Source organism: Lygodium microphyllum, chromosome 9 (genome assembly GCF_053477565.2).
Source record: "Lygodium microphyllum isolate KBCC chromosome 9, Lygodium_microphyllum_v1.1.10, whole genome shotgun sequence".
Lineage (NCBI taxonomy): Eukaryota > Viridiplantae > Streptophyta > Polypodiopsida > Schizaeales > Lygodiaceae > Lygodium > Lygodium microphyllum.
Window position 1 is genome coordinate 76,698,203 of NC_141143.1, and position 72,089 is coordinate 76,770,291.

At 40.1% G+C, this 72,089-nt stretch overlaps 1 protein-coding gene and 1 long non-coding RNA gene across 4 annotated transcripts; both read right to left on the minus strand.

The window, feature by feature from the left end:
• Positions 1-21,632: 21,632 nt before the first annotated feature.
• Positions 21,633-55,988, minus strand: LOC148031205 (arginine biosynthesis protein ArgJ family). 3 transcript variants are annotated; one of them, XM_087684741.1, is made up of 17 exons: positions 55,767-55,986; positions 55,566-55,679; positions 35,440-35,563; positions 29,129-29,202; positions 27,260-27,304; positions 27,119-27,169; positions 26,952-27,020; positions 26,569-26,627; positions 24,819-24,888; positions 24,644-24,724; positions 24,463-24,549; positions 24,117-24,239; positions 23,939-24,001; positions 22,826-22,903; positions 22,602-22,747; positions 22,417-22,487; positions 21,633-22,287 (listed from the first exon to the last, which is right to left on the minus strand). In XM_087684741.1, exons 1-17 carry the CDS (start codon positions 55,878-55,880, stop codon positions 22,205-22,207), a joined length of 1,452 nt encoding a protein of 483 aa, XP_087540867.1. In that variant the 5' UTR covers positions 55,881-55,986; the 3' UTR covers positions 21,633-22,204. The 3 variants fall into 3 exon arrangements, with proteins under 3 accessions (XP_087540867.1, XP_087540868.1, XP_087540870.1); XM_087684742.1 differs by lacking the exon at positions 22,417-22,487 and having other exon boundaries at positions 55,767-55,988; XM_087684744.1 differs by lacking the exon at positions 55,767-55,986 and having other exon boundaries at positions 55,436-55,573.
• On the minus strand, positions 25,021-26,561 carry LOC148031206 (uncharacterized). The gene is made up of 2 exons (XR_015691857.1): positions 26,128-26,561; positions 25,021-25,887 (listed from the first exon to the last, which is right to left on the minus strand). It is a non-coding gene; the product is annotated as an uncharacterized LOC148031206 (long non-coding RNA).
• Positions 55,989-72,089: the final 16,101 nt, after the last annotated feature.

The following is a 72,089-nucleotide window of genomic DNA, read 5'->3' on the forward strand; positions in this document are numbered from 1 at the left end:
TATATGGTTGAGGATTACTATCCATTAACATTTATTGACCAGACCTTAGATTAATTAGTAGGTAGGAAAATCTATTCATTTATGGATTTCTTTGCTAGATACAACTAGATGGCTATTGCAGAGGAAGATAAGCTAAAAATGTCATTTACCACTATCGTTGGTACCTTTGTGTATCATGTGATGGCTTTTGGGTTATGCAATGCGCTGAGGTCTTGAATGAATAACTGATAAGACTTTTGGTGACATCTCCCTAGAGGAGTTAAAAGTTTTCATCGATGATCTGGGGGCGGGCACCATAAGTGATAGATAGTTGATCATTTTAGGGAAATGTTTTGAGCGTTGCAAGCAATTTAACATTGCTCTTAATCCATGAAAGTAATCTTTGGGATGCCCTATGGATTGTTATTGGGCCATGTGGTTAGTCTGGTTGGTATCACGGCTGACCCTAAAAAGATAAAGGTCATAGTCACTATGAGCCTGCCATGCACTCCAAAAGAGGTACACATCTTTCTATCATCAGTGGGATATTATCAGAGATTTATCAATGCATTGGCAGAAAGAACGTTGGCATTTACGAACTTGTTATCTTTTAATTGTATGTTTAATTAGAGCAAATCTTGTCAAGTATCGACAGTGCCATAAGGCACACTTCCATGAGCCTCACACATAAAGTTGGTTATTTGAAACATTGGCCACACCAACCATGATGTATGGAGCACCTATCTAGACTCCTAGCCTAGCTACATATCTATAGACATAGATTGGAAGACCACAAGCTACCATGCTCTCATGGATGATCTTTGGAAAACCACCTTCCACATGAGATCATTAGACAAGATTTTGTAGCACCCCATATGATGATGAAGGCAATATTCTAGCCCATCCATTAGGGGAGTTTTGAGGTCTTAAAAATACGTTGTAAGCGATCCTAGAAGAGAAAAAATATTTTAGGAAATAAATTTATTTTTTAGATTTTTAAGAAATTTTATATTTTTGTAAGTAAATATATCAAAAATTGTTAATAAGTCATTGTCACGATATTCTCATGGTCACATCAAACCTAGAATTCTAGGCCGCCATAAAGGTGACAAATAAGTCATTGTCGCGATATTCTCATGGTCACATCAAACCTAAAAATCTAGGCCACCATAAAGGTGACAAAGATTGTCATAATGAAGATCTTACTCATCCTTATTAAAGTGAAAACTAATATTCAATTTGAATTTTGTTCAAAGTTTGATTACTTCCCTCCATTCTCACACTCTTCTTTCTTTCCCATCCTTATTAGTTTCTTCTTCGTTTTCCTTCTTGTTTCTAATTCGCATAGTTTTTCAATCCAATCTTCTAATCACATCCTTACTATGGATCAATCATCCAATGATCTCTATAGCTCTAGTAAAAGACCTCTCTATCATATTCATATTGAGTTGGATAGTGAGTATGAACCAATAAGGAAGAGAACAAAACCCATTGCTATCAACAGAGTCTACGAAACATATAGTCAGGTTTGAAGGAAAGAAGAATCTTGATCTTTGGTTAGAAGGCAAGCTATATCCCAAAGATCCTAGCAAAAATGGCACTCTGCCTTTCTATAATAGCTCTTCATTGTTGAGATTCATTGGTGATGGTTATAATGGGTTTCTAGGTTATACACTTAACTTGGTTGCAGAAAAGGATGTCCTCAAATTCGAGAACCATCGTTTATCAAAACATAACAACAAGTTACTACAGAAGCTAGAGGGCTATCAACAGAGGATTCATTTGTTGGAGAAACGCATCAAATCTTATCAACGAAAGCAAACTATTTTAGGCCTTCGAAATTGACAAAAGGCTCTTAGAAATATTGAGAGTCTCAGACAAGGAGGTGGTGGTTGTAGTAAAAGAATCCAAGTAGCAAGGTATATGTTTTTCCACTTTAAAATATGAAATATGACTTTGTTTATAATTAATTGTATTGATTTGTAATGTTAATTTTGTTTAGGCCTCTTCTTCAACCGAATGTAAGTGAAAGAGATTCTTTGAAAGCATCTCAGTTTTATTATCATCTTCTTCCTTCAGTAGTTTCAAAAGATATTTTGGAGAGAAAGAAATTTAAAAAGGCAAAGAAACAATGCTTGGAGTCATTTATAAAGGATCGTTCTTTGGATACTGAGTTAGTACAGAATACACTAGATAATATTGGTATCAGTCGAGATTCTTATAAAAAACATTTCTAGCTTTTACAGTCAAATATGAAGCAAAAACAAGTACGTAATTGCATACTTCCAAGGCCATCTGTGGTTAGAACTATTAGACAGAGAGTGAATAACAAAGTGATGGAGATTTTGGGTAAGCCTTTCCATATCAAGACTAGCTTCAAGGGCAAGAAAAATGAAGTTGTATTCAATGAATTTAACAATATTTTCCTTAACTTGCCCATCCTACAATGTTTAATGATTAGATTATATGACTTGTCACTAGAAAAGACACAAGAAGTGGCTAGATTTGTGGTTAAACTTGATGAAAGTGAGATTCTAAAATGTACAAAACTAGAGAGGGTCTCTATAACCTTGATGAATAGAGCACTTTCACCATATCATTGTAATCACTCAATGTCATTTAGTGTTCAATCGGAACACAACATCTAGTGGCTAGGAGCATTCGAAGTAAATATTGAGGATTTTGATATATTGTATTGGGTTTTTCATCAAACACCAATACTTGATGTTATTAAGAGACAACAAGCAAGAGAAGAGCTATTTGTTGAAGGATTTGGGAACTATAAGATTGAGTGGCACATAGCTGGTGACTTGAAGACACTTAAATGTATGTACAATGTATCAAAGAGAGTCAGCTCTAGATCGCATTGCCTATATTGCATGTCCCCAGCCATAGAATTGAACTCAAGCAATTGAAATAAAGCTCTTTCTAGCCACAACAAGGATCCATGGTTTAAACCACTCCTAGATATTCCTTTAGTGAATGCCCATATATGTACACTTCATGCACTTTGTAGGATAATTGAAAAGCTTGTTCATCTTTATATAGGATTTACATGGAAGCTGAAGCCATTATCAGCTAGAACAGATGCTATAACAAAGATTGAAAAATTCTTATTTGTTTGCATGGTGGTAATGTTGTTATTGAACCAGATCTTCAAAAGTCTAAGGATGGCAATTGTGTCCCAAAAAATCCATATATTGGTGGAGTGAAGGCTAAAAGGTTCCTAGACTTTCATGGTAGGCTTGGTAAGATAAACTCTAGGAATGGTGGCTCAACTATTAGATCCAATTAGTGGAAGTGCCTACATAATGCAGTTAAGAATCATGCTGATAATGGACAAGATCCAAATAGAAAAGCCAATGTTTGGGAAACACTAGACAAAGTATTCTTTTATTGTGATAAAACTGAGTGGAATGATGATGATCTCAAAGACTTCAAAAACCAATTGAATCTTTTTAAAAAGGCAATGATAGAAGCTTGGGGCAATCAACATTTCACTCACTATATGGTAACAATTTTGCATATGTATGTCTCTTTATTGTCTGACTCATATAGGGTTTTTTGATTGAATTTTTTTATTTTTTAACTATGTAGCATATTTTATACAACCATGCTCCATATTTTATCAATAAATATGGATCTCTATCTATCTAGTCAACCCAAGGCATGGAAAAATCACATTATCAAGCAAGAACAAAATACCTTAGACACACAAGACATGGAGGTGGAAGATATGGTAAGAATTTTGCATATGTATGTATCTTTATTGTCCGACTCATATAGGGTTTTTTGATTGAATTTCTTTATTTGTTAACTATGCAGCATATTTTATACAACCATGCTCTATATTTTATCAATAAATATGGATCTCTATCTATCTAGTCAACCCAAGGTATGGAAAAATCACATTATCAAGCAAGAACAAAATACTTTAGACACACAAGACATGGAGGTGGAAGATACAAAGCAAACAGTTTATTAGAAGTCTTTCAATGGTTCTACAAACAAATGTGGCACAAATTCAAGCTCAAAGATACAACCGCATCATGTAATACATCATATTTGGCAATGACTATATCCACTGTTACCCAATGAAGAAAAGAGGGATATTTAAAGCCTTGTGCAAAGCAAAGATATACAGAATGGTTACAAACTAGACAAAGAGATGGAAAAATATGGGTTTCAAGAAACCCTTAACATCTTTTAGTTTGACTCTATTGCAAAAGAGTCTTTAGTTTCAGAGAATTCACTAGGTCCTCTAAAGGAATCTTTTGTTTCATCCCACTCGATGAGACCTCTACATTTCAGGAACTCTTGTTTCCTAATGCCTACAAGGAGCTTCAAATTCTTGGCATCTCCTACATGGGAGAGAAAATAAGAGCCAAGAACTCCAAAGTATCCTACCCTAGATCCATTGTATCCAGGCATGAAGCCAAAAACTCTTACAGCTTCTTCCTTCTTCACCAAAATTATCTTGTCTGAACCTCTATTGAAAGCTTGGGATCCAATCACCTTGGAGATAGCTTTCAAAGCCATTATTAGTAAGCTTGAAGAGCTTGATAACCTGCTATGATAAATTGCAACTGTTTGATTATTTAAGCTTCCAATATAATGACCAAGGCCTTGACTTTTTCCAAGTTTCAATGGCCTTGAGCCCTTGGCTCTTCCAAGAAAGTTGTTTGCATCTTCAATTTCTATTTGCACAATAAACCACAATAGTATAAGATGTCAATAAATAAATATACAATAATATTTGTCTATAATGCATAACATACTCTAATATAAATCACAATGGATATCTTAGAATTATCTTTCATACCTTAGGGTTTTCATATTCTTCAAGAAGACTATCATCGTATAGATTTATTGAACTTTTTGGTTTCTCCTCTAATAATGGAGACTTCAGATTCTCTTCATACCTCAGGTTATCAATACCAAGTGTCTTCTGAATTTGTAAGAATTCTTCCTTAGTAGGTTCCCCCCTTTTCATATTCCACGATCTGATTAATACAAGAATGCAAGGCTATAAAGCTATCTTGAAAATTTCCTCCCTCAACATCAAGAGTTGCTAGCAATTCTTCTTCATAACCTATAAAATTCTTATCATTGTGGCCCCATGCTGCTAGGATTGCCAACAAGCAATAATCTTCTCTAAGATCAAAAAGGTGTTGAATATCATTTAGCAATACATATCTCTTTTTGTTGATGAGATAACTGAAAAATGTTGGGACACGTGCAAGAGGACATGTTTCAATCTCTACACTCAACTCTATCTCCTTTTCTTCCACTTTTGTAATGTTCTCACTTTTAAACAAAGCAACATCAAATCCCTACACTAACTGGTTCTCAATATCCTCCTGAAATATTTTCCCCTTCTCTTCAACTTCTTTGTCTTTAGATGCAATATCCTCTATCTTCTTCTCTTGTGTTGTATCTGAAGAACAACTATCCATATATTGAAGATATACAAGAAATCCAACATCCTTCTATACAAGAAGACATTGATGTTGACTCTGATGAAAAGGGCAATCTGCTTTCCACTTCTTGAATTCCTCATCAATAAGGCTAAACCTTGTTTGCAAAGTTGTTCTAGCAATATTGGTAGCTTCTATTACATCGCTATGATGGATAAATCCCTCAATCTCTAGGCCTTCCACATGTCTATCATAAAACTCCCTAAAATCCTTCAGTTTATCTTCAAGATCCTTCAAGAGCTCTTGCAAATCATAGGGAACATTGAACATATCTCTGATGTAAATAAATCTAGATGAATTTCTAGTTGCATGAAGAAAATCAAAGAGCTTTTCATCATAAGTATCCTCCAGATCCTCCTCCTTCATTCCCTTCAAAGAAAACTTCCTTTTAGTCATCCTGATCACTCACCAAAAAAAAAAAATCCAAAAAAAAATTAGGGGCATAATATACCAATCCACATCTGCTCATATCTAGAAGACTAAAGAAAGATTGCTAAAAAATTTAAGTCAAAACCTACAAGGCACTGCTTTTGAATTTTGACAAATTTAACATGTTTGTCATGCTAGAGATGTAGAAATTCACCCTTTATGCAACAGAGAAAGCCAAAAAAATTTCGTGTCTCATCAATCAAATTTTGTTATACATTCACGACTCATGAAACGTGAAAACAATGATCCAAACCGCTTCAAAGTTCATAAAATCGCATTTCACATGTCACTTTTTAAAAAAAACTAATGAATTCGCATTTAAAACATCTGAAAATTGTGTCCAAAATAATGCATCTAGAACATCAAAATCCCATCGTTTAATGGACACACTATCGTGAACGTCATGTTGCCTCTTATGTTGTCCCTCAAGGTGATCTCTTAATAATTTCAATGAAGTATTTGACATTTTCCAATGTGGATCCTTGTTTTTTCCCACACTATTCAAAATCATGAACTCTAAAGGAAAGACCTAGCTAGGGGTAATTGTGTAAAACTAGTTTCATAATATGAAGTTTCATAAATCCTAGTTCCATGAAATGCGATAACAAACTTTTGAAATAACATAAAACCAGAAAAAACCAATTTGTAATTTTTGTATTTCATTATTCATTTTTTATTTGACATTGAAGACTTATGAAATGTGAAAATATACTTTTAAAACAATTTAAAAGTTGTAAAAATCGTGTTTCATACGTCTGTGAATCATTTGATCATCTTCAATACCTCGAAATTCAAGATTGGAGAGATTGTGTGTGTGTGTGTGTGTGTGTGTGTGTGTGTGTGTGTGTGTGTGTGTGTGTGTGTGTGTGTGTGTGTGTGTGTGTGTGTGTGTGTGTGTGTGTGTGTGTGTGTGTGTGTGTGTGTACAAAATCATGTTTCATACGTGTGTGAATCATTTGATCATCTTCAGTCCCTCGAAATTCAAGATTGGAGAGAATGTGTGTGTGTGTGTGTGTGTGTGTGTGTGTGTGTGTGTGTGTGTGTGTGTGTGCGCCAACGGTCACCACATATTTATCCAAGATGTACAGTGCACTAATTCAGAGGAGCTGCATTTAAAATGAAAAAGAAAATGCTAAGATATACATATATACATATATACATGTACACACACACACATACATATACGTGCCAATAGTCACTGCGCGTTTGTCCAAGATGTACAATGCACCAATTTAGAGGAGCTGCGTTTAAAATGAAAAAGAAAATGCTAAGAATTATCTTTTACCTTTAAAAAAGGAGCCATAAAAGTGCAATCATGCAAAAAAAAAGTGACACATGGCACAACTTCCCATGCAAAAACGGTCTTTCCGTCGCACGTGTGAAATTAATTACGCATTATGATAGCCACACGTGTAAACCAACATCCTTTTAAACCCAAATCCTGAACTGCAAAAGAGTTTTTTCGAAGACAAAGTTCTTTATATACTTGATCACACCAACACAAGTTAACTTGGCCACAGTCCAAAGTTATTCTTTAGCGCAAGGTGACTAAAGAAGGTATCATCGCCCATCATATGCACCAAACCCTCGAAAATGTAAGTTTTTCGACAATTTTGAGGTTACTCTACAACACTTGCCAAATCTTGCCAAATTATACAAAAAAAGGCCCGACGTATGAAAGGCAATTAGTCATGATCTTCTAATCGACAAGAGTTCATTCATGTTTCATACGTCGCTAAGAATGCAAGTTTCCTCAAATTGAATTTTTTTCCACTAATGCAAGTTTGGTCATGGCTCTTCCCATGGACAAGACTTCTTTCACATTTTATACGTCACTGGAATGCAAGTTTCTTGATATACAATCGTGGCTTGTAAAACTTCATGATAATAAGAGGTTCTATTCTTAGGGTACTTGTTGATAATAAGATGTTCTCTTTGATCAAATATGTGTCCTAAAAAGGAGTGACATGTGAAACGTGAGGGTATGAAATGAGATATGTTTCATCAAATAATCTTTAAAAAATCCTGACATATGAAATGTGACAAGTCATGGTTCTTCCCATGGACAAGACTTCTTTCGCGTTTCATATGTCACTAGAATGCAAGTTACTTGATATTCAATCCTAGCTTGTAAAACTTTATGATAATAAGATATTCAATCCTGATCTATTTGGAGACTTATAAAACTTCATGACATTTATTATCTTTGATCAAATATGTGTCCTAAAAAGGAGTGACATGTGAAACACGAGAGGTGTTTGTTTCTCTTGTCTAGAAGGCGTCCTCGCATTTCATACATCTTTTTCCTGCATTGTTTCATTCAAATTGAAGGTAGACTATGTGATTACTAGGTGATTTTAGATAACATTATGTCAGAGATTTGGAGATTTGTCCTAATTTACTTGTATTATTTGTTTTCTTTGATGTTTCAGATGGCTAGAACAAAAGCCACTGCAAGGAAATAGAAAGTTGATCCTAGAGGTCTTGCTACAAAAGATCCATCCGTCCTCCAAGCCTCCCAAACTTACAAGGAAATCAAAGCCAAGGAGAAGGTTCTCATAGCATGGTAGATGCCTAAAAGAGATTAGAAGTGCAATGAAGGCTTTGAGTAATGCAATTCTAAAACTGTTTTTTCAGAGGCTTGTCAGAGAAATTTGTGACAAGCATAGCCTTTATAGTTTTAGATGGACTAAGGCAGCTCTCAAATGTATTCAGGAGGCTACATAAGATTTTTTGATTGAGTTTTTCCAAGATTTTTATATATATGTTGCTCATACACATAGGCTTACACTTATGGATAAAGACATGATAATTCTCAGGAGATTGAAATACATGTTTTCAAAGGTTCTTGAGCCAGTCCCCCTTTCTTATGTGAAGGATTTCAATATTTTAAACATCCCTCCATATAGAAAGAAGAAAAATTATCTATATCTTAAGGTTGAAGATGTCACCCGTGAAAATGACACAAGACAACATGAGAAAGAGGAAAAGGCAACAAAAGAGTAGGCAGATAAATGGAGGGAAGGAAGAAGAAAAGAAAGCAGAACAACTCCCATCTTTTGAAGAGGAGTTATCTACCCTTCTTGAAAGGGTTGACCCTAAGGGCTTCAATGTTTATTGCTTTTTACCTAGTGATATTAACAAAAGATCTGATATGGTATTTTAGGACTCTGACTATGTTTAAATTCTCAAGAATAAAGTGAGAGAAGTGAATGACTCTATTCTTCTTGCTCGGATGAGGTATAGTATACCAAAATTTATTTTTACTCACTATATTTTTCCAACAATAGACTTTCATGTTGATGCTTACTATCTCCATTCTTTTGCTAGGTGTGTAATGCATGAGCTCCCCTTTGATATACAACAAAAGATTGAGGTTCTTGATCCATCAATCTCATGCTATATGAGGAGTGAGCTTGATGCAAGTGCATTTAACCATTGGTTCAATTCAATTGACTTTGAAACTTTGAAGGTTCTTCTAATTCCATACAATAAAAAGTAAGTAATATGATATTTTGTTAAATTTTATGAGATCTTGTTTTGCTAGAGTATTGAAATATTTTTATTTTCAGTTCTTATTGGAGTCTAATTGGAATAGAATGTGTGGAGAGGCAATGTTTCCTCATCAATTCTATAAAATGAAGTCATGGAAATGCCAAGTTGTAAGTTATATAATCTTGGGTCTCCTCGATATTTTGATCTTTTTTTTGTAGGTACTCTAAATATATTGATCTTTCTTTTGTAATTACTCTAAATTTTATTGCCTTTTTGGTACAGAGCTGTAAAAAGATTGATTGAAGTGCTAGAGAAAAAGCCTCCCATGCCTTCTTACTTGCAACAATGCAATATAGACAAGTTGCGGTAAGTTCTTGATTAATATGGTCAGAACATAATATGAAAAGTTATTCTAAAAACTACCATATACAAGTTTCATAATTTTACTTTATATTGTTGATTGCATTGTCCTCATTAGGATAATAGTTACTATTGTGGCTAGAGAGTAATTGTAAATGCTAGAAGATTGGTTTAGTTTATTTATCTCAATGATGATAAACTTATAAAGGTAATGTGAAACATACTAAACTTTAAGATAGAGGTCTATTGCAAAATAGTCCATTGTGAAAAAATAACAATAAACTAAAAATCTTTTCTTACAAATGTATAACAGTTTACAAGGGATTGCTATACAAGTGAGCATGTTTGGTATATAAGAGCAAAGCTCATGAAGTACATAATGGTCATTGTATACAACCGACAAGAATGGATAATAGTGGAAGCTTGGACATTGAAGGAGAGGAGGTACATGTAACTACAGCAAATGAAGCTATGCCTTCAACACTCAAGGCAACCAAAGCATCAAAGATAGGCAAAAGAACTCCTAGAAAGGATGTCCCTTCTTCTAAGAAAAGTTCTCAAAAAATTTAGCTTTGCCTCATTTATTGTAAGCCCTTGTGTATAAGTCATGGATATGGCTAATAAAAATTTGCCACAAATTTTCTACATGTATTTTATATTTATAGTAAAGATATATTTTCTTCAATATCATTGCATTGTATATTCTTCTCTCTCCTCATTGATATCTGTATTTAAAAAAATATGTTACAAATGTTTATTAATCAAGTAAAAGCAAAGATACACTTAAGTGAATATAATATGATATAAAAACTTGCTCGTTTGTTATTAAGTTGAAACACAAATGAGTATGGTAGTTCAATATCTTCATTCTGTAAATCCATCCTCACTTGATGTAGAATACATGATGATCTAACATTTAGGGTTGCAATAATATCCTCATTGTACCAAACATCAACATCCACTATAGGATCTTTGCTAAAATTATCAAGATTTTGGTCTAAAGCAACCAGACTACCACCAACATAATGCCATCTACTATAATAAAAACTAAGGATGAAATTTTGAGTAGCAATCATATATTTACAAGCTATAGAGTTTTGATTTATCTTACATATAATTTATCATTCTATCCTAGTGTCCCATCCCTCATCAACAAATTGTATAACATGATCATATGTTAGTCTCTTCACTGAAAGCATGGCCTTTGATATTCTTATTTCAGCATTAGAAAAGAAGTCAACAAATACATTAATAGGCATGAACAAAGTAACTTTGCTTAGCCTACTTGAGATACTAGGTTTTAATGCTCTCTGTATCTCAGAAAGTATTTTACATCTATAGCCCTCACTATTGAGAAATGTGCAATCACATCCACTATAGCCTCTTTGTAAGGAACAAACACAAGGCAAAGAAACACATTGCAAATAAAGCCTTAGACTAGGTCATATATGCATGGTTTATTAAAACCACAATTGGTGAATACCATAGTCACTTTCCACCTTTCCTCACCTACCAATACCACCTACTATAAGCCTATAAAAGGCACTCATCCCCAGACTCATTCCATGAGTCATTCTCATCACTTGTACTTGCATTATGCTTGGATAATATCAATTGTTTTTCTTTATCAATGCTTATGCCTCATTATGATTGTCTATTTGCTCATCAGTGATCTTCCTTAACATGCATTCTCAATCTTTTAACATGGTATCAGAGCATGTTTCAAGTTAATGAGTCATTATACCACTGATTGGGTCATTCCAATTTGAATTTCTCGCTCCCTCCACTTTCCAATGAATCTCTCACCTACCTCCACAGCCACCCACCTTTAGTGGAGGACTTGAATCTCTCTTCACAGGCCATTTTAGCTCATGTTTCCTTCTAGGCAAATATTTCTTGACTCAGGGCGCTCCTCCCTATCATCTTAGAGCATGACATTGTCACCTCTCAACCCCAACATTGCACTTGCAATGAATCGTTGCCCAGATATGTGCATTTCCATTCGTACTGCTTAATCCACCTGCACACGCCGCGATGCTGATGATCATCATGGGGCTTTGGTAGCCTATCTGCCAATCTTCATTTCTATAAAGAAATTTTTGAAAATGATCAACTATTCAATTCACACGAGCTGGAAAACCAAGAAGCTTATATTTCACTTCATTTTCTCACTCTTTTCAGTCAATTAGAGTTTTTGCCACTTGGGCTAAAATTCTCACTCAGTTTTCAATAACAATTGAGACATCAAACCAGCGAAGGGGACATTGTGGAAGATTCAAGTTTAATCCAAGAAAATACAAGCACGGTGTCCATTGACACTCATCTAGTGCTTTTAGCACTTATGTTATCTAACGCAATCAGCTTTGCCTCTGATTAAATCTAAGTTTTTTTGTGCTACTCCATCATCAAATCAAGGAGGGGAAGACTCAGACTTGCAAGACCTTGAAGATCCTAGTTCAAAAGGGCATACTAGTCACCTAATCACCTAGTATCTCTTGATACTAATCACCTAGTGTTTCTTGGCACTTGTGCTCAACTCTTCTGCAATTGAAATCTAAAATTTTTGGAGCTGATTCGTTGTTGATCTTGCAACCTCAACATGGGCAAGGACTCACCGACAGCTTAATTCAACGGTGTCGATTCCATACATGGCAAACTAACTGATCCTAATGAAGAAAGGCTTGTGGTCAATCACAAGTGGTCAAGAGAAGAAACCAAGGGAAGCTCCACTTTCTGTCATATGGGATAAAAATGATGATAAGGCTCAAGCCATTATCAAGCTCGAACTTGATGATAGCTACATTTATCATGTTGATGATTGTGAAACCTCTCATGCGACATGGGATCGATTAGAAACCCTGTTTGGAGCTCATTCAAAATCCTCCAAATATGGCTTACTGATTGAATTTTTTAGGCTTGATATGAAAAGCAGTACCTCACTTACAACTCATTTGAATTATATGAAAAGCTTTTTAATACAACTTGCAGGAATCAACTTGAAGATGGATGAAGGCATTTGCATTGGAGTGCTTCTCAAGAGTCTTCCATCCGAGTTTGATAATGTGTCTACCACATTAATCAACATGTCAAAGCCGAAGCTTGTGGATATTAAATCCTCTCTCCTGGAAGAGGAAAAGAAAATCAAGTACAAGGGAGAAACAAGCATCCCAAGAGGAGACTAACAACTCCTCTATGTGAAAGGGAAAAAGAGCATAGTTTGTGACTTTTGTAAGAAAACTGGGCATATTGAGAAATTTTGATATGCTAAGAAAAGGTCTCAAAGAGCATATGAAGAAACAATGAAGAAAAAGAAGAAGAAGAAGAAGAAGAAGAAGAAAAACCCCAAGAACAAAAGGGTAGGACTCACCAGTCCCTCTTTTATGGCTCATTTTTTGATAGAATTTTTTAAGTTTAAAATGTGGACTTGCCTAATGTTTTCCCCATAAGCTTCTATACTCCCTCAGGTAACCTCTACACAACACTACAACCTCCACACTTAGTGAGACCTTGTAACAACCTCTACCTTTGTATGGTTGGTTCTTTCCATATCTACACTAAGCAAGGTTCTACTCATGACAGAGCCTCTATATACTTAGTGTCTTTCTTGGTTGTGATTGAGGAGGGATATTGAGAAATGTGCAATCACATCCACCATAGCCTCTTTGTAAGGAACAAGCAAGGCAAAGAAACACATTGCAAATAAAGCCTTAAACTAGGTCATCTATGCATGGTTTATTAAAACCACAGTTGGTGAATACACAATCACTTTCCACCTTTCCTCACCTACCAATACCACCTATTGTAAGCCTATAAAAGGCACTCATCCCCACACTCATTCCATCAGTGATTCTCATCAGTGTTGTACTTGCATTATACTTGGATAATATTAGTTGTTCTTCTTTGTCAATGTTGATGCCTCATTATGATAGTTTTTCTTTTGCTGTATATACAAGATAGGAAGTTAATCATGGTAAGAAATAAGAAAAATGATCCTATTTCGGAGACTATCAATGAAGAGCTGAGAGAAGAGCCTCAAGGACATTATTTTGAGCCACAAGGTTATGGTATGCAGTATGGATAACAAACCCCATATGCACAAGGAACTTGGAATAATGAATTTCCTAGGCAAGGTTCAATTGGTAACTCTTTTGGACAACAACACCATAATGGACAACATTGCTACAATAGGCAATCACATCAATATGAGCGAGAGTATAAAGAGAAAATTTTCATTTCAAATTTCAAAGGAGAGAATCCATCACTAATCCTCCTTAGCATGCATCCTCAATATTTTGACACTCACTAGTAGGTGGACTTGGCAAAAGCCACTCAAAGCTTTAAAAATCAGACAAAGGAAGAGGAAAAACTGATCCCCATTGGCTACGCTCCATGGGGACAATATAAGAATGGTCATAGAAGAATATTCAATTCTCTACAAGCTCTATCTTTTTTCTACCTTTGTACATCTCTTTACCAATCCAGCCATGCATCACATCAATCACATCAACAATAGACTTGACCGGTTGTCGTTCCTCAAGATTAGAGGAATAGACATCTACAAGACAAATGAACAAATTTTATAATGGAAGACCTTAAACCAAATCCAAGAAAAGAAAAACCTTAAGAATCAAATCCTTACATTTTGGTTTATGCATTGGAAGATTTGAGCTTCCAGGTTCCAAATATAGCTCTCTATGCATAAACACATATTGCACAAGAACCTCTTTTATGCTATTCTTATTTACTCTAAGCTTGAAATCTCGAATTCTACCCTTCCAAGTAGAGATAAACAAGCTCTCATATATTCACCTTTTCCCATGTTTTGCCTGTTGCATGGTGATCCAATTGCCTTTGCTAATGATTGTAGAAATCCATCTTTCATCTTTTTGGAATGAGTTAAAACACTGATATGGATGTGATTTGGAAGCTTGGACGCCTTATTGAAGGTCAAATTTCTGTATCCATGGTGTGTGCATGCACGCATGCACGCACACACACACACACACATAGAGGACTAGGCTACCACAAAGGAGGAAAACACACGATGAGAGACAAAAGAAAGGAGGGAAAAAAATATGTGCCGAGCTTTTTTCTAATTTGAATTTAGAGTAAACATGTCATTATCATTAATCAAAACATATCATTAAATAAAAGTGATCGGGACTATATATCATTAATGCAAAGAATGTCATAATCACAAATATAAGAGACTAAAAATAGATATTGATAATACAAATTCATACTATTATTATATATATCACTTTTTGTAAAATATTTTTTTGCCTTTTTTAAAATAAAAGTTCCGTTACAGAGGCTTTTCTCCTATTGGTCTAGAGCACTCTCTTTTTCTCTCTTAAAAGGTATTTTCAAGACCTCAAACTCCCCTAATGCACTTTACACACAAAGTACGAGGCAAACACTTAGAAAATTTACCTAATAGAGCTTTTGAGGCCTCCATGTAATTAATATATGCAATCTATGAGAGCTCATAGTATGCATAGTTCTCCACTACCATATGAGTAAAGCAAGGATGACCCCTCTCCCACACTCTTTGGACTCTACATTCATGAGATAGCATATGAGGAGGAGAAGATGGAGCAAATATAACAAGTACATTGATCTCCATTTTGCTTTATGTTGATGACATGTCTTGGACTTTGAGTCACAAAAGGCTCTATAATGACATCTACATGCCCCTTAGGATTTCTATATACAACATGGATTGATAGTGGATCTTGGAAAAACCAAGATTCTAATCCTTCACACATCAACCCTAGTGAGGAGAAGGTCAATCTTCACCTCAAAACTCATCAAGTTGAGGTATGGATTCATATGTCTACTCGAGAGTCACATTTGTTTCATCTCATCACACCTCAAGTTCAAGGCGAGAGGAAAGCAACTCATATTCCTCGAGCTAAGTGGATTTGCAAATTGTGTTAGGATGAGATGGAGAATGATGAGCACTAAGCATGTAGATGCAAAGCCTATGGTATGGTCTGGACTAGATAGCCCATACTATTCATGGAGGGCACCTCTCTCTAACGATGGAATCACTAGACCAACTCTTAACAATTCCTAGTTAAGCTTCAGAGGCTCTACACATCATTATTACAATATGGTACTACACAGAGGGAAGGCAATCACAACTCATTGATTTCTTCCAAACAGTGACCACAGACATAGTACTTGCATAGAGAGGGATGACCGTCTAGAGAGCTAAGAAAATCATAGCCAGATGCAAAGGCAAGGATACTAAACACACAAGTTACACTATAGAGAGATAAGGGAGGCTCACCAATGCCACGACTAGTACTCGACAAAGATTAGAGATCAGACGAAATACTACCACTATACTATGTCCTTAGGAATTTATGATATATTCTACCTAACCACTGATTCAACTGGGTGGAACTAGGAACTATTATATCTTCATACCCAATGACATAGCTAGATATATACAATTCCACATATATCCCCCCCCCCCCCCCCTCCCCCAAATTATCCCTCTATTATATCCCCAATATCCTCTTATGTATACCACTTTAGTCTCCCTTTACATGGTATATCACATCACTCATCACACTTTGATGTTTAGTGACAATCATCATTGTGCATGGTTGTCTTATCGGCAAACTTTGGCCTCAATAGATGTACATGCGCATGAACACACACTTCCAAATAATGACCCCGCATACACCCACCAAAAGAGGGGTGATAGTCCAAAGAAATTATGAGATCAAAGTAGCACGTTGACCGCAAGTGTAGGGATACTAGACACTGTGTATCCCAAAGTAGCATGCTAACTATGAGTGAAGGGATACTAGACACAAAAGCTATACCAAATAGAGGTGAGGAAGATCCACCAACGATACATGTAATATCTAAAAGAGCTAAGGGATCATTCCACATGCTACCCCTACACTATTTCATCATGGGATGTATGGCATACCCTAGCCACACTAATAATCGGGTGGAACTAGTTATCAGTGTATCATATCTATATTAGCCACACAACCACACATGTACTACTTCATCCTTCTATTGTATTCCTACATGGGCATTGTCTTGCCTTGTATATCATCTTAGCTCCTTTGCACAATGTATCACTAATTATCTTTTAACATGTCACACATTGATGTCTAGTGACGATTATCATTGCACATAATTTTGTCTAAAAGACCGATTTTGTGATCAAAAGGTGTATGTGCATGCATGCGTGCGCGCTTGCAATCCAATGTGACCATATTAAAGCACAGAATGATTCAATCTTTGAATGATATTGTAGAACCAAGGAGGAGACATCACGAGAACAAAGCAAGTTGGAGTTGATATTAAAGGCCTTCCCAACCCTTGGCTAAACATGACTTACAACATCTCATCTCATACCCATTCAATGGAGCTAATGTTAGATTAATTATTACAAATAGGTATTATACTCTTGTAGGACCCAAGGATGCATTCAACTACACAATTCCTTTTCAGTTTTCACATCATGTTGAAAACACTCGCTCTACATTAATGTCTCAAATGCTACTTTTTACATCTAGTAAAAGTTTATTTCTTATCTCCCTCTAGACATATTTGAGCTCCAAGAGGAATGTCAAAGGATATCATTAGCACTAGAGTGAAGCAGGTTTGCCCCCTTTCACCTAATCACTTCAAGCTAACATTGATGAGATATCAAACTATATTTATAGATTGGGAGGCAATGGACGTAGCCTTGGGAAAGTACCAATACCTCTACTATATATGTGGATCATATTGTGCTTATCACAAATACTTTAGAGAGATCTAGCACCACCAAGATGCACTACATGCCTTTTTCTAGAAGAGAGATCTTACATTGAATCTTAAGAAGACCCAAGGTTACAACGTTTAACATCTTCACAAAAGGGATTACACAATCAATGCCTCAATTTACATATGGTGGAGAGACGATGAAATAAGTCCAAAGATACATCGACTTGGGGATTGCTTTTGCAAGTCCAAGATTCACTGTGAATAGTGTAGTTAAGAATAAACTAACCTAAGGCTATACTATATTAAGAAGCACGAAAAACCAATGTGTACATACATAGTTTTAAGAGCCTGGGAGAGAAGCAATGGCAAGATATGAGATAGAAACACAAAGTACAAGAAGATTGCGAGAGAAGCACACAATAGAGTTTAGTAGGTACAATGAATGGTACCCTTATTCTTTGTTATCTTCACTTATAAATTACTATACAAGGGGTATCTATCGACTATAAGCCGTTGGCCTTTACCTCAACCTCTTAGTTAAAAGCTAATGTGTCTTTGTGAGAGTATAAGAAGAAAGTGAATATACGATTCAATGCCCTTGAGAACCTACATGATTATTATCCATATAAATATTGATAAGCTCAATGTGCTTGTTTTTAAGCACATCCCTAATGAAGTGATATTTCATCTCAATGTGCTTTGTCTTTGCATGAAAGACACGGTTTTATACCAACTAAATGACACTGTGTCTATCACAATGCAATGTAAACACTTCTCCTATAATGCTGAAGTCTCCTACTAGATGAGCAAGCCATATAACTTCCTTGCAAGTCTTAGTGGCTACAACATACTCTATCACACTAGTAGATAAAGTAATATATGACTAGAATCGAGAGACCCAAGAGATTGCACAACCTATGAAAGTGAAGACAAAACATATCGTAGACCTTCAAAAATCTACTCCTTGTAAAATTAACATTTACATATTTAAGAACATATGTTTCCTTCCTTCTGAAGCATATACACATAGATCTAGTACTCTTGAAATATTACATGATAGCTTTTACTGCCTCCCAATACTTCTTGAAGCAAGGTTTAACATATATCTCCTAACAACTCCCACTATATAAACAATGTCTAAATATATAGCAGCCATGGCGTATATCAAGCTACCAACTGGAATGCTTCAAAAACCTTGGCCATTTCATTTTTCTACTCATTTGAGTTAGGACTATCCTGTTAGCTAAGTTTCAAATATGAACGCAATGAAACACTAATAGTTTTCCTCTCCATATTGAAATGCTCCAATACCTTTCCAACGTTTTTCCTTTGAGACGAATAGAATATCCTTTTGCCTCAATCTCGCATAATGCACATCAAAAATGTGGCCGACTTCTCCAAGTCCTTTATATCAAAGGTTTCATGCAACCTATTCTTTGAAGTGTTCATATCCATATTCAACTTTTAAGCAATCACATATCATCCATATAAAAAATCAAGATGATAGGGTTAACATCCCTAGCCTTCTTAGTCATTCTCACTTCTAATGCACCATTGGGATTGTGTAAATGTTGATTATCATTGTTGAAGATGAGACAACCATCAAACGTTGCATAAGGTGAGCTTAATAGATGTAATGTCTTGTAGTTTGCAACTTTTTTTACTTTCAATCATGTAAAGGAAGTTTGTAAGATATTAAAAGTTGAAGTGAACTTTTATTTATGCAAGTGGAATGCAAAGAATAACACTCTTATTGGATTCTGTGGAACTAAAGGAGAACGCCACCAATGCCTTACAAACAACACAATTATTGTGGGGGAGGGATCACATGGTCATCATAAGATATTGGATGTCTTTCAAAATCATATGGTGAAAAATTATGTAAGACGTTTGATAGTAAACCCTCTTCAAGAGAGTCTTCCACGACTAGCTTTGGTAGTGCGTCACATCTAATAGCTTTGATAGTGTTCTTATTAAAAATCAATGGAAACTTGTGGAGCATTATGAAGTAAAGTTTGAGATTAATTCTTTGGAAACGAATACTACTAGAGTTAGTTCATTTACTCAAGGACGAGTATTTATTGCCATATAAAACCATCTAATACATTGTCTAAGTACAAAGATGGTACCAATTGAGAGGAAAGCAATAATGGGATACATGGTAGAAGCTATGGAGTACAAGAGGATTAACAAAAGCCACACAACTGTTTAGATGATAAAATGCATAACACCCTTATTCTTTGTTATCTTCACTTATATATGACATATACAAGGGGTACCTACCTGACTATAAGCCATTGGCCTTTACTCCAACAAAACCTTAAACAAAGCTCTAACTTTTTGACACATTGATTACACTAGCACACTTATATCAAGCTCATATTTAGAATTAAGATTTTATCATAAAAGAGCTACAATAACACAAGCACCAACAAGTAGATGAAAGCATATAGAGAGGCCTCTAGAGATAATAATTTCTTGTCCAATCGAGAATAATTCCTCAATACTACCAAATGAAATAATTGAAGCAAAGATATGAAACACCACCTATTGTAGCTAAGCCCCTTTTGCAAACTACAATTTTTATGCATGAGCTTTAGGACATCCTAAAATAGAGATAGTCTAAACTTGCTCTAGAGTCATCTAGATAACTAGCATTGCAATGTGACACTATGACTAGTATGCTTAGATGGACACATATGGATTATCCTCCACCTTAAAAGTATAGCTTGGATTCCCCTTTCTTAAAGCTCAATCGAGAGAAGCTCAATAAGATTATCAAGTTGGGCATTATTCAACTACATACAATTAAGACCTAGCTAGTTACTACCCAAGGCCAAGGATAAACCTCAAAGCATAACCCAAAACAATTGATTGTTCCAACACAATGAGTCAAAACTTAGCGAAAGCCACCAAGAGATACAAAGCACACTATCCATGGCTTGTAGATCCACATTCCCCTTCAAGACACCACCAAAGGATTAAAACCCTACTAGCACGTCATCAAGTAACTCATCCTCAATGCTTCAAACTATCCACGCTGAATAGACCATGAGAGATACCTTGGGATAATATAGATCCCCACCTTGGGTCCACGTTTTATTAGATCCCTAATGTTTTCTTAGTATTTTCAACTAGACTTTTCTTTTATATCTTCACATGATGTTGGAGAGACATTGCTATTGTATCTTGATTTGCCTCATAGGCTTATGTTAGCCTTTGTAAATCTCTCACTTCACACACATGCACATGTGCATGCATGCATGTGTATGCATGTGTGCATACAAAGAGCCTCAATTATCAAGGGAGCCAATAGACCAAAACTACTTGGAGGCCAGCCAATGTAACCCTATTAAGCAAAGGCAACCAAGAGACCACGACTACTTGGATGAATGCCAATGTGACCCTATTAGTCACAGATTGATCAAATCTTTACATAACATTGTAGAAGCGGGAAGACATTGGCAAGAATAAAGGAGGTTGAAGTGGTATTGGGCCTCTCTCTCTCTCTCTCTCTCTCTCTCTCTCTCTCTCTCTCTCTCTCTCTCTATATATATATATATATATATATATATATATATATATATATATATATATATATATATATATATATATATAGCTTAGAAGCAAATCAACTAAGCATGCACTGTTCTTGTAAATATTGACTCTTGTGGGCCGATTTGCTTCAAGCAAATCAACCCACAAGAGTCAATATTTACAAGAAACAAATCAACCCACAAGAGTCAATATTTACAAGAACAGTGCATGCATATGTCAACTGAGCATATACGTGAGCAAGAGACTCATACTATCTTTAAAGAATCAAGCTTTACCAAATAAATAGAAGTGTCTCCCACCAATGGAAACAGATCCAAGATGTAAAGTGAGCAAACAAAGATCAAAATATATAAGTGTCATAGCATCCAAGAAGGCCAAGTACATCATAAATACACTCCGGAGTATATACATCCAATATGTCTTCAACCCGCATATATATATATATATATATATATATATATATATATATAAGAGAGAGAGAGAGAGAGAGAGAGAGAGAGAAAGAGGGAGGGAGAGGGAGCCTTAATTATTAAGGCAGTCGAGACCAAGATGATGCATCACACCTTGTCATAGCCACTGGATGAAGCAGTGATAGATTACTAATTACTAAGTAGTATTATACTCTTATAGCACTAGGTTTAGCGTCTTTTCAATTTTCACACGATGTTAGAGACGCAGATTGGCTCATAGGCTAGTACTCTCTCTCTCTCCCTCTTTCTCTCTCTCATATGTCCATTTCTGGCTTACTTTCTCCTCCATTGCCCCCATTTCTCTCTTCGTTAATTGTACTAGGTTTTGGTCTTTGTGACCTACATTGCACAAAAAGATCTGATTGTTTACTTTCCCCCCAAGTATACCTCATATATTCTCGCTTACCGTCTCTTCGAGAATCCTTTGATCTTGGGGATTTTCCTCAGAATCCTCCACAACTGTCTTACTACTGCGTTTGACTGTAGGATGTCGCTCCAGAAGACCTCTATATATGAAATAGAGGTGGAACAAGTATCCCACCAAAAAAGGGGGAAAAAATGTTTGGTATAACTATGTCAATCTCTGGTTCTCATTCGAAGAACAAGTACAGAAGACCAAGCATCAAGCGGCTACAAAACTTGGGAACTTCTCCGATGTAACGGAAGCAGTTTCATCACTGCTCAAGTGAAACTTCATCAAGTTGTGTACTCTGCATTGATTTTGACATAATCATAGCTGAGATCACAGCCCCATGCTTGACTACAACCTCGTCCAGACCCTGGCCACAAATGATAACGGTTGATCACTATGAGGCACGTAGGTATTAATTCTGTATCATTAATTACATATACCTGACATTCACAATTTCATGCACGTGAGACCTGCTAACTGCAAGGTCTGCACTTACCAATGGAAATAGAGATTGTTACAATACCATGGCTCTCTCCAGCTACTCTCAGGTACTTACTGGCAGCAGCTCTGCACCTCAAGAGTGTATTTCAAACTTGGGATAACAAAATGCAGTTCATTCTGTTCTATTTCATGACATGGTGAAATCTTTAAAAAGATATCAATTAAGAGTAAATCTGTTACCGATCAAATTCTTGCGGCTGGCCTCTATCCATCAATAGAAATTCTCCCAGATGGATTTTCAGATCCTCAGGGTTAAAACTCACCCCTGAATAGCCAGCTGCACAGGCAATGCGACCCCAGTTTGGGTCCCGTCCAAACACTGCAGCCTACAAAAACCATTTTGAATTAAGGTTGATGTTTATTCATGCAAAATTCTGAATTGTTGTCAAATCAGGACTCCAAACCTTGGTAAGAGAAGACGCTGCCACAGTTCGTGCAACAGCGGCAGCAGCAGCTTCACTATCTGCACCCCTAACTTGAACCTACAATAAGCACATAAAACATAGCCGGTTGATGTTTTATTTTCAGCAGCAGAATATTTTAAGCAAGAGATGGAGCAAGCACCCAAAGCTGTACCAGGGGAGTGATCCCTTCCTTCATTCTTAACCTTTCCCTTAAGCTTACTCTCAAGCTTACTCAGCTAGAAATGGAGGCAATCTCCCCTAATCTTTACACAACAGTCTTTGCACTATTTTCTTTTTTTCATAGTGACATGGGATGGGTTTTGGGAATAGGGATGGGGACGGGGACGGGAATTGCCATTCCGTCACCAGTAGAGGGGGCTCTAAGAAGGGAACGGGATTGGGACGGTTTTGAGGATAGGTTGGAATTGGGACGGGAAGCTAGAAAATGGCCATTCCATGTCACTACGCTTTTTTTATACTCATTTGAGTGTTTGCCTTTCAAGATCAGCACTGCCTCAGTCTCTTCCTCAGCAATCATGAACTAGAGCTACCAGCAACATCAGCAGGGGTCAACAGAGTGTTGTACTTGTCTACAACTCCCGAGCCTTCTGAGATCCAAAAAACAGTATCCACACAGCACTACAGCAGAGCTGCTGCCCTCATTCCAGGACCAGATCATAGTCCAACTACTAGCTTCGAATTCAAGACAGGAATCAATCCCATCCCACTATATTTAACCTACCATTGCAGAGAACCTCCATGCCCTTGATCTCCAAAACCATATTTGAGCCCACTGTGGTCTTTGCATTCTCACATAGGTAGATAAGATTGCTTCTTATGCCCCTTTCCACAGAAATAATGTAGCCCACTTAAATGGGATATTATTGCTTCTTTATGTTCCAACATAGAACAATACATTAGTCTATTGTAGTTCTTAAAACTCTAAGCAGCGAAGACCCCCTCCCCCCCCCCAAAAAGGCCCCCAAAAACCTTCTTCCACCCCCTTTTTCTTATTCACTCTCTGCTTGGTAAATCAGCTGAAAAGTCTGTTAAAATCTTCACATAATCCTATTTGTTTTTCCTCTGTAAGAACAGACCTACAGAATTACTTGCCTCAATCAAGCAGGTCGCTCCTTCACCATCCCAAGCAATAGACTTAGCCAGCCCTTGCAATACCTGCTACAATTGAGTCTATGTTCAGTTGGATTCAAGCCCTTACCAGATGAACATGGACAGAGAGGAGATGAAACCATGTCATGAAAAAGCTCAATAAGTGAAGCAAGTACAGTACAGCATCAAGAGCCTCTTGTAGTTGCTGAGCCTCAGAACTATCAACTCTCGATATCAGGTCGCCTCCAGCAGCACCACTTGTCAAAGCCAACAAAGTGTCATTCGTGCTTGTATCACCATCAACCTTCAACCAAAAGTTGCCAGATCAGAATAATTCAGCAGCCCAGCTCATTAAGTAGACTACTGATGCACAAGCTATGTACGCCAAACAGCTATACTGTCAAATCCCGTGAGGTTACATAAAACATATCATAGCCTTGCCAGAATTGTGAAACATTGGAATAGCCAATATATATAAATCATAGAGGTTACTATGTGACTGACGCATTTGTGCAGAAATAGCTAACCGTGATTTGATTGAAGCTCCTTTTGACAGCTGTGGAAACCATTGACTGCCAAACATCTACTGCTACTGTTGCATCACAAGTTACAACCTACACAGAAAGATGGACGTTTGTATGAGACCTTGAGGTTCAATAGAGTACTTAATACTAAGCCTACTCTTGAACACACAGAAGAAAAATATACCCCAAGCATGGTTGCCATGTTTGGATGGATCATACCAGACCCTTTTGCCATCCCTCCTATCCTCACAAGTGTACCTCCAATCTTTTGAAAATCATTGCATTCAGCTGTAAGCAGACTGAGATTGAAGAACTGCCATTAAGTCCATAAAAATGAAACATCCAGTCTGTGTTCATACCACGGTCTCAACAGCAACACTTTTGCTCACAAGGTCAGTTGTTGTGATTGCAACTGCTGCTGCTTGTGCACTACAGCACAAACAATGTGAAGATTACTGTCTGGAGGAATGATAAACCTCACTCGGTCCTACTACAAAGCTGTTTTTTTTTTTTTTTCTTGGGGGGGGGGGGGGGAGGGGGGAGGAGGTATATTGAAAGCATACGCAATAATTCATTGTGTACAATCGGAGTGCATGACAAAGGTGATACAATATAATGATCAAGAAAGACGAGATGATTGAGAAGCAAAGTGAATGTGTTAATAAATAAATTATGAGACCCTTAAAAGGCTGCATATTGTCCATGCACCTAAACTGAACCGGTAACTAAGGGAAAATCCCCACACACAACAAAAGTCTAGGGTCAGCTCAAATGGGGAGCTGTCCTGAAAGCCCTGGTTTCTTACAGACAAATATGCACTTTTACATCCCTAACGAACCCCTGATCATCTATTCTAGATAGCCAAGAAATAAGAACATAAACTTAAGGGCATTAATATCGTGATTAAGCAGTCGATGGTGAAGGACAAAAGTTTAGCTTACTGGTCTAAGTACATTTCAAGAAAGACACAAAAGATATAAATTTTAAAGCAGAAAATTTGAACTCCAGGTGGGTTGAAGCAGTGTACTTTAGAATAAACAAGGAGACAATCGACTCCAGCAAGGCAAGATCGCTAAGAAGAACAATGAACATGTTTATGTAAAGATTATGAGCCTGTAAAGAGGCTATGTACATCATAAGAGGCCAAAAAAGACTGCCACTCCCAAATTCTCTCTACCAAACCTGATGTTGCTCTACCTCATTTGAACACCAGCTTGCACTACCAAACCTGATGTTGCTCTACCTCATTTGAACACCAGCTTGTGAATTGTCTTCTGACATTATGTGGCAAAATGCTTTCCCATCAAGTGACGTTTTTAATGGTGAAATACTTGGAGTAAGTCCAAAGCCAACCCTCCTCATTCCTAGGAAAGCCTTCCGGTCAATGTGTTACATCAAAGTATCAAAGCACAATTGAGAGCCACATGCCTACAAAGACAACGAGTAATGTTCTGGAAATCCCACAAAGTTAACTTTGAGCTACATTTATCTTCAGAATAGTATTGCACCTTTCAAGTTATGACTTAAATCTTGAATTTTGAACATATGATGAAATTTAGCCTTGATTTGTCCTTTCCTAATTGCATAATACTTCAATTAAAGTCTCAATTTTTCTTCAAGTTTATTCTCAATTGTCAAGATTTTGGAGACCCAAATCTTAATCTATACCTTTCCAGCTCATGCGATACTTCACAAGCCTCAACTTGCAGAACAAAATTTAAATAAGACACACATCAAAGCTGCAGAAGGACCACGCCTTGCATCAGGTCTTTGTATGGTCCATGAAAAGAGAATGCTTTTAATAAACACATCAGCCTAAAAATAACTGAAGTAAAAATACACAATAAAAGCCCTGTGAACTGCAACTGTAGAGGAAGACAGCTGGCAAACTGTGAGCTCACAGGAGAGTATCTAATACAGGCTTGCATCAGAGCTAAAGATCATCTTTCTGACAAACAATTTCAGTATTACCTAACCAGCCACAGAGCCATATATCTATGGGTGCATTAGAGATTATGCAATTGAGTTTACCTCTTGTGAACAAATCATAGATACAAGCAGATTATGGCCATTCATTTCAGTACATTACTGAACATCTCAAATACACACCTCTCAACATTGGTAGACAGGGAGGATATCAGCTGTGGAAGGGCCTCAAATAAGCAAGCCTGCACAAAGCAGTTGGATCAATCTATATTATCTGCAGAGAATGTGCAATTCACATTCCTCGATGACTGCTAATATGGGTAATGGATTGGCATCTTTGGTTGAAGGAAGATTGACAAGAGCTAAACTTTTCATGGTTACCGTGAAAAATGCAGAATGGTAATAAACATGTATTAACTTTGTTGGTTCAAGAGAAGAAAGATGTTGACAAATCATGAATACAAATAGCTAAATTCAATCTCTGCTGTGGATTCAGAAGGCTATTAAGGAAAGTGTATTTATGCTTCAACTGTTCTGTGCTTCTTCTTGTTGGATAAAATATCTACCTTCTTTATACGATGCCCAATAACTCCAGTTGATTCTACTAAAATGGATTGCAACGGCACCCCAAGAAGCTGGATAAATTGCAACTAAAAGTTTTATACTGCACTTTCCACAAAGAACACAAGAACCAGCAAAATCAAGATGGCATATTGAACAATATGAGTGGGACCTTGGCCAAAGCGTCAGCACAATCAACTGTATCTTGATAGCCAGCATCACCCTGAACCACAACACCTTTAACTCTTCCAATTCAAACTGTTTGCATTAAAATATTAACTTGGTAAAATATGTGATTCAAGACAAAACATACCGTGGCAGCATTTGCTTGTCCTGCATTGATCAGCACAGCACGGGCCTACAAAAACACAATTGTAACTAGCTCATGAATGATAAAAGTGACCTTGCTAACATTATTCTCTTTTTCTTTTTATAGAATTAAAGATGTATACACTATGTTGAAGGGTAACTAGCCTGAAAAACCTACAAGCTACAAAGGGACTCCAAAGGAAAGGGAGCAAGAACAATAAACAATAGTCCCATAATAACACAGTTAAAAGCAAGCCCGTGATAGAGAAAGGTCACATTTCTATACTCTAGAGAGCAAGTTTGCATACGTAGTACCACATATATGCTCAATATAGAAAAGGCATCAAGAGGACAAATGAAAAGAGATTCAGCTTAAAATGGAAGATGATCCGATAGCAAATATTAGTAGAGACATTTGGCAACTGTATTTCAAACATCACAGCTTTGCCACAAGCACTTGGCTGTCACAAGTTGGCCATTCCCCCAAATATGGAGACCCCCTAAAGATTAAGTTCTTGCCTAAAGATACTTCCAACACTCTACTAGTGCATTGAGATGTGCCACATCATCACATGGGCACAGTGGCTTGGGTAGCAGACAGGGGCCCTGCCATTATCCATGAGGATGTACTTAACCCATGCTCCTACAAAGGTACTCCAGTCCTGCTTCTCCTTCATATAGGAGTTTACTGCCAGCCTGCCTGCTTGGAAGGTCTGCACTGCTCATCGCAATGTAGTCATTGATCATTGGCATTTTCCGCTGGTTGATCCAAGCTGGATTTGGACCAACTTCCTTCATATCCTGCATGCCACATTGCCCTCCCTGGTGATTGACTCCTTCCCTACTTGTTTAACACTGCTTGGCATTAATGCCACCATCCCCCAAATTTTAGAGTTAATCATGTCTTAATACAGGCAATGGCCAGTATAGTTAGTTAATAAGGTCACAGGCACTTTTTTCCTTATAACAGGATCCATAGTTAGTGGCTGAATTAGTGCTGCCTGCCAGTGATCCTTGGGTGTGCCATATGTTGACTTGCAATGCTCACTATGTAGGACATATCAAGACAAGTAATAGTGAGGTTGTCAACAAGCTGCCTATACTGCATTCCATCTAGATCATGATCATGGCCAAAAGCTAATATTTTCTGATTTGGCTTTGTAAGGTGTTAGAATAGCTGAACTCTATAGAAATTGTCTTCTTCAACATACTTAGCAAGGTGGAACCGTACATAGTGTTCAGTACATATCTGGTATGTTAGGTGCATGATTTAGTGCAGTCCTAGGCTTTGGGTGCATTAATTTCATAAAGTATGTTTATGTCTAGTTCACATGTAACGTAAGTTCGGAAAAAGAGTGAACTATGGCCCATTGTACATAAATGCGTACCTAACAAAAGCTTATAGTGCATAGATATCTTAAAAATTCATATCACGACTGTAAACTGAGCTCATGAGAGAGAATTGTATCTCACCAAGAGGCTACATTATTACACACACACAAACACACAAATGAGAGCTTTTATTCAAAGAAATTGGTTACTAAGTACGAAATAATTGACACAATTGAACCATAGTGTTCCAACAGTATAGATTTTGGTTCCAAAAATGACCTATAAAATCCGATACAACTCTTCTAATACCAAAGGCCCATGTTACACAGTCAGACAAGGTAATCACACAAGCAGGGGAGGTACAATTAAATAAATGGTGACACCAATGTGTATAGAAATATCAACTGCCTTTACTGCACCTTTGTTGATCAAAAGTTAGGCCAAGAGCTTGCCACTTGATTAGACAGGGCAATGCTCATCAAATTACTTTTTATCGCACTAACAAAAAACTCCAAGAAAAATCCTCATAGATTTAACTCACTGTGGTAGAATCCTTCAGAACTTTTTTGCAGAATAGAACAGGTGCTGCTGCCATCAAATTTTTGGTAAATGTTCCTGCAAGCATTCAGCTGTCAAAAGATGTGTGAAGTACATCTCGTATGATTTTAATTAAAAAGTGTATGCTTGTCTGTTCACAGTCTATCGCTTTGCACAGGCCTAAAGAGAAAAGAGTACTTATCCATCCATATTTTTTCAGCTGACTTCTACATGATCATAATAAGGAACGCAGTATCAATTGGTCACAACAGAATATGATACCTTATATTCTAAAACACATAAGGCAATTTTCACATTTAAACAATGGGAACTGAGATGCAGGCATGCAATTGAAGCGCAAAAATATTCCCCAATTAATATGGCTAGATAGTTACTTCTTGAAAGTTAAGGAACTTGCAAGGGGATGCCAAGAAGATGAGAGCTCCTGGAGCACATATCCCCCTTTAAGGGCCGGAAAATATGACAAGTTGAAAGGCAATTCTGTCAGAGTGCAGCGGTGCGGAAGCGTAGGACTGAGAGAGAGAGAACGCAGAGAGAGGAGAGAGAAAGAGACAGTGGACGATGAAGATCTGCTGTATAAAGAATGCTGAATACAAAGATATGCAGATATATACACGGGCGCAGTGCGCTGGACTGCGTGTCTCCACCTCGACGATGCAACCTGCTGTCCACCTCGAAGTCCGCTGCGGTCTGCACTGTCTGCTGTCTGAAATCTGTGAACAGAGACAGAATCTGCGCGTCACCGGTCTGTAATCTGCGAGCAGAGAAGTGTACCAGACTGCTGAAACTGCCAGGTATAAATAGCCGAGAAACGGGGCAAAAGAGGGCGCCAGAAATAGCCAGGCGGCTGCATTAAATGCAGCCGACTGGCTGCTGCAGGTCGGACTGTCACGTGGCAGTCCGACTGCATGCAGTCCAACTGCACCAGGCCTGCCCTGCTGCCCGGATCTGCAACAGCAAAACTTAGATCAACCCTGGTGTTGAGAAGCCAAATCAAAGATCCAATCAACTGTCGATAGCGGGACGCATCCGCCAAAGGAGAAGCTGAATGGGAAGTGGCCTTCCAATCCGGATCCATAGGAGTAGATAGGGCCCGACAATCCTCCATCTCAAAAGACACCAAGAGCTCCTGTACATATCTCTGATGAGAGATAAAGAGCCCCCTCTGAGACTGATAAATCTCATGGCCTAAAAAGAAGTGGAGTAGACCCAAGTCCGTCATCTCGAACGTCCGATGTAAAGCTGAGATCAACATATAATACAAACAGCACACAACCATCCTCGGAAGTGTGAACATACAGCTGCGGATCGGCCTTGGACCGCCGATATCCCAACTGAGATTGGAGGAACGAATCAATCTTCTCGTTCCATGCACGCAGAGCCTGCTTGAGGCCATACAAGGCCTTCTTCAACCTGTAGACTTTCCCATCTGAAGAACCAAAGCCAGGAGGCTGCTCAACATAGATCTCCTCCTTCAAATCACCATTGAGGAAGGCCGACTTCACATCCAACTGATAAACAGGCCATCTCTTATGACCAGCCAAAGCAAGAACAGCTCTAATGGTCGCCATACGAGCTGTGGGGGCAAAAGTGTCATGACAGTCAATCCCTGGGCGCTGTGCAAAACCTTTAGCAACAAGGCGAGCCTTGTGCTTATCCAAAGTACCATCGCTGAGGTATTTGGTCTTGAAGACCCACTTGACTCCAATCACCTTCTTCTTCGGGGGGCGAGGCACGAGTGACCAAGTGCCATTCCTCTCTATAGCCTCCAACTCGGCTTCCATAGCTTTCTTCCATGGTGCGGACTGTAAAGCCTCCTTCACGGAGGTGGGCTCTCGATCCTGCATAACACGGGTCATCAAACAATAGTTGGAGCAAACAAGCTCCGTAGAATGTGCTTGGTGCCTCCGTGACCGCCGCGGACCATCCTGCGGTCCCCACTCCTCAGGAACCCCCTTGATCCCTGAATCACGGAGTGTGTCACGGGCCCAGCGAGGAGGAGGCCGAACCTCCCCTCGTCTTTCTCCATCAGCAGAAGACTCTGGAATATCCACCGGCGGTAACTCCTCAGAGGTGTCCGGTGGAACAGTAGACTCTGTGTCAGAAACAGAATCATAATCAAAAGGCACGGGCTCCAGTGGAACTGTCGAAGGAGCCCAACTCTCCCCTGGATCTCCAAGAACGGGATGCTCCTCACCCGTTGAAGTAGCCGGAACCTCCACAAACCGCACATCACGGCTAGTGTACACATCCCGCTTGACGGGATCATACAGTCGGTAGCCTTGGGACTGGGAGCTATAGCCAACAAATACCTGTTTTCGGGAAGCTGCTTCAAATTTATCACGGTGAGCCTTGGGGATGGGAACATAGGCATCACACCCAAAGACCCGAAAGTAAGAAACATCTGGCTTCGTCCCAAAATAAGCCTCAAATGGGGTCATTCCTTCCACGGCCGAAGTAGGGGATCGATTAAGGATGTGGACTGCAGTAGCCACAGCCTCGGCCCACAGAACCTGAGGGGTCTGTCGGTGCTCCATCATGGTGCGCGCCATCTCGATCACACTGCGGTTCTTTCGTTCAAGAATACCATTTTCTTGAGGAGTATTGGTATTGGCAAACTCCTGGTGAATTCCTTTATCTGCACAAAACCGAGCAAACTCATTAGACACAAATTCACCTCCCTTGTCGGATCGCAAGGTCTTCAACTTCCGGCCTGATCGGTTCTCCTCAAAGAGAAGCCAATCCTTGAAGTGCGAGAAAGCTTCTGACTTTAGTGCCAAAAAGTAGGCCCATGTCATCCTGCTGTAGTCATCCACGATCAGCATGAAGTACGAGCTCCCACGCAGGGACTCATTCCTCATAGGGCCACATAGATCCGTAGATACTAGCTCCATCGGTGAAGTAGACCGCCGCGAAGCTGTGTGGGGAATGGCATCCCTATGCTGCTTTCCCCGTATGCAGGAGACACATGGCTGCTGGCTCACCACTATATCCGGCAACCCTCGAACAAGCTGTCCACGTGACGCCCTCCGAAGATAGTCATAGTTCAGGTGACCAAACCGAGCATGCCATAACTCTGACTGTGACTGAGAGGTAAGAAGAAGAGTAGAGAGGGCGATGGAAGACTTCAGTTTGTAAATGCCGTTCTCCTCATATCCGGATGAGAGAACCTTCCTCGATCCACGATCAAGGACTCGCACTGTAGTACTCTCAAACTCCACCAAGAGACCAAGGGAACAAGTCTTATGAACTGAAAGGAGATGGTACCCTAATCCTGGTACATGCAAAACCTCTGAGGTATGGGTACCACCTCGTCCATCCGGAATAAGCTGCATCTTACCCCGACCTGCAACAAAAACTGAAGAGCTGTCTCCAATGAGAATCTGCCCACGCGAGGGCCGCAACTGGACAACACCATCTGATGAAGGAGTCATGTGCCATGAGACACCACTATCAACGATCCACTCTCGAGCCTGGGGAGCCGTCATCGCAGCATCAGAAGCATTCGGTGAAGCGTCCTCAATGACAGCTAGATGAAGAAATGCAACTGATGAGGGTGCAGCCACCGCTCCAGAATCCTTGGTGTTCTTCTTCTTGGTGTCCTTCGTGTCTTTGTCAGGGCAATCCTTCTTCCAATGGCCAGTCTTTCCACAAATATGGCATGTGGAGTCTTTGTCCTTGTCCTTCTCCTTGTCCTTCTTGGACTCGTTATCCCCCTTCTTCTTCTTTTGGTCCTTCCCCTTCTTCTGAGAGGCTTGACCTGTCAGCGTCTCCGACTTGGAAGCATTCTGTCCCTTTAACTGTTCCTCTTGGTCCAAGACCATAGAACCAACTCTTCCCACCGAAGAGTAGACTCTCGCCCAGAAGCAATGAGGGCAAAGTAAAATGTACCGAATCGTGGCGGCAACTGGGACAATAGTGTGATCGCCATGTCTTCGGAGGAAATCGGTTTCCCCGCATTCTGAACCTGTATCTGTAGCTGCCTTAGCTTGTTAATGTGCTCCCGTAGCGAAGAAGACTTATTTACGAACAAGGTCCGCATCTGTACCTCCAAAGAAGCCCGCTTCATTAGGGTCATCCGATTGTACATCTGATCAAGCTCCAGCCATATCTCCCGAGCCACCATCAAGTGCTCGATGTGAGCGATCACGGCTGTAGTGCATGATAGAAAGAGAAAGGATCGAATCCTGGCATTCAGTTTGTCCCAATGAGATTGGGCCTTGGCCAACTCCGCACGAGCATCGGAAGAGAGTTTGGACTCATCTCTTACCGAGGGCCGGTCAATCTCCTCCTGTACCAACTCCGCCAAATCATAGGACTCAAGAATGGCCAACATCATGACGCGCCAAACGCGGTAGTTGTCGCCGTTGAGCTTCTGATCTGTAGGAAGAGCCGGTAAGACAGGCACCTTCCAGTCCATAATCGCCTGGAACTCCAAGTCAATCTCTGTAGACATCTTCACCTGCAATGCCTTCACAAACGCAAAAGCAGCCCCCTCTGACTGGGAAAACTCAGCCTGCTAAGGCTCTTCCGCGTCCTGAACCTTCTTCACCCGCCGGAGGCGATGAAAAAGCAAAACCTGCACTTGTAGGCTGAAAACTCAAACTTCCTCCACGTCAAACAGCAGTAAACAGCAGCAAATCCACCACCTGTACTCCTTTCCTGTGCGCCCACGCTCGTTTCAGCCTTGTTCCAAGGCGCAGCCCTCCTGTCTGCCCTTAAACGCAAAAAACGCAAATTTGTGTCGCGATGGAAACTCCTCTTCAGGTTGATTCTGCGCTCAGTCAGCCCTCAAACACTGCTTTGATACCATGTCAGAGTGCAACGGTGCGGAAGCGTAGGACTGAGAGAGAGAGAACGCAGAGAGAGGAGAGAGAAAGAGACAGTGGACGATGAAGATCTGCTGTATAAAGAATGCTGAATACAAAGATATGCAGATATATACACGGGCGCAGTGCGCTGGACTGCGTGTCTCCACCTCGATGATGCAACCTGCTGTCCACCTCGAAGTCTGCTGCGGTCTGCACTGTCTGCTGTCTGAAATCTGTGAACAGGGACAGAATCTGCGCGTCACCGGTCTGTAATCTGCGAGCAGAGAAGTGTACCAGACTGCTGAAACTGCCAGGTATAAATAGCCGAGAAACGGGGCAAAAGAGGGCGCCAGAAATAGCCAGGCGGCTGCATTAAATGCAGCCGACTGGCTGCTGCAGGTCGGACTGCCACGTGGCAGTCCGACTGCACCAGGCCTGCCCTGCTGCCCGGATCTGATCTCTAACAAATTCTAGGTGCCTTGACAACCCTTTTTCAGTATTATGAGGTTTCTATTCTCCAAAATTATGGTTGCTTAAATGTGATTAGACGTTAAAGATCTATTAAGTGATCAATGCCGTGTGTGATCAAACAGCAAAAATATTCCCCAAACTTCTTAAGAGTTCAATCAGGAAACTTGCAAGGGGAAGCCAAGAAGATGATGGCTCCTGCAGCACATCCCTTTTTAAGAAACTGAAAAATGACTACGCTTCGCTCCCTCCTTTGTTGCCCACAACATTACATCACTGGTGGACTGCTGCTGCTGCACTATGGGATCCATCACAGCACTCAAAGCTGTTCTCAGTGTCTCCAATGCTACTCTCAGCTCACTTCATCCTGGGTCCTTGACACATGGCGGTTTGAGGCCCCATATTGCATCTCTTCATAGTAATTCATTCTCATTAAGCATTTTACAAACTGTGCTCATCCTGTTGTCATACATTCTGTGTTTCTCTTTGTTTGCCCTAGCATTCCTTTATGACACTCCCAAAGCTACTACATTTCACACCAACCACCTTGAAATCCACATCAAGCACAATTCCAACCTCTCCGTTTCAGAATAAGGCGCATCCCAATCCATTCTTGTAGATATGTGCATCCTTGTATGAATGAGCAACAAACATAACATGTATCACATATGATTAACTTCTAGTAGGTGTGCAAGCCTTTTATGCTTTGAAAAACACACACAACTAGAAAGAGGCCAAGGCATTATGAGGACCTCAAGGGTCCATTGAAGCTTACAATAGCACCTACACAAATCATAGTTAAGATACTATCTTAGAATGGGTGCATGACTTAAATCTTACCCAAAAACAAGAAGTACCAATTCACAATAAGGCCTTAGCATCTTATTACCAACCAAAGTGAGACCCGATACATGTAAGGACCAAGGCATATACCAAGAATTACAAAGTGCATACAAAAGAAACTAAACAATACAAAATAACAAAATTGAAAATTTTTGAATTGCCAAAATGTTACCTGCAACAACAGCATCCACATCACAAACTACTAGAGCAAGATCAGGCTTGTTTCCCAGAGCTCGAAGCCCACCATACACTCCAGATGCCTTAAATCCTTTTGCAGCTGTGACTCCTCCTGGTATCTAGAAACTCCAACAATAAATCTCTCTCTCTCTCTCTCTCTCTCTCTCTCTCTCTCTCTCTCTCTCATGTGCACATAACCATTTCTAAAATTAAAAAATAATCAGATGTACAAGAGGTGAAACCAGCCTTCTTTCCTTCGAAAGAGTGGTAAATATGTGATTAACACTTAATTACAGCAAGGACCAAATTCACATAAAATGAAATACACACTTTACCACTTAATCTTAGACAGCGAGACAATAGTCACCAAGGCAAGAATCGAAAAAATTAAACCTTCAACCTAGTTAGAACCAGTAAATACCTGCAATGTTAGTCTAGAACTAAAATACAAAACCCAACATGAAAGAATCAAGAAAGAAATCTAAATGCTAGATGTTTTATATTGAGATGCTTTGGATGTTGTGCTAAATGAAAAAGGGAGCTAAGTGAGTGATAGATGCAGCAGAAGTGAATGAAAGGTAGGTAGCTAGGTATGCAACAAAAAACTCAAAAAGTAAAAGTATGGCTAAGCTTAAAGGAAATGGAGTCTAACTGGCCTAAGGTTCCTAAGGATGACCTGGAACTTCTAAGAGACTAGCCTAGTGGGAGTGTAATGATTGAACTTGTCAGAGATGCCATAAGGCACTAAAGGGGAGATCCAAGTCCACCACACCAGTGACCAGCCACCACCAATGAACACAGATATGAGGGTGTGGAGAAGTTGTGCTACCCCCCTAGGGAAGACCCCCTCTCAACTACCTTGGAGTGATACTACCACTACCAATAGGGGTTGGGTTTAGTTTGGGAATGGATATTGGATTCAACTTTGGTGTGGTAGAATACCCTTAGCTATATAGATGGTGTGATTTTGGGTGTAAGTCTAATACGCTTGGCCTTTGATTGATAATTATCATCAACATGGTTGGGTTTCTGGTAATATATGCAAAACCATTGCAATGTCACGCAATTTATTCTATCTTTCAAAAGCTAAAACTCAAAATTAATAACCCCTACTTATTTTAACATTTCTTTCCTATTGAATTCCCATGAAGCTATAAGCTCTTCATCAAATAATAAAACTATTTTACTTAGTTTCTTATTTATGTATTAATAAATGATTATTATTAATCTACAGAACATGGCTTTCTATGGTGTGTGATGGCATGTTGACTAGGTTCACAACCATATTCGTAACTCCCATGCTCCTTGCTCTAGAATATCATCTCATCACCTTCAAAATTTGACAAACTTTGACGGACTTGATCAAGAGTCTCAAATGGCTATAGTGTTCCTCTCGCGACATGGGAATCTTGCGAAGAGAAGAGGCACTATTTGACATACATAATTGGGTGGAGTTATCGTGAACCGAAGGAGTACGCCTTTGGGTTGTTGATGATGAGCTCCTCTTGCTCCTCTTCTTCTCACTCTTTGTCTCCTTCTTTCACTCACTTCCTTCCTTCTCCTCTTACCTTTCCTTGCCTCTTCACCTCTTCTCTTCTCTTCTCCCACACAAAAAGACCAAAGGAAAGAATAACACACTTGCAAAGATGGGAAAGGTGCATAATACACGGGTGCCATTCCTGGCGCAAAAGGACTAGGGTGCAAAAGGGTGCACCTCTGAGTGTCTAGTGATGGCCTACCAAATGTGCATCAAAGACAACATGAGCTAAGACATGATAACCTATTGTGGGCCTAAAGTAAGTGTCTAGATCAAACGTAGATGAATCTAAATGTAAACTGAAAGTAGGAAGGAATGACATGAAGTGTGAAGGTGAATGGGAAGCATCAAACTAGAAAGATTAGTAGATGAAGTGTTGTCCTCCAAATCAAGACCAGAATGCCTCAACAAAGCTTCCATTGAAGGAGTAACCTATGAGAACATTAGGAAATTCAAAGATGGAGTGGTTTGAGCCATCATGAATCAGCACATGACATATAGTGTAATCAAGAACAATGCAAGCAATCCATGATAGCATCGGGTAACTCTTTAAAAGAGCACCAACTTTGATAGTATGTGGAGATATGCTAGGGTTTTTTTTTTTTTAACACTCAATGTATGACCACAACTAAAACACAAAGAACTCAAACACAACTGCAGTCTGAGTTGAGATGAAGCTAAAAGTGGAAGGGCAGCAAGCTGGAAACCAAAACACAGCAACCTCTAGGGCTGGAGCTGGTAAACACAGCAATGTAACCGCCCGTGATGATGGTAGTTGATCATCTCGGAGGTTGTAGGAAGCTGGGCGATAGCTATACACAGGTGCAAAGAGAATATCTACATATGTCTCCACCTCAAAGATCTCAGTCTCTGTCAGCCCTAAGGGCTGTCTCCACAGTCCGTAGCCTGAAATCTGTGAAAACAACTGATATAGATTGTTGAAATCGAGGCCTATAAATAGGCTAGGAAAAACCCGAAAAATAATGCAGGTCATGCAGCGGACTGCAGCAGTCCAACTGCCTACCACGTGTCACCTGCGGCTGGCCGACCTGCCACATGTCATCTGCCCTACTGCCTGCGCTCCTGCCACATGGACTGCCTGCTGAAAACTGCACCTGCCTGTCCAAGGAATGTCACCCTCTAACACCCCCTCTCAGATCCTAGACACGGCAGAAGGCTAAGGGATCTGGATTGTTATCGAAGGAAAGCCTAAGGAAGCGCCTTGGTAAACAAGTCTGCAAGATTGTCCTCTGTCTTGCAATAGACCAGGGAAATGGTCTCATCTAGAATCTTCTCCCGAATGAAATCGTACTGGACCTCAATATGCTTCGTCCAAGCATGAAACACAGGATTCTTGGCCAAGGTAATGCAACTCTCATTGTCGCACTGTAGAACAGTAGGACCTATCTACGGGCAGCCTAGCTCCTCCAAAAGATTGTGAAGCCACATAATCTCACATCTAGTAGAAGACGCCGCCTGATACTCCGCCTTAGTCGAAGAGAGGGCAACTGTAGGTTGCTTCTTGCTGCTCCATGAAACAGCACTAGCACCCAAGGTAAAACAATAACCTGTCGTGGACCTCCGATGATCCACATCACCAACCCACTCTGAATCACTCTAACCTATAAGTACCAAGTCCGTTGCAGTTGTAACAATAAGATAATAGATCCCAAAATGAGGAGTCCCCCATAGGAACCACAAAATCCTTGAAGTAGCTTGCCAATGCACCATCTTGGGTTCACTCATGAACATGGCCAGCACACCTACAGCATAACATAAGTCAACACGGGTATTAAGAAGCCATATCAAGGAACCAACCAACTGCTTGTAATGGGTAGCATCCGCCAAAGGAGAATCGGAATGAGCAATAGCCTTCCAATTCGGGTCTATAAGAGTCGTAAGAGACTTGCAACCCTCCATCTCACACGTAGCCAAGAGCTCCTGTACATACTGCTGCTGGGAAAGAAAGATCCCCCTCGGAATCTGATAGATCTCATGACCTAGAAAAAAGTAAAGAAGTCCCATATCCATCATCTCAATCTTCTCATAAAGTGCTAACTTTGTCTGCTCAACCATCTTAGTATGGTCACCTATCACAATCAAGTCGTCCACATAAAGGACAAACAACACACAACCTCCACCTAAGGTGTGTACATACAACTAAGGGTTGGCTTTGGAACACTGATACCCTAATTTCTCCTAGAGGAACAAGTCAATCTTTTCATTCCAAAGCAGAAGGAGCCTGCTTAAGGCCGTAGAGAGCCTTCCACAACATGTATACCTTACCATCAGAATAACCGAAGCCTGGAGGCTGCTCAACATAGATCTCCTCCTTCAACTCTCCATTCAAGAAGGTAGGCTTCACATCTAGTTGATAGACCGGCCATGTCCTATGGCTAGCCAAGGCAAGAACTACGCGAATAGTGGCCATCCGAGCTATAAGAGCAAAAGTATCATGAAAGTCAATGCCTGACGTTGTGCAAAACCTTTAGCAACAAGGCAAGCCTTGTGCTTATCCAATGTGCCATCTTTCAACAAAAGAGACTTCTTATGAGACGTCTGTGCATGTTTGCCATAAACACAATGATCACAATGCTCAAAATCAGCATAACGAAGACAAGGCAAGTAATCTAAACGAGAAAGCACTTTCATTCTAGTTTGACTCATGTGTCCCAATTGGCCATGCCACAAAGAAACACTTGGCTGCTCGGTCACAACAACAACATAGTCACGCACACTAGATACATGGAGAGGATACAAGGTATCACTTTTACAACCTCTAGCAATCACTCTAGATCCCTTACAGATCTTCCATTTTCTATCACCAAAGGTGGTATGAAATCCATCGTCATCTAGCTGCCCTGTGCTAATCAAGCTCTTCTTGAGCTAAGGTACATGCTGTACATGCTGAAGTGTGAAGACAGAACCATGCTGAAACTGCAACTGCACACTGCCAATACCTGCAATGTCACATACATAGTTGTCCCCAAGATGGACAACACCATGTCGACCCCCTGTATAGTCAAAAAACCACTCACGATGAGAGGTGACATGAAAGGAAGCACCTGAATCTAGAATCCAAGTATGCATGTCATCATCCGTATCTGCAAGTAAAGCATGTGTATTAAAGTGTGAAGAGACAAAGAGTGCGTCATCCTCACTGTGACTATCATGAGTGACTACATTCATTTCTTCAATTTTGACACTGCTCTTCTTAGGCTGACTCTCTTTCTTCTCTTCCTTGCTATCATCTATCTTCTTGACCTTTCCTTTCTCTTTCTTCCATTTATAGCAATCACATTTAAAGTGACCCTTCTTGCCACAATGATGGCATTCAACATCCTTACCACGTGATTTACTACGTCCCTTGCTATCAGATTTGCCTTTCTGTTGTAATCTGCCCCTAGTATGCAAAGCATTGGAAGACTTACTAGATGCATTGTTCTACCGATTCATTTCTTCCATGAGTAGAGCACTCTCTACATCAACATACAAAAGGATCGCATTAAAATTGCTCACAGCAGTCCTGAATGTATCCCAACTCTCTGGCAGAGTGCACAGCAAGAAAGTAGCCTTAAATTCCTCATCAATCATGAACTTCAAGGCAATCAGCTGGCTGAAAATGGAGTTAAACTCACTCAAGTAAGTAGACATTGCTATACCCTTTTTCATACGCAAATCCATAAGCTTTTTCAGCCAATAAACTTTGCTTGCGGCACTCTTCTATGCATACAATTCTTCCAGTCGAGTCCAAATAGCATAGGCAGAATCCAAACCTTCAATGTTAAACAGCAAGGCAATACATCTACATTGTCTCTAACATGCATAGAAGAGGCCAATTTTGCCAAAATAGAGCAATTTCAGCAAAACCCCCAAATTTTCCAAGTGTTAGATGTCCAAATTGCATGGAATGAAACCCGCATATACATAAAATGACCAAATGGCACACAAATTTCGCCCAAACAGCAAAAGCTCCAAAATGCATGCAGTCCAATGTGCATCAATGACGAGAAATTGGGTAAATTTCAGCCCAATTCTTGCATGTACATGAAAAACCCCAAATGTCGGAGGCAAAATGTCACAAATCCCTGCAATTTCTGAGACAAATATCACTAAGTCAGATTGTCCAATTCTGCATTAAGGTCCCCAAATCCGGAAAAAGCCCCAATTTTTCCAGGTCAAAATTGCACATTGTGCTTGTGCATATGAACACCCGACAAAAGGGGAGAAGGAAAAATTTCAAGAATTTGACAAAAAATGACGAAAAAAGAGTCCATCCGTCGAGTCTCGAACTCAATACATTGACCTGTCAGCATGTGTCGTCAGCTCGCTTGCCCACGTGTGCGCATCAGCTCGTTTCGTTTGGTCGCAACGTCATCCGTCTCGTCTGGCACCTGCAACCCGTCGATTGGTCGTCACGCAATCGATAGTCGCCTGTCGCCTGTCCACTCCTGCGCTAGACTCATGCCGTCGCCTTCAAAAAACATACCTACTCGTCCAATCGCCTACGTCGTCAGGCACTCGACTACTGACTCTAACATGTGCCTATTGCTAAGCCTACACACGCCTATCGACTATCTTGAGACGCGTGCACACCTGAGATGTCTCTTGCCCGCTCTGATACTAGTTTGTTATGACAAAGAGCGCAAGGATTGAAACACCCAATGCTTTCTTGCAACACAGAGAGAGAGAGAGAGAGTGTGCAGAGTAGAGAGGAGAGTGAGCACGACATTCTTGGGTATTCGGTACAATGACGAGTGTACCTCTTTAGGTTTTTAGATAGATATATATATATCAAAGTACAAATGTGCTAAGGGTGTATTCACATCCATGCACATATAAAAGGCACGATGGCCCTTTATTCCCAACACACTGCGATACTTAGTCTTAAAGACCCATTTGACTCCAATGATCTTCTTATGAGGGGGCTTCGGCACAAGATACCAAGTGCCATTCCTCTCAATCAACTCCAACTCCTACTTCATCGCTTTCCACCAATGATCGTGCTGTAAAGCCTCCTTCACGAAAGTGGGCTCCCAATCCTGCATGACACAAGTCATCAAACAGTAATTAGTGTAAACAAGCTCAATGTAGTGTGCTTGGTTCCTCCGAGAACGTCTCGGGCCATCTTGCAGCTGCCACTCCTCAGCGACCCCCTCAATCCCTACATCACGAAGAGTGTCACAAGCCCAACGAGGAGGAGGCCAGATCTCGCCTCGTGGCTCTCCATCTACTAAAGTTTCGGGAGGTTCCACCGATGGCGAGGGAGTAGTTGGTGAATCCAATGGTTAAGAACTAAGCTCCTCATCCAAAGAAGAGTTCTCAGAAGGCACAAGCTCCAAAGAAACAATCGTCGCTAACGCCCAACTATCACTGGGATCTCCAAGAACAAGGTGTTCCTTACCCCCCTCTGTGGCTGGAACTTCCACAAAACCGAACATAATAGCTTGTGTAGACATCCCGCTTAACAGGATCATACAATCAGTAGCCTTAAGACTATGAGCTACAACCCACAAATACTTGTCTTTTGAAAGCCGCTTGAAATTTTTCGTGTTGTGTCTTCAGGATGTAAACATAGGCATCACACCCAAACACCCTGAAATAAGAAACATTTGGCTTAGACCCAAAGTACTCCTCATATGGAGTCACGCCAACAACAATGGAAGTAGGGGAGCGATGAGGATGTGAACGGCAGTAGCCTCAGCCCATAGACACTAAGGTGTCTGATGATGCTCCATTATGGTACAAGCCATCTCGATCACACTGCAATTCTTTTGCTCCAAGATGCCATTCTCTTAAGGGGTGTTTGTATTGGCAAACTCCTAGTGAATACCACGACCTGCAAAAAAATTAGCAAACTCATTAGAAACAAATTCTTCGCCCATATCCGATCATAAGGTCTTCAACTTCTGACCTGATTGGTTCTCCTCAAAGAGCAACCAATCCTTAAAGTTGGAGAAAGCCTCTAACTTCAACTTCAAGAAATAAGTCCATGCCATCATGCTATAATCATCCACAATTAGCATGAAGTACAAGCTCCCTCTAAGGGACTCCGTCCTCATCTGTCCACAAAGATCATGCCTTGAAGCAATCAAGGAGGAATAAAAACCACTAAAGCGGGGCGGTATCTGTGAAAGAAGAGTTATCGCCATGTCTTCAAAAGTGATCACCTTCCCTACGTTTTGAACCTGCATCTAAAGCTGCCTCAACTTATTGATATGCTCCCACATAGAAGATGACTTGTTGACACTCAATAGTCTGCATGTGTACTTCCAAAGAAACTCACTTCATGATGGTCATCCGATTTTACATCTGATCAAGCTCCAACCATATTTCCCAAACCACTATCAAATGTTCAACATGAGAGATAATGGCTGTAGTACAAGAGAAATAAAAACGAGGAAATGTGAGCATTGAGTTTATCCCAATGTGCTTGAGCCTTTGCCAACTCCACCTTATCACTAAAAGAGAATCTAGATACGTGTTGTGAAGAAGAACAATGAATAGCCTTCGTAACAAGCTCCGCCAAATCATGGGACTCCAAAACGGCAAGCATCATGACCCGCCAAATGCAATAATTCTCACCATCGAGCTTTTGATCTGATGGAAGAGACGGTAAGACGGGCACCTTCCGGTCCATGATTGCCTAAAACTCTATCTCGACCTCAAAAGCCATCTTCACCTACAATGCCTGCACAAAACACAAAGAGCAACCCCCTCTGACTGTGAGAATACAACCTGCTAGGGCTTTGGGTCGCTCATCCCGCTCCATTTTCACCTGCCGAAGGAAGACCCAAAACGCATCCTTCTTCCTTCTCTAACAACAAAAACCAGCAACAACTTCAGCAAATCTTCTCCTTTCTCGCACGCCCACACTCGCCTCAGCCTTGTTCTGACATACAGCCCACCTGCTCCCACTTGAATGCTGAAAACGCAGCCTTGGGTCGTGTGAAATCTCCTCTTCAATTGAGTCCACCCTAGGTCAATCCTTCAATGCTCTGATACCATGTCAGAGTGAAGCAATGCGGAAGCGAATGACCAAGACAAAGAGTGAACAGAGAGGAGAGAGAGAGAGAGAGAAAGAGAGTCAAACGCAGAAAATCCGCAGTGAAAAATGTTGTATAGGAATGCAGAAATATACAAGGGTGCTGAGAGAATATCTGTGTATGTCTCTACCTCGAAGAACTTGTCTCCGTCAGCCCTAAGAGCAGTCTCCACGGTTTGCAGCCTAAAATCTGTGAAAACAACTAATCAAGTCTGCTGAAATCAAAGCCTATAAATAGGCTAGGAAAAACTTGAAAAATAATGCAGATCAGCTGCATTGAATGAAGACGACTGCTATCCAACTGCCTACCACGTGTCACCTACGCTTGGCCAACCTGCCACGTGACATCTGCCCTGCTGCCTGCGCTCCTACCATGTGGACTGCTTGCTGAAAACTGCACCTGCCTGTCCAGGGAATGTGTAAAGAAATACTCTGACAGAGAAACACAAATAACAATTGTGCGACAAAGCACAGACTGATAAAAGAACACAATTAGGGTTGGGGTAACTCAAAGACAATGAACACAGAAAATAACTGAAGTGATATAACTGCTGAATATACAATGCTCATGCAGCAAACACACTATACTCGAACTCCTGTATCTCAAGGATCAAGGCAGGGGTAATGAGCTAAAGAGTGTGTCATACTCTGAATGGATCCCGAATCATAGCAAGGCAGCCTCCGGATGTCGAACACCAACAAACGTAGCAGTGAGAAGCTGGATCTGATGTAGACAGCAATGAGGAGAGAGAAAAACTACAAACGCAAACTGCAGGAGAGAGAAACTAAAAACGCAAGCAGAAAAGCCTACAAGAGAGAGAAAGACTAAAAACGCAAGCAGGACAGCTTGGCGATAGCCATTAGGAGCTACCGACTGCTGTTGGAGGAGAGAGAAAACTGCCAGTCGACAGGCAAGACAACTGGGCGACAGCCTACAAGAAGCAAACGCAGGGTTGTGATGACATGGCAGGCTGTACAAAAGCAAGTCTATGCAGGAACAGCAGTCGCCTAGCTGGGATCAGCTCCAAACTGCATGAAGAGGCCTAGAAATTAGGTACCAACTGATGTAGACAGCAACGGGCAGCTTCAACTGAGATGTCCGCGATCCGAGGTGTGGGCAAGCTAAAATACCTGAAATCTACAAAAACGAGATTGTATCTTGAATGGAGGGCAACATATGTATTTATAGAAAGTTTGGCCCTCCCAAGTGGGTTTGTGCTTATGGGACACAGAAACTCTCTAGGATCGCGTTTCTTTTAAATAAACTAGGTTTCCTCATTAATTAAGCAAGTTTTGGGGTTGTTTAAGTAAAGCTAATGCATTTTTAGCTCAACACCCCCCCTCAAGCCCAACAACGGTGCCACAAGAAAGATCTTTTACCCCAAGGCGTCCCACCCCAAAGCAACCAAAGCATTGGACAAAGGGTGCACGTCAGCTTCCCAATGGCCTACTAAGACTACAAAGGTGATGGTTATCTTACCAAGGGAGCCCAAGTGATCACCCCGGAGAGGACAGGGCATCGGACAAAGGGTGCACGTCAGTTGTCCAGCAGCCTACCAAGCCCTAGAAAGGTAGATGGAATCAGCTATGGACTTTTTCTTTTTCTTTTTAATTTGGGAATTTGATAGGTTTAGCATTAAGTATGGGTTCAAATTAATTTTCGATCTATTGAATATCCGTGCCCCAAACGGGAGAATGATAAAGGATGGTCAAACCCAAGACCTTCACAAAACAACCACACTATCCCTACCATTACTAGCTGTCGGTGAAGAAGAAAAAAGGCTGAGGGTATAGCAAATATGTGAAGCAAGCAAGACAAGCAAAGCAGGCAAGCAAGCTAAGGAAAAACCGCCATGGGGAATACCATGAATATGGTGAATCCAGAGTCGACCACTCCAAAAGACCGAAAAGGGATAAATGCACACAAATGCATATTTACATGAACAGAATGCCAATGCAAGGGGTAATGCAAAGGGTGATGCAAGATGTCATGCTCACGCAAGATGCAATGCAACAATGCCACTTGGACAGTGCCCTCGCAGAGGAATTGTTCACTTGCCCAAGTGTCCTTTTACAATCATATCATCCTGACAAGGCGGATGAAGTTACAAATGTCCATAATACAATAAATGAATGAATGACTAAAAAACTGTAAGCATCATCACGGTCACTATCAAAAGTAGAAGCCGCCCCCTCTCAAACTAGATGGGAAAGCAAGAGAGAAGCACCCTCTTCTCGTTAAGCTAAAGTAGAGGAGGGTGTATCCAAACCGATCCTGGGTACCAGGTACTGAAAAACCGGCCGGTTGACTGCTTTGGTCAAAATATCTGCAAAATTGTCAGATGTAAGCACAAACTCTAGACGGATGGTGCCTAGCTCAACCTGCTCTCTGGAAAAATGAAAGTGGACTCCCACAAGCCGCATTCGTGGTGTAATGATCAAATTGCCCGCAAGGGCAATGGCACTGGTTATCGCAATAGACAACAATGGGAGAGTCACATGGGAAATGAAGTGCCGCCAGTAAACTCCTCAAGTAGATGGCCTTAGTGGTGCCATTGAATAAATGGGAGCCGTGCCCAAGGTAAAGAGATAGCTACCATGAGAACGTCGGGTGTCAAGATCTCCTGCCCAATTAAAATCAGTGTACCCCTACAAACATAAATCAAAACCATATGTCAAGGCATAAGAATAAGTACACAGTAAATAATGCAACACACGAAGACATGCAATCCAATGTGACATCCTAGGTGCTGTGTAATATTGACTAAGTATGCTGACTGAGTAAGCTAAATCTAGCCTAGTATGAATTAACCAAAGAAGTTTTCCTATAACAACGCGATAGGTATGTGCATCAAAGGCCTGTCTGGGGTATCATTCGACAATTGGACAATAGGATCAAGAGGCATGGCCATTGGCCGTGTCTGATCCGAAGTGTATTATTTCATTAGCTGAAGTGCGTACTTCTGCTGTGACACAAAAATGCATCCCCCATAACAAACTACCTCCATCCCCAAAAAGTAAGACAACAAATCAAGGTATGTCATCTCAAAAATAGCACTAAGCTTTGCCTTGATGTCAGCTAGGGCAACAGAACCTGAGCCTGTGATGAGTAAGTCGTCAAGGTATAGCGGGATATAGCTGACCCCCTCTGCAATAGATCGAACATATAAGTTCGAGTCACAAGGGGTAGAATGGTATCCATGAGTCCGTAAGAACTCATCCATCTTATGGAACCAAGATCACAGTGCTTGCTTCAACCCATAAAGAGCTTTTTACAAACAGAACACCTTATTCCTCGGGTTCCCTGGAGGAAAGCCCGGTGGCTGACCCACATAGACTTCCTCCTCCAAATAACCATTCAGGAATGTACTCTTAATATCCATCTGATATATCGGCCAACCGTGGTGAGCGGCTAGTGCAAGAAGCAACCGGAAAGATGTCAACCGCGCAGTAGGAGCAAAGGTCTCTTCATAATCAATGCCATGCTTCTGTCGAAACCCTTGCACGACAAGGCGAGCCTTGTACTTATCTAAAGTCCCATCAGCTTTTAGCTTGGTCCTGAAAATCCACTTTGTCCCAATGACTTTCTTGTGGCTTGGACAATCCATCAATGTCCAAGTCTCATTTCGGTCAATACTCTCTAGCTCCTTCTCCATGGCCTCTCGCCATTGAGGGTGCTGAAGAGCCTCCTGCCATGTATCTAGCTCAGAATGCACTATATAATCAACTGTAAACAACGATGCAAATGAAGCCTAATAAGCAAACCGGGTAGATCTTTTAGGTCTCTCCGGAGAGGAATCTGGTGGTAGGATCCCCGAATCCCGCATGGTCTGCTGATTCCAACGAGGTAACGGGTCTCGCGGAGGGAGCCTAAGAGATGAAGAATCTGCAATAATGTCAGGAGCAGAAAGTAAACCAGGCTCAATAGGCATGATCTCCAATGATATGGAAGGAGGAATAGGATCGGCATCCTGTGCAAAGGATTATACGATATCCCTCTCGTCAAAAAATACGTCCCTCTTAACGATCACCTTGTTTGTCTGAGGATCGGACAAACGATAGGCTTTCGCTTCAGAGGAATATCCGACAAAAATAAGGAGATCATCTTGGGGAGTGAGCTTTCATATCTTATCATCAAGCGTGTGTATGTAGGCACGACACCCGAAGACTCTGAAGTGGGAAATGACAAGCCGAGAGCCAAAAAATGCCTCATATGGAATCTTTTGAAGAAGAGCCGCAATTGGGCACCAGTTGAGAATGTACACAGAAGTGTTAACAACCTCAACCCAAAGGGGCTCAAGAAGCTGCAAACAACATAGAGCATGCCATTTCCATGACTGTCCGGTTCCTACACTCTACAACTCCATTCTAAGAGGGGGAGTTAGTAGAGGTGAGCTAGCGAGAGATGCCATGCTTCAGTAGAAACTCAAAAAACTCGTGGGAGATAAACTCACCACAGCTATCACTCCTCATGCAACCAACAAGACGACCAGTCTAGTTATGAACCAGCAACACCCAAGCAAAAAAATATATAAAAGCATCTATCTTATGCTTAAGGAAGTACACCCACATGTATCTAGAATGATCATCCACTATCAAAAAGAAGTACAATGTGCCATTTAAGGCGACAGTGGATGTTGGCCCACCAAGATCAACATGAATCAATCTAAGAGGCTCCTCAACACAATATGTAAATTGCTGAGGAAATGGGATACGGTGTTGCTTTCCAAGCTGACAAGCTTTACAAACATCGCAAGCTAGTTTTAGGCGAGGAAGGCCCTTAACCAACTGACAGTGGGATAGACGCCCTAAGTAAAAGTGCCAAAGACGCTTATTGTTCGTAGGCTCCCAAGATGTGGCTAATGTCTCGAGCTATGGAGCACAAAACCCTCGGCTGTAGGCTCGATCAAAAAGTGTATCATGTGGTAAAGGCCATTAGGCTGTGCCTCACCGTGAGCAATAACTAAACCAGTCTGAGAGTCAAGGATCTCGACTGTGGTCGCTATAAAGAAAACTGCTCGTCCCAACCAACAAAGCTATTGAACAAATAACAAGTTCACCCCAAGCTGGGGAACATGGTATACATTGTCCAACAAAGCCAGATCCGAACCCTTGTCAGTGGCAAAACTGATGCTACCTTGAGCCTGAATCTTGACCGAGAAGTTGTTTCCTATACGAACCCGCCCGACTGTAGGGGCTCGAGTACGGAAAATATCCTCTATAGGAGTCATATGATATGTAGCTCCACTGTCCACAATCCAAACAAGAGCTGAAGTGCTCGGCTGTGACGAGTGGGCCTTTGCGATAACCTCATCGAGAGGCAACTCACAGATGTGGACGAGACTCGCATTTGATGTCTCTATGGAGACGATATAGGCCTCTGCAGACCAGTTAGACAATCCCTCTCGAGTTGAGAATGTTGTTGATTGAGATGGCTAAGCAGTGGTAGTATGAGTCTGACCTTTAAACTGCTCCTTGCCATCACCCTGCCTCCCCTGCTGGGGGTTGCCCGATTGAGGGGTAGGGGTCTGAGACTTGGATTTGGGTGTTGTGCCTCTAGCCTTTGAGCGACACTCATCATCAAAATGACCAGCCTTTAAACAATATTGACAATACCTATTCTTTTTAGGTACATTCTGCCACCCTTGTTTGAATTGTGACTGGGAGTTGCCTTGTGATTCCCAGATTGATTTTGTTTTTTATTTTGACTGGAGGTTTGATTTTGTTTGTCCTTCCCTAGTTGCCCCTTCTGAGAATGAGCAACAAGAGTCCCCTCTAAGAAAGAGTTCATATAAAATTGATCGAACAACCGTGCGTAACGCAACAGCTGACACTCAAATTCATAGAAAGTAGGCATGGTAGGCTTTGAAACTATACCTTCCACAAAATTAAAGTATTTCCTGGGAAGTTTGTTCAGAAACAATGTGACTTGATCATCAGAGGACTTGGGAGTCCTTGTAGTGGAGAATTCGGCAAGAAGTCACCAATACTCAGCCAACTTGACTTTCAAGTCATCCCGATTAGTGATTTTAAAGAGTAGGAGCTCATGGTCAAGATTTATACGACAGGTTCTATCTCGAGCCGCATAACGATCCATCAAGTGTACCTATCGCTTTGACGCTAAGTCAAAATGCTGAAGCTGAGAATGAAACTCAGACAATAAGCCCTGCATCAGCTCGACGATAACGGAGGCATTCCTAGCCTTCCATGAGCGAACAATCTCGTATGGAACAAGTGCGGGATCGGGTTGGGATTCCAACTCTTGCACAAGATTCCATATGCTCTGGGAGTCAAGGACATGTCTCATCAAGTTCGACCAAGTGGTAAAGTTTGACCTGTTAAAATGAATCTTATCATTGAAAGCATGCTTGGCAGAAGATGAGGTGGAACCATGAGGTGTCGGGAAAGTGTGATAGGATGGAGATGAAGAGTAAGATGGTGGTGGTAATGGTGGTTGTGTTTGATAGAAGAATGAGAGGGACAAGATGGGTAGGCAGAAATAGGTTGGGAGTATCCAGTGAGTGCCAATTGATGTGAAGACACTGGAACACGAATGTTTCCATAAGGTATTGATGGAGGTGGAGGCACTGGGACACAAAAGCCATGTCCAAAGCTTGGTTGGGACACAGCAGCATGACTAGCAGGTCCACTAGGTAATGTTATAGAGGCAAGCTGTGGTACCAACTGATCCACACTCAGGAGAGACTGGGGGGATACCTAGACTACAATGATCCCGAAAGTGTATAAGAAGTAGGTGGAACACCACCCGATGGAGGAAAGGATGAGGTCCTAAAGGCGATGTCTAGGTTTCCATAACCCCCCGATGCGATGCGATGTGCAACATGAGATGTTTGATAGGGAAATATAAATGGTGTAAAAGGAAGTACAGAAGCAATAGAAGAATGTGGTGGGATGGATGGGTTTTGAATTTATGATATAAAAAGTGCAAATACATTTTTTTTATTTTTACCATTTAATGATTGAAAATGAAATGATAATGATGATGATGATGCACCATGCACTGTAGAAATAGAAACGCCAAATTCATTCTAATTTTGAGAAGTGAATTGAAAAGAATGAAGTTAGAAGAAGAGATACCTGACTTTTTCTAATAATCCCCACGACGTGTGTTAACATACAAGAATTGGTCCTCAAGAGAACCTTTTCTGTAGTCAACTGATTGTACTCTATCTTCCTCATGATTTCTACCAGTATATTGCAAAGCAAAAGATATAAAAGACAAAGGAACAAAAGACGAAACGAATCTAAAGTACCTTGTACCGAAGTGGACGGAAGAGGATGAAAGAATGAAACATACTCCGAATCTCTTTCTCCAACAGGGGGGCCCATCCCTGAGGGAGGTCTCGACGGCCCTGCAATATCATCAGATTTATGCGCAACATCTAAAGAGAGAAATCCATGCATACCTTCATTGAGTAGCTTCTCTTGAAGGGCAATCCTTCAATCGAGCTCCTCAATCTTCTTTCGTCTAAAGCCCATGATCACACGATATTCTTTAGTGGAAAGCTTGTATAGCCTTTCTTCTGTGTTGTCACAGGTGTCTTCCACCATGTCGGAACTTTGTGGAGCAAGTTGTTCTGCCTACTCTCGCTCGGTTCTCAACATAGGTTGTTCTGGAGACTGAATTGGTGTTGATGTGTTCGAAGCCATTTGAATCTACTGTTATTATTGCTTCTTGCAGAGAGCTTTTAGATCAAAGGCCTAGGTTTCTCAGAGAGTACCAGGCTCTAATACCATAAAAAGAAATACTCTGACACAGAAACACAAATAACAATCATACGACAAAGCATAGGCTGATAAAAGAACACAATTAGAGTTAAGGTAACTCAAAGACAATGAACACAAAATATAACTGAAGTGATATAACTGCTGAATATATAATGCTCATGTAGCAAGCACACTATGCAGTGAATGAATACTGAACCTCGAACTCTTGTATCTCAAGGATCACGGTAGGGGTAATGAGTTGTAGAGTGTGTTGTACTCTGAACGGATCCCGAATCGCGGCAAGGCAACCTCCGGATGTCAAACACCAACAAATGCAGTAGCAAGAGGCTAATTCTAATGCGGATGGCAGTGAGGAGAGAGAAAAACTAAAAACGCAGATTGCAAAAGAGAAAAACACTAAAAACATAGACAAGACAGCCTACAGGAGAGAGAGAGACTAAAAACACAGGCAAGACAGCATGCAAGAGAGAGAAAACTACCAAACACAGGCAAAACAACCTGACGATAGCTTGTACGAGCTGGCGACTGATGGAGGAGAGAGAAAACTGCCAATCGACAGGCTCGACAGTTGGGCGACAGCTTGCAGGAAGCAAACGCAACGTTGTGATGACATGGCAGGCTATACGACAGCAAGTCTCTGTAGGAACAGCAGTTGCTAGGCTGGGATCAGCTCCAAACTATGTGAAGAGGGCTGGAAATCAAGCGCCAACTGATGTAGACAACAATGGACAGCTTCAGTTGAGATATGCTCCGCAAATGGGGTGTGGGCAACAAGCTGAAACACCTAAAATCTGCAAAAACGAGATTGTATCTTGAATGGAGGACAGCATACGTATTTATAGAAAGTTTGGGACCTCCCAAGTGGGTTTGTGCTTATGGGACACAGAAACTCTCTAGGATCGCGTTTCTTTTAAACAAACTAGGTTTCTTCATTAATAAAGCAAGTTTTGGGATTGTTTAAGTAAAGCTAATGTATTTTTAGCTCAACCGAATGTCACTCTCTAGCATTATCCACCCGTGAGCTTGCACTGTGAAGCTTAGATGGCGATCCAAACAAACGATAGGCAAAGAGCTTAAGGGTAGCTGGAAGAACTCTAACTGGGTGAAAGATAGATTGCCAATGGCTTTAGAGGGATCTTCCTTTTATCGTCTAGGAAAGTAGTTTGGTCGACATATTTGACCATATTATGAATCTTCCCTAGTCGATAAAAGGAATATTTCATTTACCATCGGGTCGAGGGTGCTCCCACCGGACCCCCGTCAAGGGGGCCACTGCCCCCTCTCCCCCCGCCCAGACCCCCTAGCCAAGGTCGCTTCTGCAGTTCCTCTTCTTTGAAGTAATGTGAGAATATGTACAACACAATTGCTCCAAATAAGAGAAGCTAACTGACTCATTCAAAATACAGATGGCTAGTTGCTGCAACTCAAGACCATCCAAACCATAGTTCTCCCATCATGAAGCTGTCTCGATCTTATAGCAATCCTCCTACGCATCCCCAAAACCAAAAGAATCCCAAAAGATCCTATAACATGAAAGCTAGTCTCTGATCTTTCGTCTAGTACCATGATCAGGCACTAGACAAGACAATATAAGTCTCTGTGCATCCATAACCTCAGTCTCATCCTCTTGACCCTTGCCCTAGACTTAGGATCCACAGCAAATGCAGCTACATACATGGGTGAGCTATAGGAGTTTCACCTCGCTACAACTAACTCCAACCATTAGCAATCAATGAAACTCCATTTTTAACCCATAGGCTTTTTCTAGTCACTACTACTTACTCAACAAGGCGCTTCTCCTTGTCGAGCAAAGTGGTGTGTAAGGTCTCTCTAATGATAGAGGCATATACGAATGACTATACTCACCAATCTTCTTACACATAAATTTAAAATACTTTGATCTAGTTGCATGAAACCGAAGGTGGTCATGATAGAAAAAAACGAGTCACTGATGTATCCATCTCTTCTTTCTTCATTGGATCCCAACTAGCATCAAGTGTACTCGATCTATGTGCAACATGTGGCATTATTAATGCCATGGCTGATGCAAAGCCTACAGTTGGTGTGGAGATAGCATAGGTCTACATTGCCATCTAAGCCTACAGTTGTTGTGTAGCCGTGGCATGCTAACAAAGCGAGAGCATGACAACAAGTGAGAGTTCGAAGAGTCGAGATAGATGGAAGCAAGCGTGAATCTGACAGCAATCAACTTTGTCTCGTAAGTTAAGTGCCATGTGGCGTTTCCTATCCATGTTCCTAACATGAAACACACTAGGAAGTGTGGGAACACATTCCCTGTTCTGTTCCCTCCTGCGTTTCCTATCAAAAACGAGACAAGTAACACAATGATGGCTATGTCCACCCATGCATTTCCATAATGACGCTTAGATGGCAATGTAGACAAATGCAATCCCAAGGAACTGTTCCAATCGTTTCTTATCTCTATGGATGTATTTGAGGGTCTCCTTCCATATGCCATTGGTTCCCAGGCTGATCTTGATGCAGAAAATCAGCCATTACAGCATGTTGAATCTGCCTCACTTACCTAAAACCAATGTCCAGTTGATTCAATTTCTCCTAGGGCAGTGGATGACACAATTGTGCATGAAAGGGCTGCTATATATACAACCAAAACACTCCCTGGATGGCTATTACAAACTCTTAAAGAGTGTCGTATGGATCATTCCGGTTCTAGAAATGTAAGAGGCATATATTTTTTGATACATGCCATATTACTAATGATAAGGAAGCATATTGTTTTGCTAGTACTCTTTTAGATGACGATGACTCCACATATTTTGAGGATGCACGACAAGATGTGCATTGGGTGCAAGCCATGAGTGATGAGATACGCTCTATTGAGTAGAATAACACATTAAGTCTTGTTGACTTGCCTTCTGGTAAAAAGGCCATTGGCACACATTGGGTTTACGCTTAAAAGGAAATCTAGTGAGTCTATTGACAGATACAAGGCAAGGCTGGTTATGAAGGGATATGCTTAGAAAAAGGGCATTGACTATCACGATACATTTTCTCCTATATCCAAGATGACCACCAATAGATGTGTGATTGTTGTGGTTGCACATTTTAGTTGCGATGTACATCAATTGGATATAAAGATAGCATTTTTGAATGGAGATTTGAAAGAGAATCTATATGTTGCATAACCTCCAAGCTGTGTTATGCGAGGTCAAAATTGCACAAATGTTGCTATTGATATCTCCCCGATGAATTATAGTGTCCTAACATTCAAACAGCTGATGAAAATCATGCCTATTATTAAACAATGAGACAACTTGATTAAGGCTTTCAAGTAACTCATCAAGAATAAGGAAAGATGCGACTCAACAAGTTAAAGAAATAACTGGTGTTATTATGCCACTATTGGCAAGGAGACACCTCATAAAAATGAAGCATAGCCCACCTAATCTTTTTAAACAAAAGATGCATTGTTTGTAGCCATTTCAAGCTATGGAACCAATTCTTATGTGGGATCCATAAGGGTAATCTAAGTCAAAGAAATGAGCATTTTACATTATCACTCTTTTGTGAACCCTTCACTTACAATTAGATGTAAAGAGCATCAAAATCTCCCAATTTTTTTCATTTGAGCATCATATGATGTATGGGGACTATTAAAGAACATGGTCTATGACTCACTTAGATGTCGCTCTTTTGGCCTCTTTACCCTAGAGTAGGATGCACTTTCTTAAGCCGCCCGAGTGGGACAATGTGTTTCTTCAGAGGGTCTTGGACCTGAATACTCTCCTGAAATCTCTCGTAATCTCACCTGCTTCCATGGCCCCTCTGGCAGAAAAATCGGTGCTGCGGGTATGTGGTTGCCAGCAGATACGGTATCCACAGCCACGATGGCTTTGAATTTAGCAGCCCTCGCTAGGCGATACTGCATTGCGCCGTTTGAAAACACGAATCAAAGTCAGACTTGGAGCTGATTTTCAGACATGTGCCAGTAGAAGAGTAGCTCACTCACAGTGCGAACGAAGGGCGTGCTGATGCCGCAGGGAAAGGCGGCCAGCTGCTGCTGCTGCTGTTGCTCCGGGCGAAAACATGGACTCGCGCCATGACCACGTTGGCAGAGCATCATGGTGGCGGTCTCTCAGAGAGACTCTCTCTCTCTCTCTCTCTCTCTCTCTCTCTCTCTTTTCAAAAATTCAATTCCCACGGTGTTTTCTAGCTACCAAAATAAGCAGAGTTCTTAGCCTCGATCGTGTCTAAGAGATGCCTTTAGCATTACAAGCTTCTTACATTGGTTTTTAATTAATATAGCTAACAAAAGTTGTCGCACAACGACAAGTGAGGTAGCATGAACATAATCAGACATAAGATTGTTGGCAATGGCAAAATGGAAATGAGCAAAAAATACGAACACCTTGCTAAGGCAAATCTAGAGCACACAAAACGAGTTCATCAACAATCATCTTCCAGTGTTTTCCCATCTCATCCCCTTCCATCAATTGACCAAAATCCTCAGCCAAATAGTCACCATCCAACTCAACAGATTCTTTCTCATCCCCATGCCCAATATGCTGGTCAAGAAAAGCCACATCAATACCACTTGACACCTGCATATCAGCCATAATAAAAGCCCAACCTTTGTGAGTGCTGCGCAGAGAATAGGAGACGTGACAAGCACCATCTAAGGTAATAACTGTAGATTTGCACTGGATTGGCAGATGCAACAAACATTGGATGCATAAATGGCAAAGAAAGATTCAATGATCTCTAACCTAAAAGAAGAACTCGAAGGAATGCAAAAAGAAATTGGAGCACAAAAGGAATCACAAATCACATTGGAGCTACAAAAAGAAATTGATGCTTTAAAAAAGGATATGCACAACTATACAAGTGTGGTGGAAGGAACCCAAAAGAGAATTGAGCATGTTGAGAATGCTATTAAAGAAAGTGCAAAATGAATAGATGTGGCAAAAAAGAATAAAAGAATGCATGGCAACAAAGTGGAAGTTATGAATGTCACCTTGAAAGAAGAGACAAAAAGATGGACATATGCATTCCACTTACAAGTGGTTGGACTAGATGAGAAAAGCTCCCCAATTATAGATGCTACAACTCTTGTCGCCAAAATTGGGGCTACAGATGTACCCATCATTGGGGCCTAGTGAGTCAAGAAAGACGATACAAAAACAAAAGTCCTCGTCCTAAAGTTTGGAGACTTGGAAAACAAGAGAACCTTCCTCTCCAAGAGGATCACTCTCAAAGGAGAAAAGATCTATCTAGATGAAGACCTTACCCCAATCCAAATAGCCCAATGGAGGGAAAACATGCCACGTATTCTAGAGGCACAAAAAGCAAGTAAATGGGCTATCTACAAATATGGAAGAGTCATCGTCACATAGAAAAGGACAGCATGATGGTGCGTAGCCTATGAAACCCTGAAGTTCACACTATGGAATTGCAATGGCTCCCTTAAGACAGATGCATGTTATTTTGAGGATACTTTCAAAGGGACAAACATTACTATGTATACTGAGACACACTAGTGTAAAGACAGTTGTCTACCTAATGTATATGGATATAGATGGGAAAGTACACATCGCCTTCAATGCCTAGGAGGCCTAGAGGGATGAGAGGATCAAGAGGCGTGGCAATTCTATTTAGAGAAGAGCTCCAAGATACAATCCAAGTGGTACACAGAGATGTAGAGGCAAGATACATGTGGATTAGGTTACATACAAATAGAACTCGAGACATATATATTGCCATATGCTACTTTTTCCCTACATACTCTAAGTTTGCCCCTAAAGAGGCATCCCTGTATAAACCACTATATGAGGATATAATGAGATTTATGAGCATTTGGGATGTTTTAGTAGCAAGAGACTTTAATGCATACATATGAAGCAACCAATCTGCTTTCTTTGACACTAACAATGAGACGTTAAGAGATACTGCATTAGATGAAGTGGAATTAGTCAAATCAAACCAAGATAGAGAGATAACAGAATATGGAACACACCTATTAGCATTAGGAAGTGCATATGGTTCAGCCATCCTTAATGGGCTACCACAATAGCTAGGATCTAATGTTTTCACATGATGGATGAACAAGAAAGGGTCAAGCATTGTGGACCACTTGATTGGATCACCCAACTTGCTACTTGACATAAAAAGCTTTGAAATCTTAGGCATGCCAATTGGATTAGCAGCAAACCATACTATTCTAGCTTTCACAATGCAATATGGGCATATACATGAGGCACAATCACACATACCAAATTTATCACGCTATGACTTTGTGAAAGCAACCTCACACATATATAGCATTGCTATCTGAGATGCATTGAGGGAGCTAGACACACATGCCTCTTTGGATGAGTTTATAGGACAGCTGGCTGAGATAATACACACTTCAACTGGCTATGTTTTCCCACACGCTCCACCATTAGATAAGCCTCCACAAGGTAATGCCCCATAGAATGGCTAGTATGACGATAAGTGTAGAGAGACACTAGCACGTTTTCAACAAGAGGTGGCACTTGGCATATGTACACAGAAGAATGCTTGGACACTCTTCAAACAATTGGTATGTAAAAAGAAGCAGAAATACCTAAGCAAACTAGAAACAAAAATGAATTCCATGTTCTTGGGACAAGACAGTAAGAGAGCACGGAAAAGAATGTATGAGAGCCAGCTAGATAGATTACTAGATTGGATGATTGGCATGAATATGCTTGCACACTTTATGATGTTCCTGGCCAAGAGCTTATGCTACTCCCCTCAACCTCAAGACTAGCAAATTGCAGATTTTTCACCAAAAAAAAGTTAGAAATGCCATATGGAAAGTGAAAAATGGCAAAGCCTAGGATCATGGTGGTTTAGTAGTTGAACACTTCACCCATGCTCGTGATATCTTGGCACCAATGCTAGCTCATAGCTTTAATAGGGCATTCTACAAGGGATTTCCAACCAATTGATTAGACCATACTATTGTGCCACTCTTTAAGCATGGAGACCCCATGCTACGTAGTAACTATCGAGCCATCATGATTGGGGACACATGTTGGCTGATATATATGGCTTTATTATGGAAGAAGCATTGAGTGAATGGACCAAGATGCATGGCATGAGATCAAAAAGCCAAGTTGGCTTTAGGAGGGTATACAACTCTAGACCATATCGTTACATTGAGGGCAATCATCGAAGAAAGCAAGGCATTCAAGAAAAAGATCTATTGTTGCCTTTAACACAGTGCCATATGCTAGACTCATGAGAAGAATGCAAGACATTGATGTGCTCGTAGAGGTACAATGGAGTATATATGCCTTGTATGAGATAGTGATAGGTAGAGTACAGACACCTAAGGGCATCTCAGACATGACCAATAGCACCATTGGGATGAAACAAGGCTGTCCACCTTGATCATCACTATTTGGGATACACATAGATGAAATTTTAGAATATGGAGACAAACCTAGTGGGGCCGCTAGCTAGAGTACCATCACTGCTTTATACAAATAATGTTGTACTTATATCTGACTCACCTGAGGGACTAAATAGACACTTGGATGCATTATTAGCTTTTTGCAGAGATAGAGACCTTAAAGTGAACCTTGGGAAAACTAAAGTTATGGTATATAACACTTCAACTACTTGGGTAACAAGAGCTAAGCACCAGTTTACTTTTGATGGAGAGCCAGTAGAGATGGTCAGGTGTATCCACAATGTACAACTTCAATAAAAATTGGGAGCTTATTGTCTATATTGACATGATCATACAAATGATCAACAACTCTCGCAAGCATTATTCTTATGATATCATTGCTTGTTATTACACCCAACGTGCATTGTAGCTCCTTTTGATAGTCAAAAGCTCAATAATAGTCCCACTTTGGGGTAGGCATTTGCAAAAGTCAAATAAATATTGAAATATGGAAATAATCCACTTCCAAAAGAGTATATGCTAACCAAATATGACATGAAGAGCAATTCACACCTACATGAAAACAAAGACTCTACAAGGTCGTCAACAACTATATCTCTACAAAAAATCAATGCACATCACTGCAACTTCCGAAATACATCCTTGTATACAATGTTTGTGGTTATATCCCCATCCTCTTCGTGTAAGAAGACTTTCACACTACGTGAGGATTATACCCTTGAAAATGCAACATATAACTAACCATGTGTGAATACTGACGCTTTTAAATAAAGGCCAAAAATAAATAAAGGTTGTCCCTATGACTCGATCATCATAGTGAATGCCAATCAAATGGGGAACTGTCTCCATTTCATAGTAAGTGGCAGTTGCGTAGCATTGGAAATAGAAGTAAATCTAGAAATGAAAACTCATTCACTTACATTTACCCATGTTATTATCTCAGCATCTATTACTTTTCTATTGAAAGCCTTACACATCAACCATGTACCATTACATAGACCCTTTCCTAGGTTTAAGTTTCTAAGGAGAATAATACGTGCATTTATCTTTAGCAATAATACATGAGAAGGAAATCTACCTCCAAGTTCTAAAGTATTTAAATACTCCATAGAGTACAAAAATGAGTTATCTATCTCTGTAATCGAATCCACACTATAATACTTCTAATCTCTCTTGGCATCGACTGCAATGTATGATCATTTAGAGTAGCTACCTCTATATTCTACAATGCAAGTATAGCCCGCTCATTGAAATACAATGTATAGTCACCCATATTAGACACGTCACTCTAGACACTATCAATTAAGGTTTTGATAAAGTGTCCTTTTTACACGATGTCATGTGGACAATGTAACTTATCATAATTTTTAGTAATGCCTACTCCATCCCCTATGAAGGGAGGTGATCCCTAAAGTGGAAGTACAGAGCAAAAGCAAGAGATATGGTGGAAGGAGTAAGAGCAAGAGAGAGAGAGACACGCGCACAACGTGGGAACTCCAATAGTCACAATGTGTGACTGGCCTTCCTTTTATTCAAATGTCATTGAAAGAATAAAGAATAAAGTGATAGTGATGGGAGCCCACCACCTACAGTGTACATGTATGTAGGTATGTGAGTATTGTTAATGTAACTAATACACGGGCCACTAGGCATAGGCGTCTTTACCCCCAACAAACTCCCACTTAAAGGTGAATGTGCCCCTAGTGAGGAGAGAACAAGAAAAAAGTGACAAAGTACAAATATATATCAATATAATAGGATGAGGAAAGACATCATCTCATCCAATGCCCCCATCAACTTTCTAAGGATGGCAAAGCGCTCCGTTGAGAGACTTTTAGTGAGCAGATCTATAGGATTTTGGTCAATTGAGATCTTGACAAGCTCAATGAACTTATCTTTACAACACCTCCTGAATAAAGTGGTAACACATCTCAATGTGCTTCATCTTCATAGAATCCAAATGCAATGTAGGGACCGCATCAACAATGCCAAGGTCTACCACCAGATGGCCTAATTAGAGAGCCTCCTTGCAAGCCTTAATTACTACAACATACTCTACATCTGTAGTAGATAGGACCTTGCATTTCTACACCTTGCACATCCAAGAAACAACATCTCCAACAAAGGTGAAGACGTAGCTAGAGGTGGACTTCCTACTATCTATATGTCCAGCATAATTAGAGTCTTAACACATCCACATAGATGTTGTGCCCTTTAGGTACCTCATGATACCCTTGATAGCATCATGATGTCATCTACCATGTGTAGCTATATAGCCTGCTACAACTCCCATTGCAAATGCTGTATTAGGACGAGTGGCTATCATGGCATACATCAAACTGCCCACTGCGAATGCATAAGGGATCTTGGCTATCTTGGCCTTCTACTCATCAGACTGCAAACAATTAGCCTAATTAATCTTCACATGAGAAGGTAAAGGACAACCAATAGGCTTAACATCCTGCAAATGAAACTACTCAAGGACCTTCTAGATATACTCCTTTTATGGCAAGTAGAGAAGCCTCTTAGAGCGATCGTGCATAATGCACATCCCAAGAATATGTGAGGCTTATCCATGTCCTTCTCTTCAAAGCTCTTCTTAAGCTAACCTTTCAAGGATCCTACTTATCATGAGTACTCCCATTAATCAATATATCATCCACATAGAGGATCAAAATCATAAGGCTGCCATCACGAGTCTTCTTCATGTATAAACATGGATTCATATCACTGCAAGAATATCCCTATGAATGCATAAATGCATCAAACTTGTGGTATCATCCCTAGGGGCCTACTTAAGGCATAAAAGCTTTTTCTCAATTTGCACACTAGGAGGTTCGTGCCAGGTTCTGCAAAGCCCTTAGGCTACTCTATGTAAATCTTATTATGCAAGTCCTTGTGAAGAAAATGCATCTTAACATCCATTTGATAAAGATCCAAGTCAAGTTGAGTAACCAAAGCCAGTACCAATTGTAGGTAGTCATCTTCACAACAAGAGAAAATACTTAATCAAAGTCTACACCATATTCTTGCTTGAAGCCCTTAGCAGCCAATCTGGTCTTGTATCCTGAGTTGTCCAAGGGTACTTTTCAACTTGTATACCCACTTGCATGGCAAAGCACCCTTACCATTAGGCAAAGGAACCAAATCCCATGTATGATTTTTCTATAGTGAGTCATACTCTGATTGCATGGCTCTCTCCCAAGAGTGACAATCACCTCTATGCATGGCCTTATTATAAGTAAGAGACTCATTAGCATCTATCACCATAACATAATCCATAGAGGGCTCAAACTGTGCAAGCTATCATCTATCTCTTAGTAGACCATCTCAAAGCTGGCTATGGGGCATGTACATCCTGTGAAGCATCAAGGACTTGGGCTATTGGGGCATTAGCTGCCGCGACAGGTTGTCTTGCTAGTTGTATATTAGCAAGAGGTTCCTCTTGAAACATCACCTTGCGTACCTTAATAACATGCTTAGGCTGCTTATACATTTTCTCCTCATGGAAGACAACATCATGGTTGTGGATAACCTTCCAAGCATGTGAATCCCATAAGTGATAGCCCATCTCACCTGCATTTCCTAGACTTAGGATCTAGCTTATTACACTTGTCCTTGGGTACACGGTAGAAAGCCTAACAAATAAAGACATGCAAATGAGCATATGAGGGAGGTTTTTCAGACCATACCTCCTCTACAACCTGATAGTCAAGAGTAGTACATGGGGATTGATTTATCAAGTGTATGGCAATAGTAATTGTCACATCCCAAAAATGTTGTGGTAAGCTTGCGTGGCTAAGCATACTATGAACTTGCTCCTAAATCGTCCTATTCATATGCACAGCCATACCATTCTAGGGTGGGGTGTATAGGGCGGTCAATTGATGCTTAGTACCCCTCTCATCACAAAACTGCTCAAAGGCTTTAGAGACATACTCATCCCCATTACCTAACCTTAGGCATTTTAGCCTATACCGAGACTGGATTCCAACTAAAGCAAGCCAATGAAAGGTAGCCAAGGCTTCCAATTTTTGCTTAATAGGATATGCCCATACCTTATACATATAGTCATCAATGAAAGTAACGAAATACTTTACACCTCGTAACAACTTGTAGGGCATGGGACCACATATATCCAAACGAACAAGAGCCAAAGGCTCAATCATGCATTTCATACCAAACCTTTTATGCGTATTGCATGTCTACCTACCATATAAACAATAATCATAAGACTCAAAGTACTTATAATCAAGTGTCGAAAGATACTGCAAACGAGTAAGCATTTTCATTTCTTTCAAGGACATGTGCCCAATGTGATAATGCTACAAAGATACATGTGGAACTGCATTCATTGCCAAAATATGGTTAATTTACCCATATAAAAGCAAGGGGTAGAGAGTATTGGACTTGGCACCACATGCAATGACAAGATTGCCATGGATAATCTTCCATGAGGAATCACCAAAAGAAACTACATAACTTGCACCATCCAAAGTGTCAGTAGAGATAAGGCTCTTTGCAAGAGCTAGTACATGATGTACATCATGAAGAGTAAACATGCAACCTAAACCAAACTAGACATCTCCAATACCAACTATCACCAATTTCCAGGTCATGATCCAAACAGATAGATCCACTAATATTATGATAGGAATGAAACCACTCTCTATGAGGGATCACATAAAAGGAAGCTCCTGAATCTATCAACCAACATTGACTATACCCTGACAAAGCATCAATCAGTTGTGAAGTATCAAGAGAAGAAGCTACAAGTATGAAATCATTATCAGAATCAATATGCACAATATTGATCTCTTCAATCTTAACACCTTACTTACTAGGGACAATGGTGCGATTATCATTTTTGTCTTGTACTTTACCCTTTCTCTTTTCCTTGTGCTTGTCTTCACACATTTTATACGGCACTGTGATCAAATATGTCTTACTTTCCTATAGTAATGACAAGTCAATGAGGACCGACGACCACGTGACTTACTGTGAGACTATTGAGAGTCTCTCCCACGATAGGCATTACCGCTCCTACCATTATTGCCTCTAACTGTCAAAGCATGAGAGGTGCAGGAAGCATTAATATTTTTTTTGTTAACCTCTTCAATTAAGAGTGCACCCTCTACATCCTACAATTGTACCCCATCAATAGAGCATGTTGGCATACATAGCAGTATGAAATGTATCCCATGATTTAAGCATTGTTATTAAGAGGAAAAGGGGGAGTAAAGTATCCTTGAATTCAATCCCCTACGTAAACAAATGATTGATAATGGAATGAAACTCATTTAAGTGAGCTGATATAGAAGTTCCCTCCATGCAAAGATCCATGAGTTGCTTCAGCCAATACATCTAGGAAGTGGGACTCTACTAGTTATGAACATTGCAAATCTTTTCCCGTAAGTCCCATGCGGATTGCCCATCAAAGACAACATTATAGAATACTTGCTTAGAGAGGGACAATGTGATAGTGGGATTACATAGCTTATCTAATTCAACCCAATTCTCTGCATCAATAGGTTTGAGCTTGACACCCATATGTTTCAAAGGCCTAATATGTGTTTTCTACACTAGAACTTGCTAGATTTGGGCCTTCCAGTAGCTGTAGTTGGTGCCATCCATCTTGTCAATATTAAAGATAGCACTATCACTTGAGCCACCAGCCATAATAAAGGCAAACAAGTTCACAAACTATCAAAGAAGACTACTATAATTACTATAAGCAGCCCTAAAACCACTACTAAATCAAGCTAAAAACAATGCGTACGACCCAAGTAATGAGATGTCCACACAAACTCAATGCAAAGAACTATCAAATGGAAGTGATTGCCCTAATGAAAACTACCAAAATTTGCAATTACAATTTGTTGTAAATAAAGTACAATAATAAGAAAATCATGCTAAAACTGAGCTATCATTGAGACATGACAAACTAGAATTACCAGGTGATATATTGCATCATGCAGGGTATGTAAGAAACTCTAGCAACTGGCATACATAAGACAAGCACCCAAAGCTATCAATTGCAATCTGTTAGTGTAGTATACATAAACTGGCATACCAATTATGCATGTAGTAGGTTTCGGGGTAATGGAAGAGACCAACCAAAGATACAGTTGACTGAGAAAAATCTCAATAAAGAGCCAAGACAAGTGTATGCATAATTGACAATGACCTGACAGAGGTCGATGCTAGTCATCCAAGACAAGTGTCAACTCAAATCTGTCCTCAAAGCATAAATTGCAGACATATAGCATGTAAAGAGAGCATGTACATAAAGTGAATATCCCATTGCGTCAATAATCAAGCTCAACTACATAACCATGAGCTCTATGTAACATCAAAGTAAATGAAGTGGATCCCACTGGAACAAAGGCAGATGCAGAATGAGCAAGCAAAGCTCAGATGCATCATGTACATAGCATTAGACATCCAAGATCCAAGTATATACATCCAGAGCATCCAAGTTAAAGTAGTTGGTAAAGCATCAATTGTAACAGCCAAGTAGGTAATTGACAACCAATGTTAATGTCCAATGTAAGTCAAAGGCAAAGCCCAATGTCCATCAAGCATAGCCAAGACATGTAGCATCAATATCAGACATAAACATCCAAGAGGATTGCCCAAGTATCATCCAAGGATAAGAGACATAAACTGTCTCAAAGAATGCTTACTGTAGGCAAATGATAGACAATGTCAATCAAAATGATCTTCAATCATTGCTCAAAAGCATTCTGAAACCATGACATAGCATGTCACATCATCCATAAGCATTGGTACATCACCCCAAATAGTCGATAATAAGCACCAAGGAGGAGTAATAGACATATGCTTCCACACTGATAAAAAAAGCTTCAGTCCTATTATAAACAACAGCAAATCGCTATCCAGACTAAGCAAATGAAGTGCTCTAATTAGTCCATAATGATCTTCAAGCAATAGGCAAACATTCCCAAAGGTATGAGCATCAATCGAGCATCATGTATGCATAACCACCGAGTAATGGACATCCAATATAGGGGGCTACCATGTTATGACAGCCTATGGACTGTTTACATAGTCAAGAAAACTGAATGTAAAGGGCTTGAACCAATGCTATAACCAAAGATCAATGCCGAGGTTGATTCTTGAGTAACCAAGAGTGTATATGAGTATCCAATAGCTGCCTATTGTAGAGGAGAATGATCACAATTGATTTGTTGAGCTGGAGTAGGGCCTGAAATTAGGCCCAAAATATTGGGATCACATTTTTGTTACTACTGAGTGGGCTGAGCACTAGTGAGCGCTATGGGAGCTCAAGGGGGTCCCAACAAAGAACCCTTATAAGAGGCCTCAAGAGGCACTAATCAACATAAGTGAGAGGGAGCTCTGATTTGAACCTCCATAAATTGAACCATGGCTACCTTCACTATGAATTGATCCAAATTCTTATTGAAGTGGGCTCAATGCTGGCTCAAGTTTTCCTTGAGCAATCTCCAATAAGCCTCAACACTTAGGCAAGTAGATGGACTGATACAAACCTCGAAGGTATGGCTATGGCTACCAAGAATGAAAACCCTAATATAGGTATTCAAGTGGAAGCTGAAAGCAATGTGAGACCAAGCTCAAGCTTGCGAGAAGATATCATCGATACCGGTTGAAGGGAGGTGATCCTTGCAGTGGAAGAATGGAGCAAAAGCAAGAGTTATGGTGAAAGGAGCAAGAGTAAGAGAGAGAGAGACACACACAACGTGGGAACTTCAACAGTTACAATGTGTGAGTAACCCTCCCTTTATTCAAATGTCATTGAAAGAATAAAGAATGAAGTGGCAGTGATGGGTGCTCGCCACTTGTAGTGTACAGGTGTGCGGGTATGTTGGTACTATCAGTGTAGCTACTACATGGGTGGCTAGGTAGTACAGGTGCCTTTATCCCCAATACCCTATTCCTTAAATCCAACAAATGAACCCATTATCCATCACATTACTAGCTCTCGATACTCACACATTCCTAGATAGCCTTAACACCCTCACATAATTCCATAAATCAAAGTAACACAATGCAATATTAATAGTATCCTAATGCATTCCCTTTACCACAACTAGAAGACCTATTTGAAACCCCTCTAAATAAACAACCTTTCCATCAAATGGCTTATCACAACTCATAACATCTCGTAAAGTTCTATCAACTAATTCAAAGGCATGTTGGTGGGCCATAGGAGCCTTATGCCACAAAATAAAACTTGACTATCTCAACAACTAAGTAAGGTCACTTTGAACAATAATATTACAAGTGGATCGATTATTTTATTCTACTGAGATTTTAAACTGTGAGTGAGTTGTACATCCACTTGGTAGAAGCAAGGTAGTAATGCCACACAATGTTATTGTCAATGCTATACAACCACCACTACACACCTTCGCAAGCAAACGCTTATATAGAAAAGTCTTCCCAAACCCATTGTGACCATTAAAAAAGAATATATCCCAAAATTTTGCATCAACAAATATCTATAACTACACTAAAGGCAATTATTTATCCCTCATTCAACATTGCCTTCATAGATTTAGAAACCCTACATTGTTCCGATGTGCTGTATACATATTCATTTTACAAAAGGGGGTTAGCATGTAATCAAGAGTTTGGTTGATGAGGTTCTAGAAACCCATCAAAATCAGAGAGTCTTCACCCTATATGGCATAAAAGGTCTTGAAGATGCAACAAAGCCATGTTAGATGCCTCATGCTATGGAACACTAAGAGAGACATGCATGTGTTGTAGTTGCAATATGTATAGGATATCCTTTGTCATTAGTACCAAAAACCTTTCCCATAGTTGGCCAGGCCAAACAAGCTCACAAAAGACTGAAATTGCAACAAACAAAGTATGAAGTTGAGCACCATTTTTCACAGAGGCAGCTTCTTCCAAGCACATAGCATACTCATTATCACTCTCTAGCATACCTCTTGCGATGCAAGAATCCTTAAAATTATCATAGATCACATTGTCAATAGTATGAAATCTTCAAAAGAAGTGCACCCCCAATACTTTCTTACAAGCATTTGCAAACAGTAAAGCTCACCATAGGTAGGTGCCACAAAATATATTCGAGCACATGCTATAAGTTCTGAGATACACACTCGACCTTCTTATATACTTAAAAGATATATGGATAATACTATGTTGGCGTAGAGAGAGAACATATGAGAGAAAAAAAAGATGGAGAGAGAGAGAGAGAGAGAGAGAGAGAGAGAGAGAGAGAACACTAGGGATTGGAAGATATGGGTTAGTCCCCCCCTTGTGGAGTTATATTATTGACAAGGAGCAAGCTCATGTATTACACATAACCGTTCCTAACTTGTAGATCTTGGGAACAAGATCACGGTTCCTTGCACGGTCTATAACTGGCTAACACTTGCACAACTTGGAAGTTAGCACCTTTTGATCCTTCTTGAGTCTCTCCTTCTCTCCTACACAATATGTGTAGGGCTCTCCTCTTGGAGCTTGATTTCAACAGAGCTTCCGCAGTACTTGCACCTTCTCTCCTACACAATATGTGTAGGGATCTCCTCTTGGAGCTTGATTTCAGTATAGCTTCTGCAGCACTTGCACCTTCTCTTCTCTTCTTGGAACTTGATTTCAGCTGAGCTTCCACAGCACTTGCACTTTCTCTTCTCCTCTTTGAACTTGATTTTAGCAGAGCTTCTGCAGCACTTGCTCCTTCTCTTTTCCTCTTGGATGCATGCAAAGTGATGCTTCCTTCACCTCCCCCACACCCAAGGAGAGCCTCCCCTTTTATAGGCTCCAAGAGCTTCTCTTCTTGGAGAGAGACTCGAGTGCCAAGATTGGAAAGGTTGATCTTCATGCAAGATGTGGCTGTTCTAGGACCTACTCTACACATCACAAATTTTGAAATATCTCTCTATGCGTTGCTTGAATGGAAAAACGTCCAACACAAAAGTTGTAGATCTCGTCGTTTTCGATAACTCACTAATGTTGTTTTTAGAGATTGACTTTCTATCACAATATATTTTAAAAATGGATTCACCATGTCTATTTTAAGAAAAGTAGCTTTTTAAACTCGACTCTTAACTTATGGTCCATGTTCCACCTTGAGCCATAGATGAGGAGAGTTCATTAGATTGCCTTGGGTCTCAACCTTAAGATTGACTTCCCACAAAAGCTTGTGCCATCTTAGACCTTAGAAACAGAAAATCACTTCTCTCCTCACTTCTAGAGGATCACGTCTCTCGTCTTTCTTAGTGAGAGAATCGCCTCTCTCATTTTTCTTAGTGAAAGAATTACTTCTCTCCTTAATTCATTAAGAGAGAAAATACCTTAAACCTTGACTTGTAAGGGAGAGGATGACCCCAAATGAATGCAATGCTCATTACACACAAGTAAACGTTCCCAGGCATCCCCGGATGCACACATAAATGCATATACACAATGCTAATGCACTTCCTCTTCTTAGAACTCAATCCATCTTCATTTATGTGTAACTCCTTGGTTCTTGTGTACACTTTTACACTTGGCAGGCACTTCTTTTCCCCTTCATAACTTGTACTGCCTGTACTAGATATCCCTGTCACAGTGCTCTGATCACCCCATTAAGTGATGCACTAGGAATATTGGTCTCTAAATGGTCTCATGGCCATGTTAGATCATCATCAATAGTTAAAGAAAAGTGAGTCATTAGTTTATTGATATAAACTTACTAAATAGAGAATGCACAATAAGCAATCAATTTAGTGACATCACATGCATTCCCATGCTTAATCTTTGTCCACATCTTATGCCATACATTCCACACCTAATACTTTGAAAAATCTTGAAAGTGAAGAGTTCTAGTAGTTAGATGAATGTGATTGTACACAAACCATTCAATAAGATAAGTTTTTTGAAGGTCTTCATTTTGCATAACATTCGATATATTATCTATATATTGAAATACAACATAATTCTCACCAGGCAAGTGTACTTGCAATTGTTTTATATCAAGCTTTTCATTATGTAATAGGTGATCATAGATCCACCAACATGCTTCAAAGGTGGAAACATATCGTGTATCCAAGTAACTTTGGATCTCGTCCACTTCATGAACATTGCCACCATTCTATGTCAAATTAACCCCAACAAAAAAATTGATGGTTGCATGGGTATGCTCCTTGTACACATACTTGTACAAATACTTAATGGTAGCTACTGTCAAGCACATCTTTATATTTATGTGTGTATTGTATTTCTTACTCAAGTAAGGATTATATGGAACAACCCATTGATTAACAATAACATTACCATTTATGATCACCATGTTTCCATCATCTTGCCTTTGATAGATGGGATAGCTAGAACTATTAACGATTGTCATGCCCACTAATTTATGAGGGTAGTCTTTAGTATATTTACCATTTTCCATGCAAGGACTCTTGGGGTTCAATTCACCGCAAGGGTCATAAATGTTGTATTTTGAAATTGTCTTAAATAAAGCTAAAAACTTAACTCTATCTAGCAACTCATCACAAACCATTCTATTATAGTGGCATGCTTTAGAAGGTTTGAAAGATTGCTCTAAAATTAGAAAAGTATGAGAATGTGGTAGCCCCTCTTTTGGAATTCAATTATACTAATATAGCCTATAATCTTTCCAAAGAGGTCTTTTCGCAACAATATACACATCAAATTTGCATGTCTTTTGTGAAACACACGAGTAGTCAAATCAGTATAGTCATAAGTACTCTGTCCAAGTAACAAAAAGAATTAGTTATCTTTAACCACTTTGGATTATATGTCATTGTTATAAAAAGGTCAGGTTTCTCCTTGCATCACATTATAGCCATAGTGTCTTGATATGATTGATACATGTGCCTTGGTCCACCTATAAATGATAACAATAAAACTATCCTCCTACCAATAGAGGCACCAACAATCTGTACTGGCCCATTATTGTTCGCCCCCATCATGCCTTTGTAGGCCTCCAATTGCAAGTTTGATTGATTTAGGTGATACAAAGTTAACCTACACTATCATGTATTGGCCCATTATCGTTTGCCCCCATCATATCAGCTAAGCCTTTGTAAGCCTCCAATTGCAAGACTGATTGATTTAGGTGATATAAGTTAACATATACTACTCTATACTACAATAAGCATTAACAATAAACTTTTGCAATAGTCAACTATTGCACAATATTTACACCTCAGTATCTTCATACACATGAAGTTGAAATGCATAAAATTGCATTTGGGTAACACAATTTTTATTAGACAATTCATGTATGTTATTAGAAATATTAACATTACTATAAGGAACCTTTATATGCCAACCGTCATCACCCATAGGGGAAAGGAGGACATATAGCATTGGCATATATGCTCTATGCAAGTTTGAAAGAGCAATACATCAACCACCTCGAGTGTAAATATCAAGAGTATTCTCATCAACCTACACTAGCATGATAGTTGCAACCTCAATTTTGTTGTAGGAGCTGAGTACTGTTTGTTTGTTCTTTGAATACAAAAAATAGTCATTTTTAATTCTTGCATAGAATTATTTTGTAGTTGCATATCCGCAGACCTAAAAGCTTGTGCATATACATTGTGTCGATGTAATCATAGACCGAAGCTCCCTAATAAATTTTGGTAACAGATCGTGCATAACCCCCAACCAATTAAATAGCTTGTGCTCAATATCATAGACATAGAGTTGTGCGAACCTTGGCCTTTCTTGATGTTGCACATTAGGAAGTTAAGGACCTATATGGTGATAAATAGAGACATTCACTCTAAAGGTGTAACCATTTCTGATAACAGGTAGCTCATCAACATTAGTTCCAAGTGATACAAATGCAAGAGTACTATTATATGCTTGTACACTATTTTTAAATATCATACTTTGAGA

Coding starts and splice junctions, on each gene's coding strand:
- LOC148031205 (XM_087684741.1), bottom strand. CDS start 55,880: ATGATGCTCTGCCAACGTGGTCATGGCGCGAGTCCATGTTTTCGCCCG. Junction 27,170..27,259: donor GACAAGCAAATGCTGCCACG/GTATGTTTTGTC, acceptor GTTGTGGTTCAG/GGTGATGCTGGCTATCAAGA. Junction 24,550..24,643: donor ACATGGCAACCATGCTTGGG/GTATATTTTTCT, acceptor CTTTCTGTGTAG/GTTGTAACTTGTGATGCAAC.